The 61,437-nt window shown below is 37.0% G+C and overlaps 2 protein-coding genes across 28 annotated transcripts; both read right to left on the bottom strand.

Annotated features, from left to right (window-relative positions):
- Positions 1-731: 731 nt before the first annotated feature.
- LOC148867829 (putative boron transporter 2) lies at positions 732-5,714 on the bottom strand. 12 transcript variants are annotated; one of them, XM_088981294.1, is made up of 12 exons: positions 4,772-5,714; positions 4,597-4,679; positions 4,157-4,349; positions 3,934-4,072; positions 3,482-3,647; positions 3,150-3,316; positions 2,777-2,950; positions 2,574-2,669; positions 2,233-2,370; positions 1,655-1,977; positions 1,309-1,576; positions 732-1,206 (listed from the first exon to the last, which is right to left on the bottom strand). In XM_088981294.1, the coding sequence occupies exons 1-12, from the start codon at positions 4,873-4,875 to the stop codon at positions 910-912; spliced, it is 2,148 nt and encodes a 715-aa protein (XP_088837420.1). In that variant the 5' UTR covers positions 4,876-5,714; the 3' UTR covers positions 732-909. The 12 variants fall into 12 exon arrangements, with proteins under 12 accessions (XP_088837420.1, XP_088837421.1, XP_088837422.1 ...); XM_088981295.1 differs by having other exon boundaries at positions 732-1,203; XM_088981296.1 differs by having other exon boundaries at positions 1,655-1,974.
- A 10,076-nt stretch (positions 5,715-15,790) lies between these two features.
- On the bottom strand, positions 15,791-56,970 carry DRM3 (S-adenosyl-L-methionine-dependent methyltransferases superfamily protein). Of its 16 annotated transcripts, none has more exons than XM_088981288.1 (12): positions 56,682-56,970; positions 55,898-55,930; positions 55,634-55,759; positions 54,157-54,249; positions 53,357-53,403; positions 48,604-48,717; positions 48,176-48,275; positions 31,603-31,715; positions 20,664-20,766; positions 18,656-18,735; positions 16,746-18,140; positions 15,791-16,250 (listed from the first exon to the last, which is right to left on the bottom strand). In XM_088981288.1, the coding sequence occupies exons 3-11, from the start codon at positions 55,650-55,652 to the stop codon at positions 16,776-16,778; spliced, it is 2,034 nt and encodes a 677-aa protein (XP_088837414.1). In that variant the 5' UTR covers positions 55,653-55,759; positions 55,898-55,930; positions 56,682-56,970; the 3' UTR covers positions 15,791-16,250; positions 16,746-16,775. The 16 variants fall into 16 exon arrangements, with proteins under 16 accessions (XP_088837414.1, XP_088837418.1, XP_088837409.1 ...); XM_088981292.1 differs by having other exon boundaries at positions 48,604-48,714; XM_088981283.1 differs by having other exon boundaries at positions 48,604-48,714; positions 54,157-54,253; positions 56,682-56,966.
- Positions 56,971-61,437: the final 4,467 nt, after the last annotated feature.

Here is a 61,437-nt window from a genome sequence, read left to right as displayed (position 1 = left end):
TCTTTAGGAATTACGGCCCTGTTTGGTTTGCAGGAATAGGGGTCTGGAATCGGAATCGGAATAGACTATTCTGGTTCCAACCTTATGGTTGGGCAGAATCGGAATCCCATTCCTATTCTTGCCGGAATGCATTCACCCATTTGAGGGAATAAAATCTAATTTCTGTTTATTCCAATTCCCATTCTCATTCCTATTTGAAGACTCTAACCAAACAGACTATGGGAATAGACCATTCCGATTCTGATTTGAAAGGACTTCCATTCTGATTCTGACTTCAAACCAAACGGACCCTAAATGATTTCAGGCGCTTTGGATTTGGATTTGGGTGCAAAAGGTACACTAATCTTTTGCAAATGCGTTCACCGTATTTTATTGTTCTGTTTGTAACATGACTTTGTTTGCGTGCACAACTGGTAGTCAGACTGTTTGGCATCCATGACAGAACATTTCAATGGAGAATATGCCAGTAATTCATCTACCCAGCAAAACATATACACCATTTGACTCTTTTACTGCAATTTGGTGCACACAACTTGCTTTGTATTTTACTGGGTTTATTTTGTTGGATTGGAATGATGAAGCTTCTACTGTTTTCTCCGCTCTGAAGTATTGGTATACATGGTCTCTTACTCTCTTATGGGAATAGCGATTGTTGGAAGAAGAAGACTCAACAATGTGTTGTACGTTGTAAGTTGTATTAGGCATTGTTAGAAGAAGAAGAATCAAGAACGTTAAAAGCAGAAAAACATTCACTTGCATTATTTATACATAACCATGATTACAGATTTCTCTAGAAATTGCAAAATAAAGAAGATTTTACATTGATGTCAGCCACAGGCCAAGTAAACAAGAAGAAAAACTGCCAGAAATTCTTTACCAAACAAGTCTATCATCTTAGTGATTTCTAAGTTAAATACAAGGACTTTGTCCCAAATTAGATGGTCTTCCTTCACTAGTTCTTGGACTCTGGTGGCCTCTTCCGCCAAGCCAAGGACTTGGATCCCCTCTCAGTTCATTTAAACGAGGGCTATATGTCTTCTCTGAGAACCGAGGGCTTTGTAAGGTTTTTGGGTTGTTCGCTGGAGTTGCAGTGGAGCTCGTTACCTTTGAACTGCAGGTGCGCCTAATCTCACCCCTACTTCGAGTAATCATATCATCTAGAAGCTCTCCCTCTGCTAAAGCTCTGATAACCATGTCTCCCTCCTGCTAAGTCCACATCAGGTTCCAAAAGCATGAGTTATAAGCATTTGATAATGAGTGAAGTTCAACTCATAAAAACTTGTTTCAAATATTTCAGTTAAAGCTTACAGTTGCTAGGTTGAATGGTAAAGCTGGTGACTCCTCGTACTCTGCTGCATCTAAATCTTGCAGGTGGGCTCCTTTGAAAAACTTGGGTAGAAGGTATTGCCTCACAGGAACCAGAAGCATGACCATCAAAGGGAAAAGAACCCCAGCAATTGGGATCCATGTAATCCCAAAGCATATGAACAAATAAACCGACTGGAAGACTGTAAAAGTTGCAATTGTCCTGAAGGGCACCGTTTCCACAAAAGTTGCGTGGTACTCCTCAAGCACTCTGCAGTCATTGAAAGGTCCAGTTATTTTCTTTGGATGAAGTGAAATGTAGAATGAAGATGTAAAGATAAGAGTTTACTTGAATCTTCTGCTTGGAGCAGTGAAAAGCAAAAGGAACCTTTCCCAGAATTGATTGCCAGGTAAGCTTTCAATGGCCATGAAGGCAAAGTAGCCCCAAAGCACAGAGGTTGGAATCTTTTTAAGGACAGGCATGGCTGCCACACAGCCTCCAACCATTAAAGCTTGAAGTAAATTGCTCAGTCGCTGTTCTTTGACCTCAACTGGAAGAAGGTCATCAATCTCCTTTTCAACATCAAATACAGTCTCATTAACAGGGGCATCAATATTCCCCATGCTTGAAGCCATTTGAATTGTTGACTCCTTCAGATCCTTTAATCCCTGCTGAAGAAACTCGGATACTTAGGCAAGCTTGTGAGATTCTGTAACTCAGAAGTCAGAATTAAATGGGAAAAGCTATACAAACTAGAATTAGGAAGCCCAGCAATTAGAGATCATTGCTTTTGGTTTATGTATGAATCAGCTTAATCATGACCAGGATGAGCCACTGCTGACTCCACTAAGTCACAACCTTGTGCAAATAACCGAGAATATGGACTAGTCCTGGCAGTTTCTAATGTAGGCAGTTAGATGTCATACTCGAGCTGATGCCTCTTGGTAGATCAATGGAGTCTGCATCTGGTGGTAGGCTTCTTGCATACTTCCATATAATTGTCCTAAGCTTGAGTTCTTACTCATACTTTTCCGTGCTGTGGCAACAAGCCGATTACGTAACAACTGCAGTGTAAGCAGATCATATTATAATGAAAGTTATATTTGCAAGTGATAAAAAAGAGGCACAATAAACACCAATTCAACCAGGTCCAACATACATTAACATAGAACACCATACAATTAAGATACCTACTGAACTATGAATAGTGGATATGCTCATGCAGCATTGTGGTTGATCTTCATAGAAGTGGTTTGGGATGATTTACCTGGTGCTTAAGAGTTGCCAGACTCTTCGTATGCATAGGAGATTGTGGGATAACACCATTTGATGGAGGGATTCCAAGAAGACCACACAAGATGACCTGTCATTTGAACACAAGATTCATATGTTTATGAAGATTAAGTAGCATGTACCACAATAAGTAAAACCAACGCCAAACTGGATAAAGGATGAAGTAAAGTTGCTTACCATGAACCCAAGAAGAAGTAAATCATAATGAAAAGAAGGTGGCTTTCTCAAATTAAATTCTTTCTGTTGAGCAAGTTGGGATGCTACACTATGGTCAAAATAGTAAAGCACTGCAATCATTGTTGCTGGAATAAAAGCTCCAATTATATAGAGAACAGGCACATTTAGCATATCCTGTCAGTTTTAAGAATAAGCTGTCAGTAGGTACTAGTTCCACCTAATGGACTGAGATCCTTACAGTTCTCACAATCAATTTATCCAGAAAAAGAATTAATACACCAAGGTGAAAGAAGCAGGAAAATGAAAACAGGAAGAGGCTGTTCTTTTATCAATACTAAAAGCATCAAGAAAGAACAAAGTAAACTAGACGTGCCTTAATTACTGTCCAGTTTTCATAGGCACCGGGAGACCATGGATTTGGACTAAAAAGGCGCCGAGGAATCCCCCTTGGAATACTACTAGCTGGTATGTAGGAAATAGCAGTCCAGACTAGAACCATCAATGGCACACCATAGTCTGCTATGAAGCCTCGAAGCCAGCCTGAAAAAGGATCCAATTGTCATATCTTTTTTCAAAGAAAATGGGGATAAAGCCGAATAAAAAAACAACTACCTTTTCCTTTCCTCGATGGAGAAGGACAAATAAAGCCAAGTCATTGTAAAACAACTTAGGTTTAAAATAAGTTAAATTTGAGCATGTACTTACCAGACCCATATCGCCATGACCGTGCTTTTCGACTTCTTAATGCAGTAAAAAGAAGGCCGAATGACAATACTAAAGCAAACATTCCATTCGCAAACCTCCATGATGGTATGAATTCTGTTAATTTTGGATTTTCTCTCTGGGGTATACAGAACTCATCCACAAGTCCCTAAAAAAACAATACATATCATAATAATTTGAATCAAATTACTGAATTGCATCCAACTAATTCATCAGAGTGATTCAGAAGCATGACAAACCAACAAGAATTTCTTCTACATTAACAACTACAATAGTCAGAATATCCTAGATAAAACTATTTTACTCTGATTTGAGGATCTTGATCATTAGTGTGAAAAGCAGTGTTTGTATATATCTCCTTTTTTTTTTAAAGAATTTAACAGTAAACCAAGAAAATAGTAAAGAAATGAAAAATGAAGCATCATAGTTATTACTTTAATAGCTTGCTGCATGAAGAGCATTGCAATGAGAAGACCAAACATTTCTCCAGCCAACCGAGTAAACCTATTAATAATGGAGCAAGCCCCTAAAATAGCCAGCAAGAACAGCAAGATTGCAGTCCACACACATACCCTGCCAGAAGGTCACATAATTCTGAAACACTGAAAACTCAATATGTACATATACAAAACAGGAGGAAATAAGTCAATAACTTACCACCCAGTCCATGCTAGAAAAAGTTCTGGTCCCAAATCAGGTATATCCTTAGCAAAGTTAAACATGAATATGTACATGAGCACAGTAGGCTCTGCCACGCCAAGGATCAGCAAGGGCTGGCCTCCAATGATAGAATGTATAATCCCACATAATGCTGTAGATGCTAATGTTTGAACTGCTGTTAGAATCCCATCTGCCAATACCAGGTAGAGTATATGAACTATAAAGCTTAAAAGGTTTTCCATTGTTATTTCTATTTCCTTTTCCATTCGGTAGAAGAGAATGCTTCCATAAATAGCTTTAGATTATTAGAAGGCAACTGCACCGATACTGTGTCAAAACTCAAAACTCTAGCTTGAGATCATGAGAGGGTTACCATCAGAGCTAAAAAAAAATGAAAACAGAATTTAAATAACAGTATTGATTTATGAATCGAGTACCTGTATTTCTGTCCAATTGCTCACCGAATGAGATGACTGGAATCGCAGAAGAGAAGAATATGTACGTGGTGGGCGCCACAATCCTGAAACAAGTTGAAGAATGTTACCAAGTTAGTAACCACCACTATATTATAACATCATGAAAGGCTTCGTTATACCAGAGACTAATACATACCTGAAGCCTGCCTTGACACCACTACTCCAATCTTGCTTGTAACACATCAACCTTCCATGGAGGTCACTCTTGATTCCGCGAAAAGGGACGAAGGTCTCTTCCATCTTGTTTGAGAACTCAGTCAACTGGGTACTCCTTCTTCAATGGCTCAGGAGAAGGAAGGGTGACATTAGAGGGACCGGCGATTTAGTATTCAGATAAATTACATTATTTGAGTATTGTAGAAGGTGAGAAAGTGCAATGCTAACCAACACTGAACAGAGAAGAGCAGATATGTATTCAGGGAATACAAACAAACATCAAACCAGCAACAGAATTACATAATCCAATCCCACCGAAAGACTCTAGCTCAACCAGACAAACCAAGCCCGAAGACCCACAAACAGAAGACAGAAAATTTAAAAAGGCAAGAACACCGAATGATTACACACAAACAGGTTAATCGTTTTGCTTGCATTGAAGTTGTTCTTCAAGACAATGTGAGCACAGGGGAGGTCTAAGAGGAAAGCTCCATATATATAACCTCGAAAAGGGTTGAAAATGGAACTGTAGATTCGATGCAGAGAATGCAATGTGGGTGAGAAGGGAATAAAAGGAATCAAGGAAGTTTGGTGGCAGTGTCCAACAGAAAACACAAATTTAGAAATTAGAAATACAGACTGAGCCCACAAGCTAAAAGGCAAGAAAAAGAAAAATTAAGAGATAAGAACAGATTAAAAACAAGAGGCTCAAAGTAAGTAATGGCAATGTCGTAGACCACAACCAACTCAAGTACTTTGTGAGGGAAAAAAAGAAGAGAGAAAGCTCTTAAGTCATTTTTTCTTCGTGCTGTGGAGAGAAAGGGCGCCGGTCCGTATCAAGCTGGCGTACCTAAACCTTTTTGAGAAATGGAGCAACTTCGTAGAAAAATGGAATCTCTGTTAGTCTCTAATGTATCTTCTTTCGTTGTTAAAATTATTTAGTTTTTCGCTTTAATGTCAGGATCTGTTTATAGTTTATACCTCGGATAGCCGGATAACAGAATCCCCGGTCAATGCATAGTTGTTGTTGTTACACCGAATTAAATTTATCTCGCGCAATAACCAATTACAATGTAATGATGTATCCCAAATGACAGAACGACCCCAAAGATGTGATTCTTGTGGCCAAACGCAGCCTAGCATCATAATAACATTGTTAATGACCAATCCAACTTTTTTCTGTTAGACATGTTGACGCCAACACATTAATACCAAAAAGGAACCAAACCGCATCCTCAATTTTTCATTTGGAGTGGGACCCAAAGATGTGATTCTTGTGGTCTAAGGAGCCATTTGATTCATGATGAACCGGCTTTAAACTGAATTGGGTTTTTGGTTTCTCTTTTTAGTGGATCACATTCACAGATGATACGATAGATAACACGGCACTCAATCCTGATTCCTGGATAAATGGTCCCATCTTGATGTGTGTGGGTTTTTCTTGATTGATTGATTGATCAACTATCTTTTCTTTATATGGCTCCACACCCAAGTTATGAGTTATTTCCCCTTCAGCTAATTGTGGATTTATTTTCAGTTTAATTTTTTTAGATAGGAAATAGGTGATAAATGGGTAAATTTGATCCAAGTTTTTTTTTTTTCTTTTCCATTCACACCTCTGAAAATACCTAGTCATTTGGATGATTAGGGTGTTATTTAATGTGAATTGTTTTTCATGTTGTGAGTTTGATGAACAAATTAAAAGCATCCGATACTAGAAAAAAGAGATGGAAAATATTTATTAGTTGTATGTAAGGTTCAAAGTATCGTTACGTATCGGCCGATACATATCATTTCGGGGCCCTTCCGATACACCCCTACAGTGGGTGTATCGGGGGTCTGACCGGTTCAAGGGATGAAGGGGTCTTAGACTAGCTCCACTGAACTAGTTTTGAAAAAAAAAATAAAAAACAAGTATCAAAATGCCCAATATGCCCCTACCGATGTATCAGGCGTATCAATATTCTGAACCTTGGTTGTATGTATTTTTTATTTAAAAATTTGAAACAAAAAAAAGTGTTATTTGGACTTTTAATTTAAAGATCATGTATCCATTTTATATCATGTTCCATATGATTTTCGTACTATAAAATTTGTTTTCATTTTAATGACCATCACTTTGGGATGTTCTACAATATGAATGTTTTTTGTTTTCATTTGTTTTTGGAATTACCAATATTTTGTGTTTGTAATTCAAAATTAAATGTGACTTAGTCCTTTACCACCCCACCCCCCAAAATAAAACTCCTTATAAATTGTTGACTTAGTTTTCTCTGGCTTTTTAGTGAGCCTTCACTCTTGTGGCAAATATGTTGGTTTTGATATAACAAAAATGTGGTATATTTGATTGTAATGAATTATATATATATATATATATATATATATATATATATATATATATATATATATATATATATATATATATATATATATTATTTATTTATTTATTTATTTATTTATTTATTTGATCATACGCCTGAATCCTGATAGGGGCCGACGGGCCGTAATTCTTTTTTCTTCTTTATTTGGGCTCCTTAGTAGTGATCAATGTATACTTTGTATTCTGCATGATTGAATTACGGTTTTGTTGAAGAGGTGAAGTACTATATAGAGGTGTAAATTGGGCCCTGCTGGGCCAATATGGCATAACCCGCATGCGGCCGTGCAAAGTACAGGTCGTGTTATGCCAGTCTATAGGGTCGAGTCGGGTTGTGTTTCTCTCTCTTGGGATATTTTGGGAGGTCGGCTTGGCATGGCCCACGGCCCGAGGTCATGCAGGTTCGTGCTATGCCATGCCTCGAGCTGGGTTGATCTGTAGGCCGAGTCTTTGGCCAAGTCAGGCTGTAGACTAGGCTTGGCCCCCTGACTTGGCCCAAGATTCGACCAAGCCATGCTTTTTAAATTTTTTGAAAAAATAATGAAAATTTTAACATAAACTAAAAAATATACACAAAAAATTAAAAAATATCTTAAAATTTTATTTTATATGAATTTTGATGTATACAATTGTTTATATATGCAATAATAAAATAATATAATATAATATAATTGAAAATAAAATTATATATTACTATATTACACAATTATTATATATACCATATAAGAAAATTCCCGATTAGTACCCTATACTTTGGGCCTAGTGCCACTTTGGTCCCCCAAACTTTAAAATGCAATAATTCAGTACCCAAACCTTCAAAACATGACAATCCAGTACATGTTGTTAACTAACTGTTAACCAACCGTTAAGTGGCATTTGAAAAAGACACAAATGCCCTTTGAGTGTCATCTAGTTTTCTTTATCAACCATCCAAACATTGACAAAAAATTAATAGTATCAAATCCTTGCCTCTTCTATTCAAGAAAGTTGGGGTCACTAGAATGCCCACTCGAATGTGACCCCAACTTTCTTGAATGGAAAAGGAAAAAATTTAGGATTGTTAATTTTTTTTGTCAACGTTTAGGTGGTTGATAAAGAAAATTAAATAACACTTGAAGGGCATTTGTGTCTTTTTCAAATGTCACTTAACGACTGGTTAATAGCTAATTAACGACAAGTACTTGATTGTCAGATTTTAAAAGTTTGGGTACTGAATTCTCGCATTTTAAAATTTGGGGACCAACGTGGCACTAGGCCCAAAGTATAGGATACTAATTGGGAATTTTCCCTAATATATAATATAATATTATAATATGTAAATATATATGGGCCATATTGGCTGCAGGTGGCACGGCCCATTCAATTGTGCTATGCCATGCCGGCCCATAGATTTAAAATCCTATCCTTTTTTTTGTGTGTTTTGATAAGTTCTAAGAAAAATATTTCACATTTTCCACTATTTCTTATTTTTCTATTGAACTAGACTTATAAAATGAATTGGTTCTTTACTTTAGATTGTAACTTCGTAAGTACACACAACACACAAAGGCTGAGAGATGAAGCTATGAGAGTTATTGTATCCTAGAGGTTGACTGTTGGAAACCTTTTGCACACACAATTCCAAAGGCAGCAAAATTGGTTCCCCAAACATCATTAACAAGAACACAAAAATATGTTGTTGAACTATATTTTTTGTTTTGGGAAAATACATTGATTTTGTTTCGAGCCATCAAAAGATGGTTTTCAAAATATAAAACAAATTTTGTAGAAAATATACAATATGATCTATGAAATATGTAACAGATAAAAACATGTTTTTAAACTAAAAATTCAAGACATATTTTTTCTTTCAAATTTGGAAACAGAGAAATGCATTTGTAACCAAGAATATGCTTTCTATAGTTTTATTTAAAGAAGCAAATTGTATCCGAACCCCATAGTTTTGATTTGTTTTTGAAACTCAATGAGAAAAACAATTCACATAGGAGAATACCCCTTCATGGTTTAAAAAACATGTATTGTTTTTTTTTTTTAAATTAACCAAATTTTTTTACTTTCTAAATAAAACCAATTTAATCCCCTACAAATAAGGGTTTATGTATCTTCTCATCTTAGTCTTACCCTTTTTCACCTATTAAAAATATGATGAAGACTTTGAAAAAAGGGAGGCTTTACCATTGTTCTTAACGCTTTGACACCCATTTCTTTATATTTGTTTATGTTGTGAGTGGGGTGGGGGGATATACTCCTTGGAAGCCGTTCTGCTTAAAGCTGAAGAACTCCGTCGGTCCGTCCTTGAAAAGGGTTTTGGAAAAAATTTCCTTTTCCACTAAGAAATTTTAGGTTGTTGGCTCGCAGGACCTTTTGGCCTCGAGTTCTTCTTCCCTCTGGCCAGTGGTCACTGCTACTGGGCGCAGTGGGCATGATGATTTCAAGGTGTGACGATGAGTCTTGTACATTTTCTTCTCTTCAATCTTTTGTTGTGTTTGGGCATTGGAAGGAAGAAGTTCAATCATCGCAAGGTCCATATAAGGACTCGTTGAGCCAGAAAAAAAGGACAAAGAGGCATGAAAGCTATGTGAATTATCATTGCAACCACCCAATCCGAGAGATGTCATTTCGTCGAACATGTGAAACGCATTCTTTGGCAAAGCGAAGCAAATGATATCGAGTAGCAGAGCCGCAGAACAGAGACGCGCATTTGGTAGTGAGAAAGCATATAGGGATGAGCTAACACTGTAAAACACAGGGGATGGTTGGCACAGCTCGTTCCACGTTAAAATTGTTGCTCAGTTGATAGTACACAGTGACAGTACACACATCCCCATGTCCCATTATCCCATATTCATGTTAGATGACATCACGTAGCAATGGCATAAACAAATAAAAACCAATGTTTGCTTCATGCATTCCGGGCAAGATAATGAATGACCCAAACATGGGTCATGGGGTCGGTCGACTTTGTACAAGTTTCATCATGAAAAAGACCGCCCACTGGCCCTTGGTTGTTTGATTTCCTTTCTTTTCTTTTCTTTTTTTCTCTTTTTGTTGTTTAGTCATGGGAATGGAATGAAACTGGAAATCTTTACTTCAATTAATACATCTAATTTCTAGCTTCTAGATGGTGGCGTTCTAGGGCTGTCATGAATCAGATTACTTTTATATATTTCCATTGAACCACAAACAACAGATGATTCACTCATTCACATACTCACATTACTTTGGGAATGTTTTGCGTGTGGAGAAAGAGAAACCAATAGCTTCATTTGAATATTCTTGATTTTCAACCATTTCAGATCTTCTGGTCCACAGGATATCAAACAGAAAATGCACCAAACACCTTCTAAATGTTTTGCGAAACTCCCCACAAGCGTAACCAGTCATTTTATGTTATGTAGGAGGGGGATTCTATAATCTATTGCACCCTTGCATGTTTTCAGCTTTGCCAAAACAGGATAGATAGCAGCCCTCCCCCAAAGCCCATAAACTCCCCTAACCCCTTGATCCAAGGTCTCTGCTACAATCAAATCAAGTAGATGCCTTAATCAACAAACTAGTTGTGTCATAACTTCATATTTTATCACTTAAAGGTTAAAGCCATATATTTTGTGTCAAAGTCAAACATTCTTTCCAACAGTAACATCCTACGAGCAGTTAACCGTTTCATTCCCCCTTTCTTTACTAAGTATATATTCGGCATGGCTTTCATTTATTGAATAAATGTTTTTATTTGATTTGTCTTCAAAACCGAGAAAAAGTAATTGATTAATATTTTTCTGGTATTTGTTAACAGTTAGATGCCACTAGACACCATTAGCATAAGTGGAAAAGTAAATAAACACCTTTGTGTCGGGGGGGGGGGACATTAAAATGAAAATTCCCCCTAACGGTTGATTTACACATAAATTAAGACACATTTATAAGATAAATAGGTATACGAAATAGCAATATGGGACAAATGCCCACATGGTAATGACATGACACCATTTATCAAATAAACGGAAGCCATACCAAAAACCCTGTAAATCAGTCGCAAGCATTTCATAAGCTTCCTGTTCCAAATCGGCAATAAACTGCTTGAAAATGGATAAATGGCAGTACTGTTCAACCAGATATAAATTTTGCATCAGTTTAGTTTTGCAACTATTTATTTGTAATTAAGATTTGCATTCCTACTTAATACAAAATTTGTACCCTTTTTTATCTCGTTTGCACTCTCTAGTAGAATAGTAGTGTAAATTTTGGATTTAAGGCTCAATTTGGAAGGAGTACAAATAAAATATGTAGAGTGCAAAACCTTGTATTTTGTATTATTTGGTCTGTATTTGTACTTTACATATTTGTATTTGTAATCTGTACAAACTAAGCTTAAAGAAATAGTAGAAAATATGCACCACTTTCACCTACCTCAATTCTCTCATATAAAATGGGGACCAAATCATCTTGCTTCCTATCTCACTCTCAAGCAAATAACTTTTCTCCCACCTCCATTCTCTTGGATATAAGTTGGGACCATAAATAAACAAAACAAGGTCGGATCTTATTTGCACTCTCATGCATTTACACCAGTGAAAGTTGCACTGGAAATAAATGCAGCCTTGGGAAAAGAATCAAGTAAGATTTCTTGATGGTTGTATCAGAGACTTGGGAACAAATTCTGCCTTCACTAGGGATTGTGGGGTTTCAATGTTATACATCTTTTTGATACATTGCATGGGATTTCTTTGTGAGTGGTAAAGATGAATTCACATCTGCGCCCTACAGAGGGCACCCCACAGCATATCCCAACTGCGTATTTAGAATATCTCCCACTAAATTTTGAAAGATGTTCCCAATGCATGTGGAGATGTGCATGTGGGGCATTTGGAGGGTGCCCTCCGTGGGGCACAGATGTGATCTCGATAAAGATGGATCTTAACTCTGGATCAGAAGCATTCATTGACTAAAAGTGGAGACAGATTGATTGATAGAATGCATCACATTATCATTATCTTGATTGGAGGCACGCCCAAAAGCTCTTGACCTGCCTGACTCGCATTTGGCAAGTTGGCCTTAGATTCTTTGCTACAACCCAAACACCACCCAAGTCACTGCTTCAATCTTGACTTGGTGTGATTAGCAGTACTATCTCACAAATTCGTTTTAAAGAAGAAGAAAGCAAAACATAAACTTTACTCCACTCTCAAGCCCTTCAAGTGTTTACTAGTGCAATAGCTTTTATTTAGATCCCAAAGGAATCCCTCACCTCTCTTCAATTTTCTGTTCACATTCAGTTATATTCATTGAACTCAAGGTTTAAAGTATCGTTACGTATCAGCCGATACGTATCGTTTTAGGACCCTTCCGATACGCCCCTATAGTGGGTGTATCGGGATTCTGACCGGTTCAGGGGATGGAGGGGTCCTAGACTGGCTCCCCTAAACCAATTTTGAAAATAAAAAATAATAAAAAAACAAGTATCAAAATGCCCAATACACCCCTACCGGCATATCAGGCTTATCAATATTTTGAACATTGATTGAACTCCCCGACACTCCTTTCAAAAGTCTACTCAAGTATTAAAATCAAGTATGCGACTTCAGTTACAGTTAGTCTATACATTAAACTGAAGAGAAGATTCAAACCAATCAAAGGAGCAAGGGGTATGTAAGGTTGAACTATTGGACTGAAATATATTTATATGTTTCTTTTCATGAGTGGAGTCTCCACTCTCCACGATCAAAAGAGCCATAGGAACCCTTCTTTCAAGAGAGAGATAGAACTCCCCACGATCAAAAACCCATAAAAAAACATATTACCTTTTTCCGACTATCCCCAGTTGGAACCCTTCTTTCCGACTATCCCCACGATCAAAAGCCCATAGGAACCCTTCTTTCAACACTTTCAAGCTTGTCATGACACAAAGATACTTCTCCCCTCATTCGAGAGGTTTTATGACTATCCCCATTTGCAACCTCTTTTCTTCTCTTCTGTACTCAATCTAATTGCAATGGAGGTGAAGCCCGGGAAAGCCTGGATTTTTTTAAAGTAGGGGTGCAAATGGATCGGATCATGATCCAACTCGATCTGAGATCCGGTCCTATTTAGTCAAATTTAGACCACCCCAGCACCTCTTATCCAATCTGATATATGTTACATATTTATTTATTTATAAATATATTATTTTTTTCATAAAAAAAATTATATATATGATAAAATAATTAAAAAATATTTATATTTTATATTTTTCTTTATTTAAATTGGTATATTATATTTTTATTTTAATAACTTATTAATTAAAAAAAAAACAAGTTAAATCGGATCAGTTCCAAAAATCCACCATGAACAATATGGGAGCGGATTCGAACAAACCTAATTCGAATCCGATCCCATCCGTTTGCATCCCTATATTAAAGGGCCATTAAGTCATGATGGAGCTTTAGAGGCTTGCGCTTGCACCCAAATGATGTTGTCTAGCACAACACTTTATTTTCCCTCCAAGGTCTTAATCATTGATGGGTCTTAAATCATTGATGGATTCAAGGGTCAAGACGAAACCACATGGCAAGAAAGGCACATCCATCATTGTCACAATCTCAGCCATTGAAGTGGTAGGCCCCATAGATGGTGACTAGAACATTTGGTGCCATACCCCACACTAGGAAATAGGAATCTTGGCATGCTCTCTTGCTTGACTTGTGGATTTTATCTATGCCACGTGGCAGTATGGGAGTGCCTCTCACCTTTTTCCTTGGCCCACAACACCAGCTAACATTTGTAGTCCATAGTATGACCAAGCGGTCCAGTATATGAAGGTCCGTAAGGCCGTAACCTTATTAGTCAATTTGGATTCAAGGACCCAATATTTGCATGACTAAAAACCTGTGTTGATGACTTATAATGAATCTGTTATGGCTATTTTCTCTGATAAATTCTAGACAGAATCTGTTTATGTTTCTATCTAATTAAAATTACCTGCACATTTAATAGTACTTAAAGATATTAATAGGGTGTAATAATCTATATATACATACATACTAAAACACACACAGTGACAGTGAGAAACTGAGAAATTAATCTGTCAAAATACCTCTGCATTATAGGAATTCTTTGTTTCCACCAAACCCCTCCCATTATGTTTTGCATCTTCCAGTAACAGGCATTAGCCTTTTAATTCTTTCGAATAAAAAAGTGAGTAAAATAAGATTATCCTTACCATGTAGGAGGGGTTTAACAGCCTTAAACCTGCAAAAACAGTGACATGGAAGAGCATATAGGCCCCATCTTGGTTTGCAGCACAGAAATATAAAAAAAAAAAAAAAAAAGAAAAACACTAACCTGCAAAAACACTTTTTTCATAAAGCGACGTTGCTTTTAAGAATCCATTCGACACGTTCTTATTTTACAAAATGATTCCTACCATCTCCTAAGACGATAATTCAAACCCATTCCAAAACCTTCACGGGTTGGAGATTTTACGATCCAAACCTGAACCCAACCGGATAAATGGGCGAATCAACCCATCCAATAAAGCTGCCATTGCAGGGCGATCAACCAAACCAATCATCCAAATAATTGAAATAAGAGAGTTGGGATATTCTGTTAAATTTTAGGGTTTAAGGTTTAGAGTTAAAGGGTTTAAATTTTAGATTTTAGGGTTTAGGCTTTAGGTTTAGGGATTTAGATATTTATGTTTTAGGGTTTAAACTTTTAAGATTATTCATTTTCATTTAGGAATTTTGTAATTTAAGGATTTAAAATTCAAATTTAACAATTAGAATAGATCTTCACCAAGGTTCAACACTTGGCGCTTATTTATTTGCATCAGTCATAAACGAATTGACTAGACTTATTCAAGAGATCCATTGTTCCTGATGTTTACTAATGACATGGAATTAAATAATGAACCCAGCGAAGAATAAAATACAAAATATTGCATTAAAAAACATAGATAAAATAAAATAAATACAATAAAAATTTAATAACAACAACAACAATAATAGTACAATTCAGGACAGACTTAGGATTAGACTATGTAATAACTCGATGTGACCTCTTCCGTAACCTTGGTTCAATAATTCATAAAGGAGAGACTGAGGAAACCAACATTGTTGTATGGAGATGAAGTCATATTAAGGGGCCTAAGAGTATCCCCGGTAGCTGATAAAATGAGAAAAAATAGATGGATATGATTTGGTTACATGCAAACAAATACCACCTACAACACCTATTAGAAAAAGTGACTTGATAAAGGGGATAAAAGAGGTAGAGGCAAACCACGAAAAAACTGGGGTGGCAATAATAAAAAATGATTTAAGCGCCAATAGTTTTAAGGATCCACATGCTATTGTACAGAACACAATGGATTCATGTAGCCGGCCCACATAGATGGGACAAGGTTTAAATGATGATGATGATGGTTAATTGTGCATTTCTATAAACTGAAAGTTTAACTTAAAAAAAATAATAACATAATCTCTTGTTAGTGTTATCAATGTTACATGTAATGTGTTTCTGCATTAAGTATAGTAAGGTACATGTTTTATATTTGTTGGTAGCCATTTCAACCTTGTATTTAGTGTTATTAATGTATCTATGAGATTTGTCATCAAGATATCAAGATCTTTCCACCATAACCATGCATATCCAAAGCCTGTCACAATATATACATTTCAAATGGATCTCAACGGATATGTATCTAACAATATAATGAATTCAAAGATTAGCTAGCAGTTTGGCAAATTTTCTCATTAAAAAGGGGCAACTAGGAGACATTCTGGGCACAATTGTAAAGCAAACGAACTGATGGTTGGATGTTTAAAGGAAGTGTTACAATTTTCTTTTTTTATCCCTCTATTGACATGGCAGATATGGTAAACCACAAAAGTAATTCCAGGTTCTAAGAATAAATTAGGAGCCTGAATATGATTAAATTTCTTTCTTTCATTTCATAAAAGCTAGAAGGCTTTGTATCCGTATTAATGGCTGCAACAGAAGGCATCATTCTGACAAACCATGCCGCTCCTCACCATCAAAGAAGAGCAATTGCAGATACGCTTTGGAACATTTTGAGTTTTAGATCCACAGTGGTTTCTCCCACATTCTGCACCACATTCATAATTTTTAATCCAAGATCAGTGGGTAAGTAAAAAGAGATCATCAAGTAAGGTCACTAAAATTTCTCTCAATGGTTATCCATAACTTGTAACATGTTTTAAAATTTTGCAGTTACATGATTCCATGGAACCAATTGATATATAACAGGGATGCTTGCAACTACTGCAGCTTCTGTGCATACCTACCAATGTAAAGCAAGAACTGCAAAAAGGGCTTGTCCCTTTCCATTTCCACAATTAATATGTAACCGGACCTAGAATATAAGCTCATCAACATTTGGATTGCCCTAATCCCAGGACTGTCACTAATATGGGAACATGCACCATTGAGGGTAACTAGCTTCCTGATGGGACTGGATTAGAGGAAACTTTGATGGTTTCCCCATGTATGATTTATCACACAGGAAATGGGAAAAGGAAGATCCCTTCAAACCAGACAATGAAAATGCCCTACGAAAATATCAATTGTTACATGTTTATACCAGAGTTGAGAGGGGCAAAACAGAAGACTGTCATCTATTTCTCCCCATTGTATTTCGTACACGTTGCAAAACACGAACAAATTCATAAAATTGTGGGAAGTCCAATCCTGGAAAGTTTATACCATCAGCAGCCACTTTTGAACTTCCAGAAGTACATGGATTTTGACAGATAACCAAGTCAAAACCACCAAACTGTTTGATCAGACTCTCAATCTTGGCACTTGTCAGCCTCTGGATGTTCTCAATCTGCACCAACTCCCCAGTTTGTCCAGAGTTATGCCACCATTTCTTTAAAACCTTTCTATTTACCATGGATTCTTCTACCGAAACAACACCTTTAAGACGAACACCAAGCCGGTAGAAAGCAACTTCTGCTCCTCCTATTCCACTGTAAAGGGATAACATTGTCAAACCATGTGGAAAGATTCGCTTCAAGACAGAAAGATGATATCCCAAAGTGTCTGTCTGGAAGCAGCGCTTGAGTGTTCCAAGTCTTTCCATAATGCCACACTCAGCAAGTTGTGTGTGATGCAATGGATAGCCCAAAATGCGTTCTAATTGATCAGGCTCAATTGTACGCAATTTGTACTGCCCAACCCATACTAGGTTTAATGTCTTGCAATGATGAAGGATATGCCTCTGCTGTTCCACTGAAACCATCCCCTGTGAATCAAGTAACATCTTCCCAAGTCTCTCACATTGTTCAGGGATTCCCTCAATTTCAGAACTGATGCAGCTCAACTGTTTCCTTGTGTCCCATGATGGCCACCATTTCTTTGTATGTGGTAATGCATCTTCAATGGTCATGGGTGACCTCGGAAGGATATGAAACCTATTATCAGTAGGAAGATTGTGTATATAGCCTTCTTTCCTACTCAAGGCTGAGAAGAACTGTGTATTCACAAACTCCGGCTCGATACCATACAAGAACTGAGATATTTTGGTCCAAGAGTCTTGAGAGACATCCACAACATTTCCATAAAAGAAATATGGAGGTCTAGCTACCATCTGACAAAGACTCCTACACGGGTTAGGTTTGGACAGCTGTGGGGTTTCTAATCTATCAAGTGGTTCTGCAAATTGATGGAGCTCTCTTTTTGGCAAAGGCATCTGATAGCTATTGATTTTGGGTTCAACTCCTTTTGCTTCTGGCCTGGAAGGGCAAAAGAAGTCAGTTGAATCATCTACATACTCATGTTTTGGCCTTTTCCCTTTAAGATTCGTCTCAAAGCTCATGTCCTTTATAGGAGGAACAACATTTGAACTTGATGCCCCAGTCTCCCTAATTGGGGATTCAGAAGAACGGCGTTTGACACGTTCTTCCATCGAACTACCTAGAGAATTCCCCTCATTTTCAGTGTGTGAACAGTGCATACTGTTATAGGTTGATAGATCCTGCACCAATAGTGGAGAATAGCCACATTCTTGAGTAAAGAAGCAGAACTATTAATAAAAGAAACAAGAAAGTAATCCTCAGAAGTCAGAACAAAATTAAAATAACTGTGACATAAAGCATCCAGAGCAACCACAGTTTTAGTTTAGACTATAAAGCCATATTATGAAAGTAAACCATGAAACATGCATATCATACAAATAGCAAGTAGGATGACCTTGAAAAAGCAGCATAGGAATAATGCAACCTCAACGACCATTCCCTCTTATAGCAGGTTCTTTGACTGTACAAATGTACAGATAATAAATCTTAGATCATCCATGGAATGTTGAGGTGCAGGCATCCATGTTGACACTTAGATGCATGTAAAGAAAGAAATTAATATGAAAATCAAACAATGCAACTGAATAAATAATGTTTTTGATAAATAACTGAATAAATAAACTATATAAGCTAAGATAAACATAAATAAATAAACTCTATTAAAAAACAAAGCTACTGCTAATAGGAGACAGACCTCATCTTTTCCAACACCGCTTTCAGCAATTTGATTTGCAAAAATCGAGTCAGCAAGCTCCCAAATTGGAATATCTGAACCTGAAATCCATGGAAGCATTTGGAATGAATGCACAAACTTAAACGAGATTTAATCTCTATGTACTGCAATTTTAGAAGGCCTCATATTCCTAGGAAAGCACCCGACAAAGTTAAGAAACAGCACCACGAGTAATTGTTCATAAATCCTGTGCTACAAGTGGCCTACATAGCGAAGTTATTAATACTATTTATCAAGAACAAGATCAAAGAGATCATAGAAAAATCAGCAAGAACAAGTACAAGGTAGTAATCCCGTAACATGGAAGAACAGAATAAACAAGTAAACTTCCCAAAGAGAACCTAAAGACTAATCCTTCTGATCTACACCTTTCTCTAGCTAGAGAACCACAGTTGTTATCTGATCTTTGAACCAATTTGGACATTATGTTCACTCTTGAAGCCAAGGATCTGACCTCCCCCATACAATGCAATATATCCCTCATCTATCTGGTTACTTCTTGGGAATCACCTTCCACCTCCAATGACAAGTAATCAAATCAAATACAGACAGCAACCACAATCCTGCAGAAATGACCATATCTTAGAATGTAACAAGTGCACCTTCGTCGCTTCTAGAAACTCACTGCCCCTAACTCCTGAAGATCCTAGATAAATAAAGCATATATTAAAGTCTAACTTTAAGATGCCTATACGAGAAGGGGACCAATGCTGTCAAGTCATCTCTTTGTTGGTGACTAGAGAAACCTAATTTTTGTCAATTTCTTAATGATATCATTCATGCCAAGCGCTTCCAATTATTCTCTTGTTTAAGAGCCAAATTACGATCCTAAAGTTAATGAGTTCAGTTATCACTCCTGAATTTTGCTTCTTATTTCCAGTAATCCACTCATCCCAAGTAGACCACAGCATCACTACTCACAAATATCTATACATGACTATGAAATCCATCGATATGGCTTTGGACTCATCTGTCATCAAAACCAATGTGTACAATCATTATGTTGGATCAGAGAGGTGAGATTTCCAGGAAGGTACACCTCAAGGAAAATTTTCTGTTCAATCTTTTGATATTGCTTTGCTAGAAGACTAACAAATTCAATTGACTAAGCACCTTAATGCTTTGGGAGTTCCATTTGTGAAGTTATTCTCCTGGTCCATGACAAAGAAGGGGCTCAACTCTATGATCCATAATTCCTTTTTCCATCTATTGGGGACAAGGGAAAAGAAGGAATATAACGTTTAGTTTATAACTTATAGAGGCCTTTGCTGAAGCTATGTGCAGATGCTAGCAGTTTTTTGATGGACTGAGACTTAGCACTTTTTGACTTCAACAATACATTTGCAGAGACTTTACCAGGCATGCTATTTTTTACGTCTAGATGACAGTATATTGTAGAGTTGCTCTTGTCCTCCAATCTTTTCTATACTTCCTTACATGTTTTATTGGAGAACACTCTAGAATTCATTTTCCTCCGAAACGATCCGCAAAGAAGTAGTTGATTGCATCTTCAATGATTTTTTCTGTGCTAAAGGAAGCAGAATCTAAACATCAAATTGGTACTTCAAAGGGAAACTTGACCTACTTAGGTTCATTAACTCCTTTTCTATTTTCAACAAAAGACTGAAAAAAAAAATCCTTGAGAGCAATGCATAGCATCCACCAAGAACAAAATAACAAATCACCAGTAGCTTGAAACTACAAGAAAACAAATAAATAAATAAAATGTAGTCATGATTTAAACCTAGTCCATTTATTGCCAATTTCTTAGGAAGTCTGTAGCTAAAACATCATATATCAGGCAAGTCACAAAGAATGCACATAGCTAAACATAGATAAGTTATTCCTTCCTACTGAGGAAATGCTTATACATCATCACAATATCAATTTTAGGCCTATGCAAGCTGTCCATGTTGCTAAGGTTGAGTTCATGCTTTTGAGTAGACAAAATATGATGAGAATCATTTACCAAATTTTTCAATAGCTGATGAAATTTCATGCTCCGAGAAACCCATTTCAAGCAAGCGAAGTGTCTTATCCATGGTCCCAAACAAAGCTTCAGTGGTAATTTCCTGAGATAAGGAATAAATAGCATTAAGAACCTTTCAAATTTGCCTATGCAAGTATTGAGGACAACAAATTCAAGTGGCATTCAGAAACATGTATTAATAAATAGACTAATGCCAAACACGTATTAATAAACATGTATTAAGAAGCATGTATTCAACAAATTCAAGTCAGATATGCATATGAATATGCACCATCACCAACATTTATCTTTCAAAGGCTGTAGATCACTGATAACAGATTTCTTTAAGTTGTCAAAACAGACTGAGACTGTCCTATGATAGGGAATGCTTATAAGGTTGAAGTCTTCCAAAGTGGCTTTTATGTTCTGCAAAGGGAGACTTTCCCTTTTCTCAGTAACAGAAATATACTTACACGCACACACGCATACACACTTTACCTTCTCTCAAAAAGGAAATTTTGTGGAATGCAGTATGGAAAATCTTAATCGCAGAGGCATGGAGTAAGGGATGTCAATGGGTCGGTTCTACCCAACTGAACTGATTATATCAGTTCTTCTGTGATTTTGTCCTGATTAACAATTGGATCAGTTCTGGTTCTTATTTGTTCTTGTAGTTCGATAGAAAGAGAAGAGAGATGAGAGAAGAGAGAAGAGGGAAGAGAGAAATATCTATTCAAAAGTCTCAAGATGGCAGCACCTAAGTTAGTATTTATACTTGGGGCCACAGCTCATAACAAATACAATGAGAAAAGGCAGAAATGCCCCTACTAGGCCACAGGCTGCTACACATTACAACACTCCCCCTCAAGTTGGAGCATATATGTCAATCATGCCCAACTTGTCACATAGTTTATTATGCCATAAATAGTGAAGACCCTTCGTAAGAACATCAGCTAGTTGTTCCTTGAAACTGATGTAAGGAGTACAAACTTCCCCATTTTCAAGTTTCTCCCTTATAAAGTGCTTGTCAGCTTCAATATGCTTGGTCCTCTCATGAAGAACTGGATTGGCAAAAATATTAATGGCTGCCTTGTTGTCATAGTAGAGAGACATTGGACCATCAACAGAGAGGCCCAACTCTCCAATCAAATTCTTTACCCATAGTACTTCAACAACTCCATATGCCATCGCCCTACACTCGGCCTCAGCACTAGATCTGGCCACTACACTTTGTTTTTTGCTTCTCCAAGTGACCAAATTTCCACCAACAAAAGTACAATATCCACTAGTTGATTTCCTATCATCAACTGCTCCAGCACAATCTGCATCCGTGTAGACTTCCACTTTCATATGATCATGTTTCTTCAAAAGTAATCCAGTTCCTATATACTTCTTTAGATACCTGAGTACTCTCTCAGCTGCCTCTAAATGGGAGGATGTTGGTGCATGCATAAATTGACCAAGGACACCAACAGCATAAGCTATATATGGCCAAGTCATTGAAAGGTAGAGAAGTCTTCCTACCAGCCTTTGAAATTTATTGACATCTGTCACTGGTTCTCCAATACAATCACCAAGCCGATAGTTTTCCTCAATAGGAAAATCTACAGGCTTTGCTCCTAACCTTCCCATGTCCTACAAAAGATCTACGACATACTTCCTTTGGGAAATGAAGATGCTCTTTTTTGAGCGGGCAACCTCAATACCAAGGAAATAACGTAGTTGTCCCAAATCTTTCACCTCGAACTGCATAGCAAGGGATTCTTTGACCTTTTTAATCACAAAGTCCCAATTCCCTGTAATCACAATGTTATCAACATAGACAAATATTACCACAACATCCTTCTGGTTTCTCTTGACAAATAGAGTATGGTCAGATTGGCACTACCTGAACCCAATTTGCTAAAGAGCCAAGTGAAATCTATTGAACCAGGCCCTTGGGGATTGTTTCAAACCATGTAAAAATTTTTTTAGTTTGCAAACTTTCCCTTCACACCCTTGTGCTACAAACCCAGGAGGTTGAATCATGTACACTTCTTCTTCTATATCCACATTTAAGAATGCATTTTTTATGTCCAGTTTGTGGAGCTCCCAATCTGAGTTAATAGCCAAGGATAGCATAATCCGAATAGTGTTCATTTTAGTATAATCCAAATAGTGTAAATAGCCAAGGATAGTATAATCCGAATAGTGTTCATTTTGTTTGTGTAATTGCTGATTAGATCAGTCAGCCTATTCTGGGATTGATTTCAGTCTCGTGTGTATATTTCCTTCTCAATAAATATTACTTTACCTTTTCCATAAACAATGTCTCAACATAATCAACCCCATACACCCAAGTATACCCTTTTGCAACTAACCTGGCTTTATAGCTCTCAACCGACACATCTACTCTATGCTTTACTGTGAATACCCACTAGCATCCCACTGGCTCCTTAACTCTGTCCATTCAAGTATATATAAGATTTCTACAACACTTTTGGGAATAGAGACACAATCAATGGCAGTCAAAAAGGCACGACATGAGGGAGCAATGTTTTCATAGGACAAGAACTGAGCAATAGGATGCTTAGTAGTACATGATCAAACCCCTTTTCTATGAGAAGTTGGGACATCAAGATCATTAGTAGAATCATCAATAGCAATAGGTTCAATAATATCAACGGAAACAAGGGTACCTGGATTTTCCTTCAAGGAGTTAGATGGTGCTGGATGTAGTCTCAAGTTGCTCCACAACCTTTGAGTTCAGTTGTCCCTTGCAGCACCTCAAGAAAACACGGAATGGAGAGGAGTCAGGAATAAAGGGAAGAGGAATTTGAGGAGCTGGAGCTCGCCTATCCTCCTTCACACTATTCTCCCCTGAGGAGAGGCTTGGAACAAGGCTTCAGATGCAAAGAAGGACACATCCATCGACACAAAGTACTTATGTGTGACCGGATTGAACCATTTGTAACCCTTTAGGAAGAGGGATAACCCAAAACCGTTTTAGAACATGCATGTTAAGCATCGTACTACGGGCAACTTCGACGATATGGCAGTTCTTCCTTTCAGCAATGCCATTCTATTATCGTGTTTTGGCACAAGAGCTTCTATGAAGAGATCCATGAGAGGAGAAAAACTCAGCTAAGTCATGATGGAAATACTCCTTCACATTATCTTATTGGAAAATTTGGACTTCAACATGAAATTGAGTGAAAACCATTCAATGGAAATCTTGCACAATCTTGGGTACCTCTTCTCTCAAATGCATAGGATATAGCCAAGTGTATCCCGAATAATCATCAATAAAGCTGATAAAGTATTTGTACCCACCCTTAGTAGGTATGCTCACAGGGCCCCAAACATCATAAAAGACAAAATGGAAAGGCAAAGTAGATCTTTTATTATTTGATGAAAAAGTTGTTCTACAATGCTTACTCAACTAACACGTTTGACAATGTAAACTAGTAATAGACACTAACTTGAACAATTCAGGAAACATAACTTTCAAAGACTTAAAGGATAAATGACCAAGGTGATTATGCCATAACCATAGTTGATTGTTTGTAGACTGACTTATTGACTGACTCATAAGACTCACAAGGGTTGATGCCGCAAGACCGGCTTTCTTCTCCAAGATGTATAGGCCATCAACCATATTTCCTTTACCAATCGCCCTCCCCAAGGTTAAATCTTGGAAAACACAAGAATGGGGAAAAAAGTTACACAACAATTTAAGGACTGGGTAATACTACTTATAGATAACAAATTAATAGGAAGTTTAGGAACATGAAGGGTAAGGGATAAGACAAGGCCATCAAGAAGGGATACAGATCCCTAACCAACAATGGTGGATAGAGACCCATCAGCAAGTCTCACTTTATCCCTTCCAGAGAGAAGAGTGTAGGGCTGAAAGAGATTTGACTTACCAGTCATATAGTTTAATGCCCAAGTCAATGACCCAAGCATAGTTTTCAAGGCGCCAAGGCGAGGCTGGGCGTTAGGGTGGCACATTGTCGCATAATCGCCTAGGCGATGGATTTTTTATATAGAAAACATAGATCCTAGGGTAGTTCCCTAGGTACCATAACCATATTTCCTTAATAATTATTCATAATTTTCATAAGAAAAGTATAGAGTTCATGTTTGAGGGTTCAAACAGCATTTAGAAATGTTTGTATTGATTAAATCCTAACAAATAAGAAAATAATAAAAACAAATTAGTATTTAAACACACAAAATGAATATTTTAGTTTAACAGTGCCAATTTTATAATTATAAAGTCAAAAAATAAAGAATAAAAAGGTCGCCTCATTAAGCGAGGCGAGGCGAGCCTCAAAGGACGCCTCATTTCTCCTCCACTTTACTCTCCCCCTAAGGAGAAACAGAGAAAAAATTGTCACTCTCAAAGAAAGGCACATCTATAGACACAAGTATTTCTTGGAAACGAGGTCAAAACACTAATAACCCTTTTGAGAACAAGGTTAACCCAAGAATACATAGGAAATGGCATGAGGATCAAGTTTACCACGAGTAGGAGATAGGCCTTGGACAAAACAACGACAATCAATCGCACATAAGGGATAGAGAAGAGAGGAGCCTTGGGAAAAAAGAGCTTATGGGGGGTCTTGTACCCTAACAAGCGAGATAGCATACGGTTGATAAGATAAGCAGCAGACAACACAACATCCAACCAAAAACGTTTAGGGACATTCATGTGTATGAGTAACCCACAAGCAACTCCAAGGAGGTCGCAGTTTTTTCTTTCGGCAACACCATTCTTTTGGGGAGTTCTAGCACAAGAGTTGCGATGTATGGGTCCACATGAAGCAAAAAACTCCGTGAGATCGCCATGAAAGTATTCTTTGGCATTGTCTGATTGGCAAATTTGGATCTCTTTTTGAAATTGAGTGAATATCAAGCATTGGAAATCCTTAATGATTTTGGGTACTCCATCTTTGGACCGCATAGGATGCACCCATCTATATCAAGAGTACTCGTCAATAAGCGTAATGAAATACTTAGAGCCAGCCTCAAATGTTAAAGTAGCAAGGCCCAGACATTAGAATAAACAACATGGAAAGGAAAACCAGATTTATTATTTCTTGAAGTAAAATGATTTCTACAATGTTTGGTCAACTGACAAGTTTGACATGTGAAATCCAACACTGACACTAACTTAAATAAAAATGGTAACAAAACTTTCAATGATTCAAAAGATAAATGACCCAAACGACAATGCCATAAATGGACTTGACTCTTACTAGACAAACTCTTAGACTCGATAGCCGCAAGACTAGCTTTATTCTCTAGCATGTAAAGACCATCCACCATACGACCTCTACCAATCATCTTCCCTAAGGCCAAATCCTATATCACACAAGAGGAAGGGAAAAAGGTTACTGAATAGTTTAACGAATTTGTTATACTATTAACAGAGAACAAGTTTATAGGTAGTTTTGGAACATGTAGAACATCAGAAAGGGTGAGTCCAAGAGGAAGGCAGATGGTTCCTTGACCAGCTAGGATGGAGAAAGAACCATCAGCAAGTCTCACCTTGTCCCGACCATATGGTTTGAGGCTCCAGAATCTATTATCCAAGGAGAGTCTAAGGGATGTGAGGACACATGGAAAGTTGTAGCAGAATTACCGTTACCTGATGTAGATGCAAAGGAAGTTGAAGGGGGAGAGCAAATTCCATCTGATGGACTGCCCTCCCATATAGCTCCAAATGGTCACGCAAAGAATTAATGATATCTTCCCTGTGATCAATCACATAAGGGCTCATGGTAGTGGTAGATGATTGAGGCTCCTGAGAAGCTAAGTTTGTTGCATTAAACTTCTTTTGACCTTGTTGTCCTGGCTTCTTATTCTAGTCTGATACTTTAATCAACTCCTGGGCCCATTTTGGCTTCCCATGAAGTTCCCAACATGTATACTGAGTATGTCTAGATTTCTGACAATGTGTGCACCATAGTTTATCCTTATCATCAACTTTCTTCTAGAAGTCACTCTCCTTGATGGAATTGAAGGGATGAGAGATCCATCATATGGATGGCCAAACCCTTGAGGAATGTTGGGCAAATTTTCAAAAACTTTCTCTCTCCCGTCTGGGAATCGCATTCCGTATTTTAGAAAAATGCATTTTCAATGATCATTCTTGAAACAAAACCGAACCAGATCTGAAACCAAAGGGAGGAGAGGGATATACCCGATACGAAGTAACAGTAACTCACATTGAAGGTGTTCACGCCCAAGAAGAAAACCAAAACCCTCTTCCACTGAAGATGGCATAGTGCGTAGTGAAGCAGAATCAGCAGGATAGCTCTTCAGCAAGAATGGAGTAAAGGGCTGGTGAGCACGACTTCAGATTATTTTTCAAGCAAGAAAAAAATATCAATAACTCTTCTTGATAGGTGAAGATCGAACTGGGTAGGGATAGCAAAAACAAGGAGAGAATTCTGCAGATTACTGTATTTAAAACTAAGGAATTCACCCCCCTTATTTATAGTCTTCTTTGGATCAGCCTCCTAATCTTATTAGGAGAGAGTTTCTTTATCCAAATTTGATATTTGGATCTAAACTCTTAAATGGATAAGACTTATCTTATCATTTCAGCTAATCCTAATCAAATTATAAATCAGCTCTTGCCTCCTTTTATTTAACCAATTTCAGCCTTGTTCGAATTGGCCTTTAGGCCCATTAAGCCTATGTGCTCACTTACACATTTATCCTTCTACTCAGTTGGCTCTCTTTGTATGGCATGGGACCCTTACATCAATCTACACATCAGCCACATGGGTTCAGCCCAGCCTTTGTTACAAGGCCTGGTCGAATTCATTGTAGGAGACAGTGAACCCCTAAGTCCATCACCATGGGCTCTTAATGGGCCCAACATTTACACTAAATGGTTGTTGGGTCCAGCCACCTTATGAAAACCCAAGGATTGTGGGCAGATGCAAGATTAACCCATCAGGTGTTACCCTCAATGGTCTGAAACTTAACCTCTAAGCCCATAATGATCAAACACTACCCGACAAGAGAAAACCTCTCCCTCAGCTGCAAAGAACAATGCCACTCTCTACTTACATGGATCCCGGGAATTAAAACCTTTTGCAAACATTTTGAAGCCATAATATATATATAAATATATTTTGCAAGAAAAACAAATTTCAATGTTTGAAATCAATTGCCGACATATTAGGTTTCTATCAGAGAAAGTGCATCCCCGATCATTCACTTTGTCTGACAAAGGGGCTGATTCTGTCACTATGATCACCCACTCAGATGAATTCTCGGATTGTACCAACATACCCAGGTTTTGACCCCCTCTAAGGATCTCACTGATTGGCATATCAAAGATAGCCCAATCCGACACGTAGTGCAATACCATAATCGAGTCTAGGGGTCAGGTGTAACATTCCAGTTTTGTCCATCTGTCTCTACGGTCTAGGGCAATACTGGAATTTCGGTCTGGTTCAGGGTTTCAAGAAAACCCACACTGCATGCACCTCAGGTCTCACCCTGGCAACTAACACAAGCCACCTCAACCAACTTAGCGGCACATCAGTGTCAGCCTTGGCAGAATAAATCTCCCCAGATCTATGCAATAGCTGTGAAGATTCTAAACTAACACAAGTCTCATAGGTGTCCAGTTTAAGGATATTACACAGAAACATACCAAAACACATGAACTAATTATGTACTTTTATTCATTTACAATAAATGTCATCAAGTACATCAATTTGATTGTAGCTAAGGGCATACACTGTCCAACAGGAATTACCACCTCCCATAGAAACATTCCCTTTAGCTACTAATGCAATCTGTTCCCCCTTAAAATTATTCACCACATTCCGTCTGCTCTCTTTTTAATGTACTAGAGCATAAACTTCTTGCACTGATAGGAGATCATTACTCCCCAATGTTTGAACCCTAATAGATTCAAACGTGGAATTCAGCCCTAAGAGGAAAGCGAACACCCATTGTTGGGAAACCAAAGACTTGTATGCTTTAGCATCTACATCACGTTTCCACTCTATGTTCTAATAATGATCTAGTTCTTTCCAAATAGAGGTCGAGTCTGAATAGTAGACGTAGAGACTCCTCTCCCCCTGCTTACAAGTTGAGGCAGCCTGCAACTGATATATTTTGGCATAATGTCGATGTTCTAAATTTGTAGATTTTGCCTGCTCCCATAACTCATGAGTTGTTTCTGCCCACATGAAGGTCTTTCTCACTTGTGGCAGCATGGACAATAACAGCCATGACATCACCATGGGAAGACTCATGTAAAAGCCTCCACTCATTCCACTCTAACTAGAGGTCACACCAGAGATACTAGAATCCTCAAAAGAAATGGTACTTGATTTCAGTTCAGTCACAAGTCAGTCAAAGAACTAGTTCTCAATTCAGTTCAGACTCACAATTCAGTCAAAAAATTTAAAGCCTTAGTCAAGCCACAGTTCTAGGCACAAAACAATTCTTGTTCTCATACTACAACCCTACTGAACCAAATCAAATGTACAAAAAACATAAAAAAAAAATCAGGTCTGACTAGTCCCTCCAAACAATAATTCATCAATTTTTTTCACACGACCACTGAAGTTTCAATAGGAACTAAGGAAAGAAAAACTGCTGTCACAACAGTTACAGAACATGCAGACCTGAACAGCCCACCTTTTGGGGCACAAGAAGGATCACTCGCTCCACATAGGCTGAGAGGAAACACTGTCACAACTGCCACAAGTCATTAGACCCACATAACCCACTCACCTGGGTACAAAAGGATCAATTCGATCCACAAAGTTGAGGAAAAAAGATATAAAAAAATAAAAAAAAAAGAACTTTCACAGCATTCAGCTTCCCTCCCCTTGGTGTTTTTTGGGCCCACAACCAAGAGGGGAGAGGAAGAATCACACGGCAAGCCTCCTCACATTAACCAGAAGTCCCTTTTCTTTGATTTGATCACCAATGGACAAAGAAAGCAGCTGAAGAAAGAAAAAGACTGATCTCACTGCTCCTAAGGCTAGATCTATCGCTCATATACCATGTTTTATTGGTAAACACGCAGCAGGATCTCAGAATAGTGAGAGAAGAGAAAAGGAGAAAAAGGTTTTAGAGACAAAAAACTCAGCTGGCGGTGCCAGCCTTTTTGATATTTATATTAGGGCGACCACTCAAATAATAAAACAATATAAAATTACATATTTGCCCTTGCATCACTAAACTAAAGTAAGACTAGCTTATTCAACATAACTTTGGGGAAATAGGCCTACACCAAACCTCCTTAAAAGGGAAAATCTATTGAGACAAAGATTGGCAAAGGAATTTAAAGAACGAAGCACAGGAAAAAATACCAGGGGGTCGATAAGTCCACATCCTTTTGTTTGGTTCAGAGGGGTCCAAACAAACTTTAATAAGACGAATCAAAAGGTGAATTAGACAAGCAGGCTCTTTTTTCTTTATGAATGAGAATATTTATTAATTCTGAAGGTATAGGCATTACAAGCATCCCTTAGATAAGCAGGCTCTTTTTTATATCAAGAGACCATAAACAATGATGGAAAAAGGTCCTTCAAAGGAGCCTCTCCAACCCAAGTATCCTCCCAAAAGAGGACTGAAGTACCAACACACACATCATACCTAACAAAGTTACGAAATTGAGGGAGAATACTATTAATTGCCTTCTAAGGTGTTGCCAATGTAGCCCGCCAAGATACTCCAGCATCCCTTTGTTCTCTAATTGACCAGAAATACTTTCTACCACTTTGTGCCACAATCTCCCTCTTTCTAGTGGCCACCTCCACAACCACTTTCCCAATAATGTTGTGTTCTTTTGCAAAACGTTCCCTATTCCCAAACCTCCCTCCTCTTTATTCCTACACACCACTTCCCATTTTATCAGATGACCCTTCCTACTCTCTCCCGGTTCCCAGAGGAAATCCCTCGTCAATTTCTCCTACTTCTTGCCTTTCCTAAAAAGAATCCTAAAGACTAACAAGAAATAAGATGATAGGTTAGCAAGGGTGACTCTAATTAGGGTGATTCTACCTCCCAAAAGGCTACCTATTCCCAAACCTCCCTCCTCTTTATCCTACACACCACTTCCCAATTTATCAAATGACCCTTCCTGCTCTCTCCCAGTTCCCAAAGGAAATCCCTCACCAATTTCTCCAACTTCTTGGCTTCCCTAAAAGGAATCCTAAAGGCTAACAAGAAACAAGATGATAGGTTAACAAGGGTGGCTCTAATTAGGGTGATTCTACCTCCCAAAGAGATGAAATTCTTATTATACAAAGCCAATCTTTTTCAAATTTCTCTACAACCGGGCACCAAATGCTACTCTCCCTAGGGTTTTCTCCTAGAGGGAGTCCCAATTAGGTCATAGACCAAGTGGATATAGAACATTCTAAACAGTCCGCAATCACCACCACCTCTCTACTTTCCAATTTTATACCTACTACAATACTCTTAGATTGACTCTCAGATTTGAAATCCTTTCAAATCTTTTCACCAACATCTTTACATTTCTCATCTTCTCAAGATCTCCCCCTTCATAGAGAATTAGTAAATCATCTACAAACTAAAGTTGGGTATAGTAATACAATTATGTTATTTTGAAAATTTTTAGATCAATTTAATTGATTGTATAGTCAATTGATTTTAGAAATTGGAAGTTCTACTTCTTAAAGATCAAGTTAAAGAGTGCAGAGCATATTTCTTAAATATGCCCTAATAAAATTAGAGTTCCCTTGGTTTGACATGTCTTAATTTAATAATCATTTTTAAGTTGTTCTTAGAGTAAACAAGGAATTATTACAGGCTAGCTTATAATGTGTATGTAACAATTATTCAAGGTTGAGCAAATTCTGTATACACACAACCATGATAACGTGCATGACACAACTTTAGAAACAAAACAACTGTAACATAAGCATCATTTATGAGACTAAAATACCTCATTATTTCCATCATGGCCAGAAGTAGGATCACCTGTGTCCCTCCCCGATCCTCCAGCTACTTGAGCAGCAATTATGAAATCCACAAGCTCATTCATGGGTGCACCTTCACCTGAAACAAAAACATGGAAGATGAATAACCAAGGTATGGAGAATTTCAAATGACTTCTAGGAGGAAACGAGAAGAAATTTAACACCATAATTTGATTGATAACAAGAAGAATTTGCAAAACCTAAGTTACAAATCGCCGTCTTGAATGGGAAAAGGAAGCGCATCCTATTTTTTTATAAGACAAAAGGTATCCCTATCCATAGAGATCAACATTAATGCAAAAGGTTACTTTGTCACAAAAATGTATTGTTGGACTAATGATCAAAGTGTGTCCTCTTTTTTTTTTATAGATAATAAGAAGGTATTGTATTAATGAAAAGAGGAGGGCGATAAGCCCTTAATCAAATACAAAAGTGTCTTTAACATGCACAGATCATGTACAGCGAGAGCTCTATAATTTCCAAAAGAAAGAAAACTCAAAAAATGATCAAGAATTTGTCCCCTTTATCAAAGTTGGGATGTTGGGATGTGATCAATCTTTTTACTGATTTTAAATGGGGGTCATGTTAATGTGCTCCCTCTCCAAATTACCACAAATTATGGCATACACATTTGAGGATATTTCTTGGAGGCCATTGGATGGTGCAATGGTAAAACCTAAGGCTGAAAAGCATGAGAACATGGTTTCAAGCATCAAGGAGTATAATGGAAATTGCCAATCTAGGCCATGGCCCTTCTTGACCACCTATTGATCCAATCTAGGTAATGGCATTGTATTGCTTATGCATAAACACCGTTTATTGCATCAATCAAGCAATAAAGAGGGGTGATGCAGGTAAAAGGCAATGTGCTTAAGAACTAAAAGCTATTCAACGTGATATAGGACCAAGGTTCAAAGTATCCAAATCGCAAGATGCATCGGTAAGGAAATTTTAAGAGACGTATTGCAATATGCCTTAGATACCATGGATACACTAGTAAACTCAAATAAATCTTAAAAATATATGTTAAAAAAATATATATAAGTTTAATATAATTATAAATGAGTTATTAAACATTAAGAAATCATACAAGGATTTATATAAATTGCAAGATATCGGGACACAATAACCATTGAAGAATGATGGAAGAACTAAAATTTATATTTATATATCTCAATATTTTTTTATCAGCAAGAAAATTGGAATTATATTAAAATATGAAATTGGTCAATACAATGAAAGGGTAAATGCACCCATATATACCCCTTGTTTTGCTAAGGTATTACCCAACAAAGCTACAAGGTTACAATATTGCCCAAAACAATTGTTGTCAATATAGCCCTTGCTTTGCTAGAGTATCAACCATCCCATTTTATGACCTTCTAAACCAATTAAGCATTATGTCCAGCTCCTGCTTGATGCTTTCTATTTCCCTAAGACTCTGTTTGGAAGCAGTATAAAAATCGGTTCATTATGAAATTTTCACTCCGGTCCATATTTGCGGCTGTTTGGATGGAGTGTAAAACAACAATGAATATCAATGTAAACAACCTCTTCGACATATTTTTACATCGAAAATCAATGTAAAAATTTCTTCGTCTCTCCAGTGTAAAAGTACTCTCAGTAACATCTCTCTTCTCCATCTCTGAACTGCTCCCATGGTGGTAACTATTCGTCGGTGTCGTTGCATCTCCGCCGTGCATCTCTCCATCAGCATCTCGCTTTCTTTCTCTCTTCGTCGGCGTCTCTCTTCTCCATCTTATCCGTCGTGCATCTGGTTCCATCTTCTCCATTGTACATGTAGTTGAGAGGTGATTATCTTGGACACCCATTTTAACTTGAAATACTTTTAGCCCCATTTCTCCTTTATTACTATATTTTGACTGAAGCTGTAAAAGTCATATATGATAAGTAAAAGATGTCATACAGAAATCTCTCTGATTTCTTCTAGGAAACCCATGGTCCCACCAACAAAGAATTTCTAGTAATTTCACCTTCTTACTTCTTTCTTCTAATGTTATGTATTTGATTTTTTACTTTCATGTTCCCCTTTTCTATTCTTCTTTCCTTACCAAAGATTGTTGCAGAATTTTGGGATTGATACACATTACCGATCAGCGATATTTTACATGAATGAGGAATAGAGGAAGCAAGCGTAGGACTAGAAGATCAGACAACAGATGAAGCGGAACAAAAGAATTGTCACAAAGATCAGTCCTATGGCTTTGATTTCCTTATCGCAGAGAACCAACACCAGATGTAGTATTTTGCAAAAGAACTATAGACTTTGCGAGAGCTTAACTTTGTAAAGATGTCTGTTCTGAGTTTTGTTTTTCCCTATAAACATCTGCAAAGAAACAGGACAAGTATCAGAAGCCAAGCCGAGTGTAGAGAAATGGGACCCAACAAATGTCAAAGACAGTTTTTGACAGATTTACACATGGAAAGCATTTTCTGAAACTGTTGAAATTCAGATTTGCTGGTCAAAGCTTCAACGCCTATGATCAAACTGTGTTGGAACTAGTTGGAACTCAAATCTTCCCTCTTTTTTCTAACCCAAGAGCGGAGGAAATACTTTCAACTTCAGAGTTCAAACTTCTGAGTTCTGAAATCATCTCATCATTGAGAGGAGAGAGAGTTGGGGAGTGTGGAGATTTGCATTTGATGAATATTCTCCAAATGCATACAAAAAGCGACACTATGCTTATATCGATCATCAAAGCACACAAGACTGTAAAACGAGTATAATGCCGATTCGCTTTTTACACTCAAACATCTAACCGTTGTTAAACTCCATCGGTGTAGTTTTGTATTTACACAGCAAACAAACGCACAGCCTAAACTCATGCCTATAGATCCATGGCACAAGCTGGCTGCTTACTCCTGGCCCAAAATTGATTATTTTTTAACCTTCATCTACTTCCAATTGCTGAAAAATTGATTGTTTGGCAATTCATAACCCTTGAAGTAATGCCATCAGCTGTCTTTAGTGACCCTCCTAGCCACAAGGGTCCTGAAAACATAGCCAAAACTTTCCCCAAACCATCTTGAAATACTCCTCCAATACCTGCCACTACTATACTCCCCCATGGAACTCCCATCAAAAATTAATTTTATTTTGTGAGCCATTAGGGATTGCCACTCCACAAAGACCTTTTCCTTTTTTAGAAGATGTCGCCTCAGTCCAGGTCCTCAAGATTTCAGTCACTGAAATATCTTTGAAGAGAACAAATGTCTTTACCCAGTGTGATGCTCTAAATTTTATTACTTCAACCATTTGCCCTTTCATTCTACTTTTGTCATTGAAAATCCTCCCATTCCTTTCCTCCCAACTCAGCCCGAATTGCTTTCCACATAATTCTTCCTCTCCTTCTTGGATGCCTTAGGAAGCTTGGGCTAAAGAGGCTCACTACATCCTGCAAAGAGGACCACCTATAGCCAAAAAGAGAACAGCAAAGATCCCAAACACAAAGCACAAAAGGACAAGTGGTAAATGAGATAAGGATTCACACTTGCAAAGCAAAGGAAGCATATATGAGGCAATAAGCATTTGTTTGGCCTTCTTTTCTGGAGCATATCTCTAGTGTTTACCTTAACAAGAAAGACTTCACAATACAAAGCCTAGATTTTAGGTGGGATAGGCTTGCCCATTAAAATTTTGACAAAATCCCAACCTTAAGCTGCAAAAGTTGCACCCTAGATTAGGGGTCCAAGACCACACTCTAGTGTCCTCCACTAACCGATCCAGAAAGGTTAATTGAAGTTTATCCAACAATTGAGTAAGTGCCTCACATTCATCATCCCTCAGTCCCCTTCTTAAGTCAAAATCCCAATGTACCCCTGCAGGAGAAAATGTAACAAACCTCGATATAGGTTGTTGTTTATAGTTAGACAGTGAGAGAATAGGCTAGGGAAAGCATATTGAAGAGGGGTTTCAGCAAACCTTGAGTCACACATCCCACACCAAATCTAGTGAAACTGATGAAAACTAGGTATACTACCTGTATTGATTTCCAGGGAGAAAGTGTTGTCGAGGAAGAAGCTACTTTTGCATCCCATCTTTTTTTTATCAATAACAGAAAGCTTTCATTTAGAATTAAAGAAATGAATACAAGGAAAAAAGGGAGAGGTAAACCCTCTTAACCCTCCCCTAGGGAAAACAAAAAAAACAATTTACAACATAGCCCAGAACATTTATTACCTTCCCACCCCTTGCTTAGCAAGAGTATCCACAAAGGAGCTGCATTTTGCTTAGCAAGAGTATCCACAAAGGAGATAGCATTTTGCTTAAACAATCTTCTTTCGTTAGAAAACTTCCATAGACCCATCTCTTCTTTTTGCAGCCAGACAATAACTAGTTTTAAATCCCCTTCAACAATAAGCTTGCAACAATTCAACTCCTTAATTCTTGCCAATTTAACAACAATGAACCATGATGATTTAATGAAGTTTCCATTATTGATCAAAAAAAAAAACAATGAACCATGGCAATTGGACTGCGAGGAATGAGAAATATGCCAATACTTTTACCAATGACACTAAAAAAGGTTAATGTGCTCATTAACCTCACTGCAGGGATAATGGCCCATTGGCCCCCTATCTCAGAAGAGTTCAAGGTAGTCATAACGGTCTCCATGATAAGAGGGTGGAATCTGGTGGAAAGCAAAGAAGTCATATCAATCAGATATAAGTTGCACTTGAAGGGTTAATTTTGATGGTTTCTCTTAAGGCAACCCTGGAAATTCCAGTGTGGGTGGCACTTCTAGGAATTGCGAAGTAGCATCCCATTGAGTTTTTAACTCCTTTAGGGAAAGGAACTCCCCTAAAACTGATTTACTTGCTCTCTTAGAAGGCTTGAAGTTAGCCTACTTTTCAGGTTTGAACCAGTTGATTGAAGGGGGGCTGCCAAGTGGTGATAAGGTGGATGACCTTGGCTGAGAAATGTCATTGGTCCTTTAGTCCAAGTTTGAGAGGTCAAGACCTTAGCCATCCTACTAAACAGATTGTTCAGGTAGAAAACACAGTCAGCTAATAACTAGCTGATTCTCTTGTCAATGGAGCAATAACACAAGCCCTTAAGCGGGGGTTTCAGATCCAAAGGGACACAGAGACAGCAAAGGTTGTTTTTCTTTCTCTCGTCTTTATGTTTGTCAGTTTAATATCCTGTGGGCAGTTTTACTCTTAGTTTTCTGTTTGAAATATGGTAATACTAGTTCCCTGCTACTAAACCTCCTTGAAGCAGGGGGTTATTTCGCTCCTTTATGAATGACAGGAATTTCTTTTTTTTAATCAATGAATAACAGGGATTTCATTAAAAGGAAAATAATACGTATAAATTTACATTCTATTTCACAAAGACCAAACCCTTACCCACTCATTAATATTACAATTTAGCCCAAAACATTTGTTCCCTCACAACCCCTTGCTTAGCTAGAATGTCAGCCACAGAGTTGGTGATCTTTGAACCCACTGTACTTGCACATAGTCCTTGTCACCCATCAAAGTTCAGTTTCATAGATCCTGCAAGCGAGGGAATCCACCTCATAGCTACCCTGATCTAAGTGGAGGAACAGCTTGCTACTGCCATCCAGTTTCTCCAAAGATCAGTAAAAGAGAATTGCTGAAAGAGCCCGTGGTTTTTAGCCATTGAATTGCCCTATTCGGAACACAATCCTTCAAATCAAGGCTGTTCCTCTCTTTTTCTTGGAAGATTCTTGCATTTCTTTCCTCCCATAAGGTCCAAAGAAAAGCTGCCCAAGCACATCTCCATACCTCTTCCGAGAAGGTATGCTATTTTGCTCTTCTTACCAGTGTTTTAAAACGGACCTGGAAGCTGACCCATTTTTTCCCTTGGTCACAAGCTAGCAGTTCAACCACACATCTACTTTATATTTTTTATTTTAGTTTTAAATTTTTTTATAAATTAGCAAGGCTAAAAATTGATATTTGAGGCAAAAACAAAGACGATTTTGGCAAAAAATAGTGAGACAAGACACATAGATTGCTAAAAGTTATCCAAAATAAAAAAAAATATATATAGAAGAAAAAAATCTGGCCACTAAGCACAATGATATTGCCTCCAAAAGTTTCCTGGGTTAACGGTCTTTACCAAGCCAACAGTTTCCAACCAATTCTTGGGTTTGGGACTTACCTGGACCAGAATTGACACCGGGTGACAGTTTAAACAGTTCAATTTCCCCCATCAATGACAGTTTCAAAACATTCCTTCTAACACCTTTAATCATCACCATCACTTCTGCCCCCATAGATCATAGAATCAACACTATGGATAGCTTGTAAAAAAGAAGACCCCACTTGTGCATCTCCCAAACTGGTGCTTTTTTTGTAAACCTAATGGAGAGAATTGTTAACACTTACTAATCTCTAACCTTTTTGCTGTATACATCTGGAAATGGTTCTTTTCTATGTTTGGGCGCAGGTGGAATCTACCAAAGGAGGTGGAAAAGCTGTTTGACCATTCTACCTTTGTTTGGCCTAAGAGAAGAGAAAGATATATGTGGAGATGTGTAGTTTGGACGAAAGAAAGGAATGCTGGAATCTTCTCAGAAAGGGAAAGAAGTAAAGAAGCAGAAAATAAATGTGTGATGGTCAGGGTAATTCATTGGATGAGAACTTTGGACTCTTTCTCGCAGTTCTCCTTTGATGGCATTTGGAGGAATTAGAGAGATATGGCAAGAAGCACTTCTAAAAAAGAGTGGAGGTAGTATGGAAGTCTCCAGCTGCAGGATTTGTGAAATTGAACTTTGATGGAGTACCCAAGGCAATCTTGGCCCTTCTGGAGTTGGAGAAGTGATGAGAGATGAAAATGGATATTATATAGCTCTATTTTCTGGTTTAGTGGGTGAGGGTAACTCCATCAGGGCTGAATTGCTTGTTGCTTTACAAGGAGTAAGGATTGCACATGACTTGAACATGGAAAATATGGAGATTGAAGGAAACTCAAAGATGGTGGTAGGATGACTAAAAGAACCAAAATCTGTAATGTGGTACTTTAGGGATGAGATGAAGAAATCCAAATGGTTTACCAGAGAAATGAACCTAAAGATCATTTGGATGAGGTCAGCTAATGCCTAATGGGATTGCAGATGTTTTAGCTAAACAAGGGGTGAATGCAAATCAATTGTACTGGGCTCAATTATAATTTGTTTGTGCCTCTCCAAGGGATGATTGTAGTGTTTCATTTAATGCTCTCATAAAATTTCACTTACCAAAAAAATCACCAAAAACCGATTAGCCCTAGAGACAATGCAACTACATTACTTCTCTCATTCATAAACACCCCCGCACACCCATCTATCCTGGGTTTCCAATGCTAATACCATCAAGTTTTAACTGTATGAAACCTTCTTTTGGGTACCTACTCCATGACCTTTATGGGTTTCATTACTAATGTGTCTGCTACCTCCTTCCATTTCCTAAGTATAACATCAACTGAATAGAAGGAAAAAAAATGTCTAGAGTTTCCGCTCATTGAGAAACCCTCACTGATATACATTCAATGATCGCCTCCAAGCTTCTCTCTTGATGTCTAAAAATTCTTGCATTCATTTATTTCCACGCAATCCATGCTACTGCTGCTCATGTAAACCTCCACATTATTCTTGCCCTCTTCGTTGGCCACTGATGTAAATGTTAGAATTGTTAGAATGAGTTGGCAGGGGCATTGTTGTCATTTTCATGTTATTTTTCTCTCTTATATCTGCTGTAACTTACCTAAGGGTATTGTAGTCATTTCAGTTTTAGTAGAATGCTAATACAACCTGGGTGGACAGTAAGGAAAGGTGAATGAGATTTCTCCTTGCAAGTCTTCCCTCTTTTCTTCTCCTTTTCTTCTCTTTCCCTTCTATTTCTCTTCCTATCTTCTTCTCTTTCTTTCTTCTATCCTTTTCTTCACCTTTTCTTTTCTTTATTAAAGTTGGAACATGGTACCAAAGCCTTGAGGTCGATTGCACTGTTCACGGAACTGTTCACGTCTCAACTTTTTGTGCCCTAGGAATAGAGAGTATTCTCTATTCTTTGTTGGAGAGGAAAAGGACTTAAGAGGACAGATCAACCACTTGGAAAAGAAGCTTTAATGCCTCAAGTTGCAGTGTTGTGTGAGTTGGTGGTATTTTTCTAAGAGCCCTCTATTTGGCAGTTCGAAGAGGGCAGCCTTGTGATGTCTCGACTCTTGAGTTGTGAGAGGAAAAGGATTTAAGAGGACAGATCAACCACTTGGAAAAGAAGCTTTAATGCCTCAAGTTGCAGTGTTGTGTGAGTTGGTGGTATTTTTCTAAGAGCCCTCTATTTGGCAGTTCGAAGAGGGCAGCCTTGTGATGTCTCGACTCTTGAGTTGTGAGGTAGGTGTTCCTTGATGTGTGGTGATTTTGTGGTGGTTTGTGGTGTGGTGACACTTTGTGGTAAGTGTGCACATCTTTCCCAAGTGTTTCTAAAGTAGAGGGCTGAAGATTCTTGGTGTTTTCCCTAGAGAAAAAGATGCATTACAGTAGTTGCATACCAGCTGTTTGACAGTTTGCCTAGGTGACAAATCAGTGATCTCTTCTCATTCATGGCTTCAACAAATAGTAGAACTAAACCTACAGTAGTTGTGCAATCAGATCTCATGACTTCTCAATTAATTAAAATGAAACTAAATGGTACTATTTATATCCCATAGGCCAAGTCGGTTGAGGTATCTCTCATTGCAAGAGGCAAGTTGAAGTACATCAAGGAGGGTCAATTGAAAAGTGAATTAGAAGGGTACAATAAATGGGTACAAGAGAATGCCCAAATTATGACATCCCTTTGGAATAGTATGAAGAATCACATTAGTGTGAACCTTATGCTTCTAGACATGGCCAAGGAGATTTGGGACCATGCCAAGCAATTGTATTTTGGACAAGACAGTGTCACAAGAATTTACCAGTTATACCAAGACTATTTTTCCCTTCAAGAAGGAGATAAAAGTGTTGAAGAATACCATGCTTCTCTAAAAAGCTTAAGGAATGAGCTTAATGTTTATGAACCCCTATCCATTGATTTGAAGACTCAACAAGAACAAAGACAACATCTAGATGTGGCAAGATTTTTATCTAGGTTGAGGTCCGAATTTAGACCAATGTGGGTCCAAATCTTAGGGAGCCGTGATCTTCCATCCTTGTCTGAGGTTTTCTCCCGCATAAGGAGAGCATCAAGTCCACATAGTGACATAGCTGTCAAGGCGACAACTAGAACTAACATGAACCAATAAGTAAGGAAGAACTTAAAAATTTGTCTAATCAACACATTTTCTTCTTTTCTTTCCTATAACAAAAGTAAGGGTTTCAGCCCCTATATTTTTTGAATTTTCTCTTCCTTCTTTTTTTCTTCTCATGAATATGTTGATTTTCTATACTTAAACATGAACTCTATACTTTTCTTATGAAAATTATGAATAATTATTATGGAAATATGGCTATGGTACCTAGAGAACTACCCTAGGATCTATGTTTTCTATATAAAAAACCCATCGCCTAGGCGACGCCTAGACGACTAGGCGACAAGGCATCCCCTAACACCCAGCCTCGCCTTGGCACCTTGAAAACTATGGCAGGGTCTCCGATGGACAGGAAGTCTACTACAAGTTATTGTACCTTCTTGTATGGAAATCCCATTACTTGGAAAGCAAGAAGTAGAGTGTGGTTGCTAGGAGTAGTGTTGAAGCTGAATACAGGGCAATGGCCTAAGTAACCTGTGAGCTAGTTTGGTTGAAGCATCTTTTTCAGGAGATGAATATCACAATTTGTCAACCCATTAAATTGTTTTGTGACAACCAAGCTACAACAATTATTGCCTCCAATCCAGTGTTTCAAGAAAGGACTAAACACATTGAAGTTGATTGCCATTTTGTGAGAGAGAAAGTAACAAGTGGAGAGATTGTTACTCCCTATGTTAAATTTGAAGACCAAGTAACTGATATTTTTACTAAAAGTGTAGGTCGCTCAAGGATGGATTATATTTGTAACAAGTTTGAACTTTATGATATATATGCTCCATCCAGCTTGAGGGGGAGTGTTAGAATTAGTTGGCAAGGGCATTATTGTGTTTTCCATGTCATTTTTCTCTCTTATGTCTGTTGTAGCTTACTTAAGGGTATTGTAGTCATTTCAACTTTAGTAGAATGCTAATACAACCTGGGTAGACGGTAAGGAGAGGTGTATGAGATTTCTTCTTGCTAGTCTTCCCTCTTTCCTTCTCCTTTTCATCTCTTTCCCTTCTCTTTCTCTTCCTTTCTTCTTCTCTTTCTTTCTTTTATCCTTTTCTTCACCCTTTCTTTTCTTTATTAAAGTTGGAACAGTAAAGATGGAGATTAGCAAGTCACAAGTATAGAGAACCGTTTCCATATATAACCCACATATGAACATGAGATTAGCAAGTGATAACAGCTCTCACCACAAGCCTTGCAAAGAATACACCAGATAGGAGACAAACAACAATTAGGCCTTAAATTCTGTAAGGATCAATAGTATTAACTTTTTTCATTTAAGAATTCCCATCACAGAGCCCCAACTTTGGGAGGGATAGAACTACTCCACACATCTTTGACTGGAAAAGGCTGCACAAAGGGGGAAGAGGAAGATAGGACCTTAAAGAAAGTAGAGCAAGAAAAGGCCCTTTAAAAGACCTATGGATCAAAATGTGCCCATAAATGAAGAAGGGCCCAAAAACAGACCATCCAAAATTTGAAGCAAGGAGATGACATTAGAATCTTATGATCCTTTATCCACCTTCTGATCCCCAAATCCCAATTAAACATGTTTATAGATGAGGAGGAAGGCACAATAAACTTAAAAATTGGTTCCCCTTTGAATGTAGAGAGCAAGAATAAAGCAGGGAACAATCCTTTAACAAGGATTTCCACACCCAAACATGTTTCCAAAACAACACTCTACCCCGAGAACATACACCATACCCAATACGATACAATTAAGGAATAACAGTAGGCTTGTATCCCAACCAGTGTCCATCAGCCATGGATGCTAACTACCACCCTACTCCACACTCCACAGCTTGTTCCTGCCCCTAAAAAACCACCACAGCCACTTTCCTAATAAAGCTATAAAATCTTTTAAACTACCCCTACTGTTTGCGAAATTGACTAACTGTACCATTACTGTTTACATATTGTCTTAAACTACCATTTCTGTTTCTAAAACTTGACATCGTCATTAAGTGCTAACCGAAAGAAACGAAATGATGTTTCGGAGATGGATCGAACTGGTCTCCAATTGAAATGCAAACCCAAAAACTAAAAACTCTACCTTTCTGTGTCCACATCGACCAGTTTCAGAACCAGATGGGTAATCTGAAAAGCAAAATCAGATGCTTTACTAGCCATACTCGATGAGGAAAACACAGAGGAAAAGTTAAAAGGGTTCATAGATCCATCTCTGCAAGCTAACTATCAATTTGATCTTGCCCAGCTCATGGCCAGATTGACTCAGAACCGCATAAGGAAGAATCCAGCCAGTCAGCCTGGGATGGATGAGATTGACCAGTCCCTATCGAAAATCTTAGCTACCTCACTGAATTGACTAGTCCCAAAAACTAAAAACTCTACCATTCTGTGTCCTCATCGACCGGTTTCAGAACCAGATGGGTAATCTGAAAAGCGAAATCAGATGCTTTACTAGCCATACTCGATGAGGAAAACACAGAGGAAAAGTTAAAAGGGTTCATAGATCCATCTCTCCAAGCTAACTATCAATTTGATCTTGCCCAGCTCATGGCCAGATTGACTCAGAACCGCATAAGGAAGAATCCAGCCAGTCGGCCTGGGATGGATGAGATTGACCAGTCCCTATCGAAAATCTTAGCTACCTCACTGAATTGGGAACTAAGAAACACCCTATCTGGGTAGAATTTCAGCAAGAACCATACATAAATGTTAGATTAACTAGTTTCTGTAGGAAATGGGGTCTTGGCTTTTATTTCCAGGATTAGCTCTTCTCAATTTTATTGATCTTCGAATGTCTATGCTCTATTTCAGAGTTACAACTTATAACCACGTTTTATGTTTTGTATTCCCTCTAGGCTCCTTGCCTCATTGCAAGTGACCAACGTTGAGAGCCCTCTTGTTCCTTTTTATTCCCATCTTTCTAATGTGCACAATTTAATGCAACACTAATTTGGGGGTACCTTGTGAATGAACTGCATCATATGAAAGTATGGAACGTGAGCCATCATCTATTTCACTGGAGTCCATTCATTTTCAGCATTTCTTTTCGGGTAAGTTATATACCGCAACCCAGTTCATCAATTTCATTGGCTGCAAGGGTGTTGCCGGTATCCACATCAATTCCACTGGAGTCAATCCATTTTCAGCCTGGTAAGTTCTCCGTTGCAGATCATAGTTCTCTATATTTATAAACTTTAAGGGACTGAGCAATCTCAGATATACTCTTAAGAAACTCCTCTGATTCTTCCACCAACTTACTTTCAAGGGGTTTCTCGAATGAATCAATGACAGTAACAGAATCAATTGGGCGCCTCCGACTTCTTCTTCGTAACGCAACATAATAAACAACGGCCAAGACAACAAATAAACTTGCTTCAACTCCAACAACCACGTAAGCCCGTGTTTTCCTGGAGAATTTACCCGATGAGGGGGAGGAAAAGAACAGCGACACCACGAGCTCGGGGTGGAAGGATCTGCCACAGTTCCGCCCCAAAAGTCCGGTGGATTTGGAGGACTTTTCACCAAGAAATGACGTTATTTTTTTGTAGGTCAGACCCAAATTGGCGACACCTAGATCTTTCTCTTCTGCGTCTATTTTCTTGATTTTCGTAAAAAAAAATATTTTCTTGCTGATTCTCTTCAGCAACTCTTCTTGCTGATTCTCTTTAGCAAGACAAAGAGCACGGTGAAACCCCTCCTTTTATAGAACCCCTCCTCGTATTGGTGAAACCCCTCCTCCTTTCAGCATGAGTTGATTCTCATGTCCTGTTACTGTGCATGAACCCAACATGAAAAAGAAGGGGAGAGAGAGGATGAAGGGGATGAGGGTAATATTGGGTTTTAAAAAAAATACGTCATATGGGGTCACATGTGCACAGATCATGATGGAGCATTAACGGATACTAACAGTAGGGGTAGAGCTAGTCAATTGTCAGAAACAGTATTGGTAGCACTAGACAATAGTCAAACAGTAAGGGTACAGTTAGTCAATTTCGCAAACAGTAGGGGTAGTTTAAGAGATTTACCCTTATTAAATCCTATATTCCCAATCTCCAACCCTCCTTACATCTTACTTCTGCAAACTACCTCCCACTTAACCGAGTGACCCTTCTTTTTCACCCCGAGTTCCCACAAGATATCTTTCATAATTTTTCCATCTTGGCCACTCCCCATAGTACTTTAAACACAAACAAATAGTACACTAGAAGATTAGCTGAAGTTTATTTCTCACATTTATCATCAATAAAATTTCTTTATTGTTTTTACTGATAAAGAAAGATGCCATAATAATAGATTTGTTGTCTTTCAAATAAATATAGTGTTAAACTTTTGTTTTGATAACAAAGCAGAAGAATTTTCATGAAAATAAAAAGAAAAAAGTGCACATAGCAAAGATGATGAGACGGAACCTCACCCCAAGAAAATATAACCAAAAGAGACAATACAACTTCAACTATTAGATTACATCTTCTAAAACCAAATCAAGAGTGGACTAAAAAAAGATCACTTTTTTTTGTGAATATAAACTATATCACATTTTTGTAGGGGCAGAACCAGGGGGGATCCAGGAGAGCCATGCCCCCCCCATGGTCCGGAAATCCTCATTTGTAATACAGTCTTCTATGTAAATTTCCCCCTCCCCCCACTCCCCACCCCAATGGTCCCCCCCCCAAATCCACTTTAGGTTTTGCCCCCCTCATAAGAAATTCCTGGCTCCACCCCTGCATTGTTGTCAATGTGTTGACTAGTCAAAGCAGCCTATCAACTAGTCAGTTGAGAGCCAGACCAACTGCATCACTAACTGGTCAGTTAATATTCAAGATGTAGTTGCTTAGGACAACAAAGCATTAAGGCTGCAAACTGGGCGAGCCCAACCCAACCAACCAAAGCTTTTGCACAAGTCAGGCTTGTGTCTTCAGGCTTTAGGCTGGGCTTTGGCCAGAAACCTCGGGTTAGGCTAGGGTTGAGGCCCCAATAGCCCAAGCCCACCTAATACTACATAAATATACATGATCTATATATGTCTATATTGTGTTGTGTATTTGTAACATATACATGTATGTAAATTACATAGCTATACTATCATATACACTGTAAACTATATTTAATTATTTACAATAAGTATATGATTCGTTAAACTGAACAGAACAGAATGCACTAAACATACATCTGTCCCTCCCCAGACCCCGCATTGGCTGTCTTTTTTTTATCTAATTAACTAAACTGGATATGGCACTGAATAGAACAGAATGGAAAAACAAGATTCATGTAGCCGACCACATATAGGTGGGACAAGGCTTAGATGATGATGGGACAAGGCTTAAACTCACATCCCTGCACAAACATGTAAAAATGCACACATGTTATGCATTTTATTTATATAAAAATATTTTTTTAATTATAATTATATACGTATAAAATATGTATTTATACATTAACTAATGAGATCTGTGCATATTTTCAATCCACTCTACTCCTTAATTGAGGATACAAAGCCCAACAAAGAAGGATGTAGAAAACATATTAAAAAAAAAACACCTTCAAACACGACCGACCCACACAGGACCGACAAGGCCTGGCCTAAGCTGTGTTGGGTTAAGCTCAGGTTAGGCCCAATTTGGTAAACTCGGGCTTAACCCCAGGTTGGGCCAAGGTCAAGCCCAAGAATTGATTGTTAGGGTTGGCCCTGTGTTGATCCTCAGCCCAACCAAGCCCACCTGAACTGCTGATGTGGGCGCCGGCAGCAGCAGCAGCAGCAATAATTTAGTGTTCTCAGCAGCAGCAATTTAGTGTTCTCATCCTATCTTATCTTATCTTATCTTATCAGTTCAGTCTTATCTTATCTTATCAGTTCAATAGGATAGATTAAGGGAGTCTTATCTTATCTTATCAGTTCAGTCTTATCTTATCTTATCAGTTCAGTAGGATAGATTAGTAGGGAGTCTTCCTAATTAGCAAGGGGTCTTCCTAAAAGTATGACTCTTATCTCTTGTAATCTCCTATTTAAGGAGCTGATTTTATTCAATAAAGGCATTGAAAATTTCAGTCAAGAAAGAGAGCAAGGAGAGTTAGGTGATCTCTTGGACAAATCACCATTAGGGCGCCAAGATAGGTTCATCAAGAGCAGGAAGGAACAAGGGAAAACAGGAGGTTTTCCCCGAGGACCGACCCGTGACGAGATCCTATTCCCAGGCCCATAACAACTGCACCCTACTTAGCATCAACTAGGTCAACTAATCAACTAATGACTAGGACAATTAGTCAACCACAAAGTTATTTTAAAGCTTTATTCAATTGTGCTTATCTGTAATTATTAAAATGGCATAGGAAATGCTTTTAATTTTTCATATGCATGCTTTGCTGATCAAAAAAAAATTATATCCATGCTGTTACTTCAAGTGTTTGTGATGGAACATGGTTGACTTTTTCTTCCAATCAGTGTTGTGCTGGGATGCAGTTGCCACAAACAAGAAATATATGAAATAGATTTTGCACTCTTTCTTTGAAAAAAGAAAAAAGGTTGTAACACCCTATCCTAGTCTCCACATTCCAAATTAATTTTTCTTATCTTAAAAAAACAAAGATTTCAAAAAAGTTGTTTAAAGTCATTCTTTTATTGCATTTTTGCAACCTATATCAGATTATTTATGGGTTAGCATCAACATCTTAAATTTAGACCATATCTTTTTTTTCTTGTCAACTTAGGCAAACTAGTCATTACATCACCAGGAGAGGCCAAAACAACTAATCATCGCTTCACCACATTAATAACACTGCTAGATCCAAAACAGGAAAGGCATAGAGTGTAAAACATATATACCTTCAAGCAGAGGTGAAGAAGCACTCTGAAGATAAATATGGTTTGAATTCATTAGCTTTCAAGCCTTTCTTTTATCAGGGAAGAATATACAAGAGTATTTAGTGAGGGTATTCTAATTTATCTAAAAAGTTAGTTTTTCTTTTTATTGTAACAGAGGGTTCAAATATCATCATCACCTAAGCATTGTCCCAACAATATATGGGTGGTCAGCTACATGAATCCTGTTTTGCTATTCCGTTAGATTCAGCACCAGGGTCTAAATATAATAAAAATAATAACAGTAATAGGTAGTTATTAAGAATTCTATGTATTGAGTTTGGAAATACCATCCCCTGGATTATTTCATTCATTCATCCTCATCTATACTCCAAAATCCTAGAGGTCTAAAAATTCAATTCCATAACATATTTTAGGATGAAGCTAGATGTTCTCCCAAACTATAATGAGCAATCAAAATTCAATTCCATAACATATTTCTGAATTGTAGTAAGGATTTCCATACCAAGCCTGTCAATTGCAAACTGAACTTCATCCACTGAGAAATTCATCATTAATAAAGATGCCTTCTTGTCCTCACTAACCTCAGTAGTAACATCAAGTTCCTGCTAGAGATGTGCAAGGCCATGTTAAGAACACATGCAGCATGGGATATAAATCGTGTATGGGAAACAAAACTAGGTAATTATTTACACTATGGAAACAACATTATAACAGCATTGGAAGCACTAAAACATGATCTATACTTGTAAATATTAAATTACTTTCTAAGTGCACTTCAGTTAGCCACAAATAATTCTCATGTGATGTCTGACCAACTGAAGTAATTCTTTAGATCATCTAAGCAACAATTATTATTCTATTCTAGTTTGGATTACATAGAACTATTCAAATAAAGAAGCAGTATTACACAAATAAGACTTATTACATTACCTCAATTTCACAACTCTCTGAAGTGATTCCAGGTGAATTGACCTCATCCGTGCAATGATTAAGCATGGCATCCAGAGAGTCTGATGATGCAGAACTTGATTTTTTATGAGTCTGCTTCATTTGGCATGTAAAACTATTAGCTTTTCAAGAAAAAGATAACAATATCCAAGAAGTTTGTACAGCAATCATGGCTATCATGTCAGGATCATAAAGTTATAGCACAAATTAAACACTCCTATTCCAAAATTAAAAGACACCAATTAATGTAGTACTCAATTGGTGTATCTGGTTGAAAAAAATGGAGAGTTATATGATATATTCTTCCTGTATGCATTAGCTTCCTTTAAATATCAAAAGAACAATCTAGTAAAAGAAAATTCTGAATTTTAATTTGGACCTAATTGCAATTTTAAATCCTAATATTTGCAAAAAAAAGAAAAATATCTGTCTTTTTTTTTTTAAATTAGATCTCTCTTAATTTCTTAAATGGATTGCCAAAGAACTTTTTTTAGTGAAAACAAATAGCTCCACTAGACAAGTAGACAGAACAGGAATCCAAAATATTAAACGTAGGTTTTAATTTTTAGGATGATATCTATACCAAGTTAAAATAATGAGATACTTGAAAATATAATAGCGAGTGTACATGACATAGAGAGAGAAAGACATATCTATATATCAAAGTTATGCACAAAGACATATACAATAATAACAATAATAATACCCAATCCCCACGGGCACTTCAAGGCCAGACCACAATAATAACAACAATGATGTATTTGCACCAAAAAAGGCCAAGTACCATGTGCTCCCCATTCCACAAATAACTTAACTTGTAAAGGGGGAAAAAAGTATATCTAAGTTCTGACAGTTTAAAGAAATATTTGCTTTAATAAACGAAAGAGAAAAAGAAGTAAGATTAATATTTTCTAACAGTTAAAAGAAATATTCCAGTACAAAAAGTTAATTTGATAATGTTTTATTTTAAGTGAAGATACTTTTAGAAAAAGGTATGTGCTTCTTTGTATCCACTTATTGTTTGGAAGTGTAACTAAAAGGATTGATGGCAATGAACCAATAAGCTCCATTTTCTCGTCATTACCAAAAAAAAAACTCAATTTAACAAAATGAAAGTAGCATTCCCTTTCTAGTTCTCTAATGCATACATTTGACTGTCTATATCTCTGACAGTTAATGAAATGTCATAATATAAAATATTACATCAATTTACCATATTATAAGAATGTGAAGAGGTTTAGGACCTTGTAGTTTACCAAATGTCTCTAACCTAAATATGCAGCATTCCCTTTCTAGTTCTCTAAAATGAAAGTAGCATTCCCTTCCTAGTTCTCTATCCCTGACAGTTAATTAAATGTCATAATATAAATATTACAACAATTTACCATATAATAAGAATGTGAAGAGGTTTAGGACCTTGTAGTTTACCAAATGTCTCTAACCTAAATAAGCAGCATTCCCCCCATAATAAAAGGGAGCATCTTGGTCTGGAGACACAAGACCCATAGATAAGCCTGGGGACCTAAAATCTATTCCTATCTTACATATTTCAACCACTGAGATCCACCATTAGAATATTAGATGGATCCAAGCTAAAAATGGTTTGTGCATCAACATGATCAAATGAATTTTATCTGATTAGGGCATTATTTGTTCAGCTTTTTAAGAGAAACATTTTTATTGATAATATAACTTGGAATGTTGTTAATCCAGAAGATACAAATTGTAGTACAAACCTAAATTCCAAGTTTCCTTGGAAACACAGGTCGAAAGACATTGCAAAGAGCTATGGCTGTCAAAACCAGCATAATAGATTACACTCAATTACATGCTTCTTCTCAGCCCTGATGGCACCATTCCAGTTCATTCCTGTTAACACCTTCCCTTGCCAAAAATATCAGCCAAAGCATTTTCTAATCTGGGTATCCACCTGAATGAGCAAGTCAAGTAAGAGGCCAATGTATTCACCTCCCTTGTCATAAAGCTTAGAGGCCATGGTCCTACAGTTCCTGAAAGGGCCATGTTATGGCTAATTTGAACTAGTTTTAAACCTTGAAGAAGTGCAAGAAGCTCAGCCCTTAAGAAATTCCCTAATCCAGCTGGGCCCAAAAAAGTTCACTATTTTTCCTGCATGATCTCTAAAAACACACACCCCCAACCAGACTGCCCCAGGTTGCCTAAAAGTATAACTCCGCACTTCGGGCAGCTCCCAAGGCTGAATAAGAACCTGTCTTTGATGAGTAAAAACAGTCACATGGAAAAACCTCTCAAGTTAGAGTCCATCATGATTCCTTTGAACTTTTTTTAATCATCACCCAGTGAACCATTCTTACCAAAAGGTCAACAATGGAATCTTGGTCTTGGCTTTTATTTTCAAAAATCTTGGAGTTACATTCATACTACACACCCCAAAGTACAGCCACCCTTGTTCAGTGTTAAGGCATCTTGCCCCGATTGGTTTGAATAGGCAATAATTGGGTTGATTGACAAATAGATAAGCTCAATACTCCCCATTAGGATAAGTACAGACCCAAATCATATCAATAAACAGAACAGAACTATAGATAAGCTCAATACAAAGAAGCCCGAGAAGCCCCTTGTTTAGCCAGAGAGTCTGCCAAAGCATTTGCTGATCTGTTAATGCACTGGAAGTTGATTGACATATTCCTTGTGATGTTTTTAAATTTTTCAGGAGATCTCTGTAGTCCCAAAAACCATTGTTCAGATTCAGCAGCCAACCCACTACCACCTTGGAGACTCCTTCTACTAGTAAGTTTTCCACAACAAATTGGTTAACAAACTGTAGGCCTTGTACAGCTGCTAGTATTTCAGCCCTTGTTGAGTCTCCAACTCCCACTGGACCTGAGAATAAAGAGATAAGGTTGTTGTCCTTGTCCCTCAAAACCTCTTCCAATACATTATTCATAGTTATCAAGACAACGACTAAGCAACAAGGTGCCCATGGGGGGTAGCCTCACTTGATAGCCAAGGTATTTTATACATAATGCTATTAATATCCATTTATGATCATAATTTTTTGAGATTATAATATAGAAAAGCTATTAAACTAAATTATTTAGTTTGAAAATTAAAATACTAGTTTCCATTTATTATTTTCTTATTTGTAAGGGCTCAATCAACATGTATGCTCTCTTACCCTTGAAGACTTCAAAAGCTGAACTGATAAGCAAGGAATAGATCAAAATTTTGCCCAATAAATGCATACTGATTATTATTTTCTTCTTTTCCTAGGAAAAAATAGGGGCTCATCCCCTGTATTTTCTGAAATTTCTTTTCTTCCATTTTTTCATGAATATGTTGATTTTCTCTGTTTTAAATGAAGTTTATATTTTTATGAAGATCATAGACAACTACTAGTGAAAGATGGTTGCTACTTGCTATGGAACCTAGGGAGTTACCCTAGGATTCATGGCCTTTATTCCAAAAAAAAAAATCCGATGCCTACCTGACACCTAGGCGCCCACCTAGGCAACTAAGCAACAAGATGCCCCCTGTTGCTTAGCCTTGCCTTGGCGCTTTGAAAACTATGACATGGTTGTAATCTTCTAGGAACGTTATTTTTTACCTATCTGCTTAGTTAGATATACCAAGTGGGACCCATAAAATAGTTGTTTCGATGTGTAAAACATGAAAAACCCAGGAAGCTGTAAAGGCCTCAAACCCATGTATAGATCTAGTGCCCTCATACTCAAGATTTAGCCATAGAATATCTTAACTGTTTGATTCAGATATTGACTTGTTAAAATAGCACAATAGACAGACCAAACAATAGAAGTTCAACTGATGAAAAGATGCAAACCAATTGATTTCCATTTTTCTTTTTCTTTTTGTTTGTTTGCCGATGTGCATACTGCATTGTATATGCTACCAATTCATATCTTCTTATTTTGATAAGCAACAGATAATTTTATGAAGTGCTGAATCCCAGGTCTGGAACTCTCGACTCAATGCCCCAACTTTCTAATACCTCTATAGCAAGCAAAGCAGACAGAATTGGCTGATCCAGGAATCCATCTGAACAAGCTGTTCAGAAGACTAACCAAGGATCTCACCTCCTGAAGAAAAGATCTGAGAGTCCAAGGACCCTCTAAAGTGTTAGACATCCATTGCTTTACAATCTGACAGTCCCCTTCTATCACCAAATTGTTCCAACCTGTTGACAAAGCCAATAAGGCAATAAGCCAATTAAAGCGCTTGGCACAGTGCAAACAGCTTAGTTCTTTGGGAAGTTCCTTCTCCATCTGTCCCTGAGAAACTGATTACAACATTACATTCATGACCTTCGAATACTCCTATACCTGAAGGCCCTGGATTACCCAAAGAACAACTATCACAATTCAGCTTTATTCTCACGAAGTCCAGGGAGACCTAACCCACAAATATATTCTGCCTTGGTTGATATACGCTATGTGTCCTACTTAACAAGGTTAACTCAATTTGTGTAATTTTACTAACACATAGAACCTGTAGAGGTATGTATTTAAAATTATCAACCAAATCAGAAAAATTATACCTACTTCATAAAAATATTGTTATTAACTGAAGGTGTGAACATTGTTATAAAAATGACATCTTAGTAAGTTCGTCAGTAGGAAACAGTCTTATAGAACAATTTATCCTTACATTTTCAAACTATGCAAACATAAGAAACAGGATTAAGGAAATGATCAAGTAAGAGAAACAAAAAGTATGCCACAGAAGAATGTTAACTTACTGTATTTGCAAGGAGAGTTTCCAATAACAAATCAACATCATCTTGACCTGCATTTTGCAGAAAATATTGCCACCATCATTAACCAAGTACAAGCCATGGGCTCATCAATTACACAATCAAGCATAAAAAATGACGGTTGCAAGTTGGACCAGGCTATACAATACACCACTTACCCAAACTTAATTGGAATTTCTGTTCACGTATTGAACTTTGGTTGAAGCATAAACTATACGCTGCTCACCCACTCTAGGCCATTTGATAAATGATAACAGCTGAAGTGGCTGATCTGAATGATTTATTGATTTGTCTTTTAGTGGATGAAATAATTAAATAAATAACTACTTGAGGGTATAGTAATCAATCAACATTCAGCTTCAGCCATTAAGGAGCTCACAACCTCCTCAATAATTTATTCACTAAAAGATAAGGCAATAAGTCATTGAATTCAGCCACTTCAGTAATTATCAAATAGCCTCTCTGTGTATATGTCTACATGTAAGAAGATAGTGTCATAATTGCTTGCCCTAATGGTTACAAGATCAGAATCTGAGTCACCCAGTGGTCGTTTTGTGTCTGATGTTGAAAAGCTTGAAACAATGCAGACCAGATCAATATGACCTAATCTAGACTTAGATTGTGCATGCCAGATCATGGGTTTGACATTCATTCTCAGGAATCAAAATTAGGCTTAGTTTCTCTCACAACCCACCAAAAATTGCAAACCCATGTCATATACATACTATATGAGACATTCGGAAAACATGATTTAAAAAGTTAAATGCTAGCATCTCCCTTTGTACCATGTTCCTCAATCACGTTGTCAATGAGAGTTGGTGAGAATCCCATCCCTATGAAATATGCTCTTAAATTGCTCCCAGATGAACTTGGTTGACCTTCCTAGTTCCAAATGGAAGTAAACAAAATAAGTAACTATCAAGAGCTTTACATCTAAGCTAATAATAATATTCAAATACATTCATAAAAACAATAATAATAATATTCAAATACATTAGTCTTACTAACTAAAGCTAACCGATAAGAAAGATATCTATGGAATGAAAACATGCAGTCCTCAGTTCATTCCCCAACTTATCAAGAAAAAGACACTAGTGTAGGAATGAACTGCTTTTCTAAATAAAGATGCGTAAGTCGTTATTCAGAATATCATATCAAATCAAACCTATAAAAAAAAAAAAAGAAAAAACTTGTAACAAAGAGTTTGTAATGCATCAAAAATTAATGCAGATGATAACCAGTTAATTGATAGTTTGATTCAGGAACTTGCTTGGAGAAAAAAGTATTTGTGATAAATTAAGAAATACAATTGGGTTATACTAAAGAGGGATGAGATGGAGATCAACATTTCATACTGAAATTTCTTATAAACTGGAGTCTCCTCGGTAGGAGCCATTGCACTCATACTGACGAGTCAGGTCTGAGATGCAGGTTCAAGTCTGAGAGCAGCCACTTGGTGGAAGAAAATGCCAAAAAGTTGGGTTCATATCCAGTACACCCCTCTCCATATCCCAGATAGCAGGGACTAACATTGGATAATTGCCTTTCTTTGGAATCTTCTTGGTGAACAGGATATTCTTGATCTGGTTCAAAATTATAGGAGTATCCACATTGGACAGAATTAATTATAGGAGTATCTACTTTGGACAAAATTATAGGAGTATCTACTTTGGACAAAATTATAGGATATTCTTGATCTAGTGTATGGTGACAATTCCAGCCCTTTTTCTAACAAAATTAATTACCACTTTTCAAAAAAAAATATTTACATTCACCAACGGGTATAGGCATAAATGTTAAGAGTTTGCAAGATATCCCAATACCATGAAACCATTATTTGTTAGATGACAAAGTCAACACTCCCTAATACTCGTTGGAGTATGATTCCTACGTCCATATCCATGGAAAACTGGTTAGTGGAGCCATAATAACCACCAAGCAACAAGATATTTTAATACACAGAAAATGAAATAAAAGGATTAGAAAATTTCAAGAACTTTTGAGAAGTTGTCAATCGTCTCTTTTCTTCTAATTCTAATCCCAGAAATTACAAAGCAAAGAAGATTATTGCTGCTATACTGTGGAGTTCGATAATTCTTTAAGAAATGGGACCCAAAGCATGGTAGGAGAGAAGCTGCTAAAGCAGATATTTTGACGCTTCTTTGTATTTTGATGTTGATGGTGTTAGTTAAATATGTTACTTTTTTCCTTTTTTAGTTTTCTAGCCACCTTTCCATAACGTTGAAAATGGATAGGTATTACCTGAACATGCTTTGAGCATGCACTGCCAGATGACAAGTCCAAACTCAATGTGACAACCTTTGACGTAGTTCCTGCCCCTTCCTGACTTGAAGATTTTTCATTATTTGCATCATCTACTAATTTGTCCTACAGAAATATTAGTAAAGCACAATGTAAGGAGACGTCATATTTGTTGCACAAAATGACTTATTAGAGTATAAAACATATCATTCGAGAAAACATCTACAATGAAACCAATGAAAAAAGAAATCCTTTCCAAATTACCATGAACTAATTCCACCGATCCTTATCAAGCATCTGCAAGAAGAATATAAGCAAATTAGCCTACCAATGCAACAGAAACCAAAACAAAAATATTCTGTATATGGTTTCAATACTTTTTAACACTCAACTATGACTAAATACTTGGAAACCTATCTAGATCAAATCAATTTGAACTTTTACATTTTCTGGGATAATTCATATGAACCCAAAACAGCATTCCCAAGCTCCTTCCAAATTTTACAAGGTTTTAGTGTGGAAAGGATTCGGAAAATGATCGGACGTTTCACTTTTTCCTTTTGTGTGTGTGTGTGTGTGTCTCCTCAGCCCCAATGAGAGTTTAACTACATATCAATAAACTCGAAGATAGTCCACTGATACACCGGATTGAACTAAGAAGAAGCAAGAATCAACGGATGTGATAGTACGAAAGATTACTCTGTGGTTTATGTAGTTCATTAACATGTTGGGTTTGACAGAAAACAAGGAGTGAGAATCAGGAAGTTGAAGGAAAGTTCTTAAGGAATAAGAGAAATAGAAAGGGAACCAATTCTCTCAACTTTCTGCTTCCCTTATTTACTGTCAAACCAAAGGCAGCGTAAAGGAACCAATTTGTAAGGAAGAAAGGCATACCATAAACCATGGAAAATATTCTTAAAATCGCAAAAGAAATTAATAATGCCCACCAGATATTAATAAGTTTTGTTCTTTTTCTCGAGTATAGGAAAAAAACGATATAACGAACAAGAGAGAGAGAGAGAGAGAGAGAGAGAGAGAGAGAGAGAACCTGAAAATGGAATTTCTCCTCTTGGTGCTCGATAAGGTCAGAGGACGATTGAGCTCACTCTCTCACATCCAAGCACGGCCAACGAACGGCGTGTTAGGTGATTGGTGATGAATTTTACAGTAATGCTCACAGAAGTAAGACGAAAATTACAATAATATCCCAATCCAAATGAAATCAGGTTGGATTAAGGTTGAATGCCCAAGCGAATGAGCGAGCTCTCGCATGCGTCAAACGAACCAAACTCAGCCAGGTTGCGTTAGGGTTAGATGCCTTGCCGACCCACTCGATCACGAGTTCGTCGTAAGGCGTTTGTTTTATTGATGGCAGGCTTTGTGCCAGTGGGTTTTGTGTGTACCCTATTAATAATAAAAAAGATATAATAATTTTATATATCAAAATTGTTCTATTCTTAAGTATCCTCTCTTTTCGTATAAGTTATTTATCTATTTTTTCATTCTTTACATTTTTTTATTTTTTTATTTTAAAAATATAAAATAGTAATCATTGTTTATCTTGATTAGATTAATAAAACTGCACACTATTAAAAAGAGACCTTTGACTTTTCCAAAGCCATTTATTTTAATGCATGTTATTATTATATTTAAAAAAGATATTTAAGAAAGAGACATTTGAGTTTTCCAATACCTCTTATTTTAAAGCATGTTATTATTACATTTAAAAAAGAGATAGAGAGAGGGAGAGAGATAATAGTAATAATATAAATCAAGGTTTTTAAAACCAAACCAAACAATGAACCGGTCAAAGGTCCGTTCCCAGGTCGAACAGTTCGACCATTCAAACCGAACGGATAAAAAATGACCAAAACCATTGGACGATTCAAACAATTTGACTGCCCGGGTTAGTGGCTTGTTGACCAAATCAACGGTTTTAGCAAAATAACAATTCTAGGGTAAAACAAAACCGGTTCTCGGTTTTTAAAGTCCAATCCAATTTTGAAAACCATGATATAAATCAAATAATATAAATAGATTGAGGTTAAACAATCAAAAAATTATTAATTCAAAAATCCACTAAACTTTTACTAAAAATAAATATTAACAAAACTTAATAAACACTAAAAATGTGTTTCGATTGCACTTAACAATCCAACTTAATAAACACTCATAAAAATAAGAAATTTAAATATAAAAATATCAATTGATAGTTTTGATAATATTATTAGATAACTTATGAGTTAAGACCTAAATAAGCGCTAATAAAAAAATATTAATTGATAGTTTTAAAATACCAACAATTAATTAAAAAACTAGAAATTCTGAAACCATAAACATAATTAAAATACTAAAAATAATAAAAAAAATATTGAAAATTAACAATATTTTTAATTGATAAGGGTATTTACTAAAATAATTAAAAAGTACAATTATAGTATTTTATTATTAAAAATACCAAAAGTTATTAAAAAAATACCAAGCCATAAATTATTGAAAAATATTGAAAATTAGTTGTGTTTTTTATTAACTATGGTATTTATTTAGTTATTTAAATGATTAAAATACTGAAAATTATTGAAAAATATCCATATGCAAAAATTATTGAATAATAATGAAAAAACACCAAAATTTTGTTAAAAAATCCAAAAATTCTGAAAAACCTAAAGCTTAACTCAAATACTAAAAATAATTAAAAATAATTAAATTAATTGTATTTTATTACAAAAAATACTGAATGATAATGAAAAAAATAATGTATTTTAATTATTGATGAAGGAAGATTTGGCCCGACCTCTTCATTATGTGACACGTGGCAGAAACGACAGCGCAGCAGAAGGGGCCAAGCCTAGGCAGGAACAAGGGGACACACCGCCGAACTGACCCACCTTGTAACAGCTCGGGATACACTTCGCCGAACTGACCCACCTTGTAACAGCTCGGGATACACTTCGCCGAACTGACCCACCTTGTAACAGCTCGGGATACACTTCACCGAACTGACCCACCTTGTAACAGTTCGGGATACCTCCGAGCTCAAGACCGCCTCGCTCAGCACTTCGCATCATCTTCTGGGCACCAAAGCCAAACAAGTCGTACCATGCCTGACACCAGGGAAGTCCGTGCCCGAGGGCGCCACGCCTGACTGACTTGGGATCTGACGTTTGGCAGCAGCACTCTAAACGGCCACCTGCCACCGCCACTGACGCCGCCATCTCCAGTTAGATGGTTAGGCAGTGACGGTTCTGTCTCAGCAGAAGGGACGACGGCCGAGTTGACAAGCGCAACGGTAATCATACCCGATCTGACAAGGGCCTCGGGACGAGTACACGAAGTGACTATAAGAGCCCCCTGCCCCCCGACAACAGAGGTATGCAAACTTTGCGCTATCTGGTATAACCTTGCTTTTGAAGGATTCTAACTTGAGCTTCGGAGCCTCTACACCGGGTTCCCCCGGAGCTTTCCCATCTCTTCCGTTTCAGGTTCCCTGCTACCCCGTTCAAAAGCAAGGCAGCGGACAGCTAAGACCAACCGGATCGCGCTCCATCAATTATTAATAGCAATATAATTAACATTAATCAATTTTAAACTATAATTAACAGTAATTATAATTTAAGCTATAAATAGTAGAAAATTACATTTAATTACCAAAAAGTTATATTTAATTACTAGAAAAATACATTTAATTAGTTTTAGACTAGAAATTAGCAATATTTCTGAAAATATTCTAATTTCCAAAAATTATTGTATTTTAAATAAATATAGTAATTTAATAACTACAATATTTTAATAATTAATAATAAAAAGTAACAAATCATTTATAACTTATCCTAACACGATTATATCTATAAATTTGTAGGCTCAAACAACTATTTTCTTTTGAGTTAGGTTTAATTGAGATATGCACTATGCCCACACATTATCTGGGATAATCTAATATGAAGTCTAATTAGGTATCAAATTTTTGGACTCCAATGATGTCTTTAGTTGATAGGGCCCAAGCTAAACAACCCCTAATAAGCTCAACTTGGAAGTTATATGCATATATGGAAAATATTATTATATAATATTTAAATAGCAATTTTTATATTAATATATATAGAAGTGTTATATATTTTTTTATACTAGTCTATAATTAAAGAAAATTTTTAATTTATAAAAAATCGTAGTTTTATAATTAACACAAGCCTCTTTATCAACATAAAATGTGCAAGCCCGAGCCCGAGCCCGGCCCGACCATCAAGCCTAGATTTTGAGCCTGAGCCCAGCCCTTATATGAAGCCTAAAGCTTGATCTCGAGCCTGAAGCCCAATCTGTACACAAAATGTCTTGTTTTTAGTAAACTTTTTATAAACTATTATTATATTAATTTAGTAATAATTTACTAAATTAATAAAGTAATTTATATTTTATAATAGTAAATTGATATTTATTAATAATTTAGGTATATATATATATATATATATATATATATATATATATATATATATATATAACATAAGTACTTTTTTATATATGTAATAGTATCGGGACAGGCTTATTTGAGAAAGCCCGAGCTCATGTTCATGAGCCTAAAATTTTGTCCAAGCCTGAAAAATAACAGATCAGTTTGGGTCGGGCTGGGCCATCGGGGTACTTGGCCCATGAATAGGTCTAATTGTATATACAAACAATTGTATACATTAAAAATCATATTAAATAAAAATTTAAACATTTTTATCATTTTTTTTAAATGGACCTCTCATACCTTGGCCCAATCCACGGCCTGCCCTAGCCCAAGGCTCAGCCTAGTACGATCTGATTTACACATCTACTTGAACCTGCCAAATACTGACAACGAGACGGGAAAATTCGAGGATTCTCCATCCTCGATGAGGATTGGGTGCATTGCCCCTGAACTCGCCTGACATTGAGATGTGGTTGCTTTGCCTTGAACCCACCTGACACTAGAGATGGGGCGAGGATGGGGTAGTGTCTTAACTATGGGGCTAGGATAGGGATGAGGTGCCCCGACCTAAACTCACCCCAGTGTCATTCCTATACAATTGTTAATTATTAGTGAAATTAATAAAAATGTTAGCTTTTGTAATTATTTTTTCTTATTTAAAAATAATAACAATTATTAAAATTACTATACATTATTAATAAAACTAAACTTATTAAGAAATATTTGTTCATATTACATTAACAAAAACAAAAATTATTTTCTACAAATTAACATTAAATGAAAATACAATTATTAAAATTTTTAGATATTAACAATAGCTTTAAATATTTTATTTAATTAACAACAAAATTTGATTATTAATTTAATATCAATTAATGGTAAATAAAATTATTAAATCTTTTAGATTTTCTAGTGCACCGCACGGGTCCCCACTAGTATTAAATTAATAATCAAAATTTGTTGTTAATTAACTAAAAGTATTCAAAGTTATTCTTAACATCTCAAATTTTAATAATTGTGTTTTCCATTTAATATTGATTTACAGAAAATAATTATGGTTAAGTTAATATGAACAAATACTTTTTAATAAATTTAGTTTTATTAATAATTTGTAGTAATTTTAATAATTCTTATTATTTTTATTATTTTTAAATAAAATTTTGATTAACTTTAAATAGATAAAAACAATTACAAAAGGTAACATTTTTATTAATTTCACTAGTAATTAACAATTATATAGGAATGACAACGGAATGGGTTCAGGGCGGATTACCCCGTCCCTGTCCCTGCCCCATACTCAAGACAATCTACCCCATCCCCTAGTGTCAGGTGGGTTTAGGGCAAGGCATCCACTCCT

The sequence above is a fragment of the Nelumbo lutea genome, chromosome 3 (assembly GCF_056320005.1).
Source record: "Nelumbo lutea isolate HS-2025 chromosome 3, American lotus-T2T, whole genome shotgun sequence".
Taxonomy (NCBI): Eukaryota; Viridiplantae; Streptophyta; class Magnoliopsida; order Proteales; family Nelumbonaceae; genus Nelumbo; species Nelumbo lutea.
This window is presented reverse-complemented; position numbering and strand designations above follow the sequence as displayed.

Coding starts and splice junctions, on each gene's coding strand:
- LOC148867829 (XM_088981294.1), bottom strand. CDS start 4,875: ATGGAAGAGACCTTCGTCCCTTTTCGCGGAATCAAGAGTGACCTCCAT. Junction 4,680..4,771: donor GGTGTCAAGGCAGGCTTCAG/GTATGTATTAGT, acceptor AACTTGTTTCAG/GATTGTGGCGCCCACCACGT. Junction 3,317..3,481: donor GTCATGGCGATATGGGTCTG/GTAAGTACATGC, acceptor ATCCTTTTTCAG/GCTGGCTTCGAGGCTTCATA.
- DRM3 (XM_088981277.1), bottom strand. Junction 18,736..20,663: donor ATCAGCTATTGAAAAATTTG/GTAAATGATTCT, acceptor CATGGATTTCAG/GTTCAGATATTCCAATTTGG. Junction 18,141..18,655: donor GCGGTGTTGGAAAAGATGAG/GTCTGTCTCCTA, acceptor CTATTGGTGCAG/GATCTATCAACCTATAACAG.